Below are 56,215 nucleotides of genomic sequence, written 5' to 3'. Positions count from 1 at the left end.
AAATTAAAAAAATACTAAATTTGTTTTTGTTCATAGTTTGATTATCCGAAGTCCCATACAAACCTTCGGATAACCGAACATCGGATTATCGAAACTTCTGATAAGGGACCATCCATAAACCACGTGGACACTTTTTAGGGAATCTCAACCCCCCCCCCCCTTCGTGGACAATTGTCCATACAAAAAAATCTTTTTTTATGGACCGTGGACAATCGCCATACCCCCTCCAAAGGGTCCACGTGGTTTATGGATGGTCCCTAACCGAGGCTTCGGATAATCGAGTCTGGACTGTGTTCAATGTTTGAAATCTTCTTGCTTGATGATGTTACTTATAAGTAAATTCTTGTATTTCTAAGCATAAAAGTTCAAAGACAAGCAAACAATTTGAAAGATATTTTTTTAAAGTTACGATAAACACAAAAAGTTAAGATGGAAAAAGGTACCTTAACAAGATAAGTAGTTTTAAAATACTAAAGTACAGAAAACCCATTTTTTAAAGGTTTTTCGTACAAAAAATTGATTTAAATGACTCAACTTTGAGTTAATAACTTAGTTTCATTCCCTGAGATATAAAAAAGAAAATTAATGTTATGCGATTCATAATTAAAACACGACTGTACATGCAAAGAATATCTAGATAAGTTCATCGGCAAGGATTTAAAACAAGTACGGTTTGCATACCTGTAGGCGTTTTAAGTGATTTGGGGTTTTTAAACTTTCAAGTTTTTTGTTATTCAATTGAATTTATTTACCAAACACAAGAAATACTTCAAAGTAATCCATGACGCAATCTTAGAAACTTTGAAGTTGAAATGACCGATTGATTGCTTAATCAACTTGAGGGTGAAACATTCCGCAGTAATCAATCAATCGCTCAAAAGTTCCGCCAATCAGTTAGTCTCGCGCGAATGACTAAAGCAGCACGTTTACGTTCATTCGTGAGAAATCAATGATTTATTTTCTATTGCCGATTTTGATAAGGCAATCTTGAATATTTTTTGAAGTTTTTTTTAAATGCATGAAAAAAAATCTCACAAAATGTAATTTTTACATACAATAATTTGAAAAGTTTTTAAGTTGAATACAAGATTGAGGCAACGTTCCATATTGACACGTGACCATTCTTTACAACTGTTACTCAAAGTCTAGCTTGGCTGAGTATGCTATTTTGTTTTATTTCCTAGTACTCGTAACTTTCGATTGCCGTTTTTGTGTCAAGTGGTCGGTTATTTTTCAAAGTAGTAGTGTCTTGCTAGAAAGTTTTGGATTATTTGTAAAAAATCTTTTTGAAGAATTTCATGAAGAGTAAATGTATTCACATTTATCGCATAGCAACATGTTCTTCTACCATGAATTCCTCAAATCACGACCCTCACAACAAGCCGGAGAAGTCCTCCAGACATTGTGGTAGATAAATGAGCTCATCAAAGTGCCTTTTGCATGCCATAAAAACTTACTTTCTGTCACGTCTCCTAGCACTTGATGGTATTTATCTGCTATTTGACAAGGGTAAACACTGCGTTCGGGCTGGTTTTATAGAATAGTAATAGATTGCTGAAGGTTTAGTTGTCGCATGTTTTTATTTTGATTTTGTGCGAAATCTTGAAATAACAATATAAAAATGAGCAATTCGATTGCTTCTTCTTTTTCCATCGATTATTTATGTCCAAAAAAGCAAAGAAACATTTTTCGATCAGTTTTAGTATCTTTTAAGCAATTCCGCAAATTTTGCGACTCCGATTCTGGAATCTCAGAATTTTGAACATTTTGTTCAGAAGTAGAATAGTAAAAAAAGTAAATCTTTCCCAGTTCCTGAGGGGAACACCCTTGACGAGTATCGGGGCCGGCATTTACAAAGCGGATTCAGTGACAGTTTATTAATCAACTTAATGTTAACATGTTAAGGTCCAGTTTGTGACGATACACTACCTTCCCTTTACTAAGCAATCGATTCCAGAAGGGGAAAAGATCACCAGTTGTGTTGGTCCGAGCCGGGATTTGAACCCCGATCTACCGCTTACGAGGCGGAAGCGTTACCACTGGGCTACGTGGCTCGGTCGAAGTAGAATACAACAAACATATTTGAAAATCAAAAGTAATTTGTAATTAGTCATCAAGAAATAGCTTTATACCAAATAATCAAAATATCACAAATTTGAACGCGAAAAAGTGAACCTTAAACCTTAAGCGATTTGGCTCAAATATTTCAAAAATATTTATTTTTGCCTAAGGAATCAAGCCAGCGGTTGTCACTTAGGTTTTTTTTTTTCTAAAATTTGTGATTTGTAAACATTAATTTTCTTTTTTTCAAAAAAAGCAATTAAATGTTTTATGTTTTTCAAACTCACCATTCTTAATTGATTTTTCAACAAATTTGAAGGCAAACAAAATTAACTATACATAAAAAAATCATTGAAAAACTTAACAAATTGTAAATAAATCAAAAAAATCTTATGCAGTCCAGACTCGATTATCCGAAGTTTCGATTATCCGAAGTTCGATTATCCAAAGGATTGTATGGAACTTCGGATAATCGAACCAAGAAAAAAAAAATGTTTTTCGTATTTTTTCATTTTTTTACTGTTTATACATCAAATTTGAGTTCTGCGAACCAATTTTAGTCAAATTTTAATGGTTGATTGCCTGTAAAAATTAAAAATGCATTTTTTCAATATATAATCATCGCCATTTTGGCCGCTATCTTGGATTCAAATATTCTAAATCACTTTAGAATGGCTTAAGGGTACTGAAGCTCAACTAAAAAATAAAGATCAGCTGGCAAACTGAAATTCAATATGTTTATTCGAGTAATAAATCTGCGTTTATCAGATGTTGCCATTAGTTCTCGGTAGATCAACACCCTGATTTGCTTGATAATTTGAGGATTTGTCCTAAACACTGTTATTAGAAGCCGGTTTCCCAGTTGCGTGACATACGATGGTCCTAACAGGTTTTGAGTTGAAAAAAATACGATGGAGAACTTAGAAATTTCTTGGATTTGATAAATGATTCAATTAATTTGTGTTCATAGTTTTGCCTTCCTCACTGAGGTAAGGCTATAATCCTGCTCTAAAAATGAACTTTCTATTAAAAGCTCCTAGACCCACCTTCATGTATACATATCGACTCAGAATCGAAAACTGAACAAATGTCTGTGTGTGTGTATGTGTGTGTGTATGTATGTATGTGACCAAAATTCTCACTGAGTTTTCTCAGCACTGGCTGAACCGATTTTGATCGAACCAGTTGCATTCGACTTGGTTTAGGATCCCATACATCGCTATTGAATTGTTTGAAGTTTCGATAACTAGTTCAAAAGTTATGTATAAAAATGTGTTTTCACATATATCCGGATCTCATTTATATGCATGTTAACGATGTCCGGATCCATCATCCGACCCATCGTTGGTTAGGTAATTGAAAGGCCTTTCCAATGAGTACAAAACATTGAAGATCTGGCAACCCTGTCTCGAGTTATGACCACTTAAGTGATATTTATGTACATTTTTGAAGCCGGATCTCACTGAAATGTATGTAAACTATGTCCGGATCCATCATCCGACCCATCGTTGGTTAGGTAATTGAAAGAACTTTCCAATGAGTCCAAAGCATTGAAGAACTGACAACGCTGTCTCGAGTTATTACCACATAAGTTATACATTGTGTTCTTTTTTCTGGATCTAAAAATATGATGAAACCCATGAAAAATGATATACCCATTTTTGGTGAAAAGTGAGGAAGGCATCAACCACATAGGTGGATTAAGTTAGTTTTTTTTATTAATGGCACAGTTCGCATTATATATATTCGGAATAAGTTAAAAATAAATAAACAAAAAAAATAACAAGCTTTTGCACCTCCCCTAGTGCCCGGTCAAAATCAGTTCCGAAACATTTCGTCGCCACCATCATCAGCGTCGGCCTGTCAACGGATCTAAGTCCCCACTTTGGCAGCAGGTTCTGCACACACCTGAGTCGTGTCGCGCCGGCTAAACCAGTTTGTGTTGTCGGTTTTATTTTTTCGTATTTTTTTTTTCTATTTTTCAAAAAATGCCCCCACACATTCACTTAGATCTCGTATACAAGCGCGCAAACAAACAAAACAGCACCGCGGCTCTACATTAGCCCTTAATTGGCACTACAAACTTACAAATACAAACGTGAAGGCGGGTGGTGGCGTCGTCCAAATACTATAAAATTCACACCCGTTTGCGTGAAGCGGCGGCGTTGGTGTTAGATTCGGCGTCCACGGACGTCATTGCTGCAGCCGGCCACTACTTGCAAGTGGAAATGCAATTTTTTATGGTCCGCTAGACTGCACTGGTGGGGTACTATTTGTTGGGGTGATTTGACGATTTCTATACCTGGTTTTCTATCAATTGTTAAATAAAATGAAGAAAATGGATCGGATTAATTCAGGTTACGGTATATTTCAATTAAACTTTTATGTTTTGACAATTGTTATGCCAAATTTAGTCCATATTCTTGATAAACCAAGATGATGTGAATTAGAAGCATGGCGTTACAATCAGTGATTTCTTATCTCGATAGAAAACATTTTATTTTTTACTTTGTTTAAAATAATTTTCACAAATTTTACAATAATGTGTGTTTTTACAGTGCACGTATTTTGACAATTTCACTTAAAAAGTCTGGCTTGAACAACCCTATCCTACAAATCAACAAATTTGACCATTTCCTTTTTCAGTTTTCTTTAATCACTACAATCACAAGCAAGATGGCACATTAGCCTGTCCCATTTTGAGGTCATGTCGAGGAATTTCAGGTGCTCACTTCTTAAATGATAGATTATGATGTTAGGAACAATGTTTTCTTAGATAAGAAAAAATAATAAAATACTTTCTCGCACCCCCTAGTCGATTTACTGAAAAAAGTCACTTTTTGAACAAATTTTCTAAAATCGCTTGGAATCAATACAAAAACTGTTTCGATCAGGTGTGTATTATCTTCAAACGATAGGTTTTTGTCCATAGATTAAGATGCACTATCAATATTGGACCAAAATTTAAGTTTTTGGACTCTCCCAGGCGGATTTGTGTCGAAAAAATCGCATTTTTTCCAAACTTTTTTCAGAAATGTTCATTTAATTTAGGGTAGCCTATTTTTCCCAGTGAAACCAATACATGCAGCTTATAGGAAATTTCATGGCGAACATTTTTCCCTCTGAGAAAATCCAATTTCGACACTCCAGAGCCGAGATATTTGAGTTTTAGTGAGGAAAAAAGTGCCAATTTTCAAAATTTCTCAGAATTCAGAAGCAAGGCCTACTAATTACACGATGTAGCAAGCAAATGTCTCAAAGGTCAGGGTATGCTTTTTTATAGTAATTTTGGCCGCTGAATCCGAATCTGAAATCAAATTTCGTGTAAACAGTGATGTTTTGGAGCTACACCCTTTTGGAATGTTAGTTGCGTGTTTAAGAGGCAGTTTTTGTAAATATTGCTCGGTTTGTTCTAGAGGTCGTATCGAGGTGCTCCGATTTGGATGAAACTTTCAGCGTTTGTTTGTCTATACATGAGATGAACTCATACCAAATATGAGCCCTCTACGACAAAGGGAAGTGGGGTAAAACGGGCATTGAAGTTTGAATTTTCCGATGATTTGGAATATGACAAAAGTGAGACTAAAAAGTGCCGCTATGGATGCCTACAGGACAATAACTAACGTTGTAAAATGTTTGTTATAGAAAAATCGAAAAACTATGAGAAAAACTGCGACTGGCCAAAAAGTTATTTCCGTAGGCTTATAGTCCATGAACTAAAAGAGTATGGCTGTTGCAAAAAGATATTGAGGTTTAAAAAAAACAATTTTTAACAGTAATTTGCAAAAACTATGAGAAAAATTTAAACCAATCCTGGATGTCTATGGCTCATTTTGAAGTGCTTCAAAAGACTTTTCGAATGCATCTAAGAGAGTTGAAATTCATGAAGTTTTACTAAAATGCGAGAAATTTTAAGATTTTTTATGTATTTTGGACCTCAACCTTCAAAGCCCGTTTTACCCCACTTCCCTTTGTCGTAGAGGGCTCATATTTGGCATGAGTTCATCTCATGTATAGACAAACAAACGCTGAAAGTTTCATCCAAATCGGAGCACCTCGATACGACCTCTAGAACAAACCGAGCAATATTTACAAAAACTGCCTCTTAAACACGCAAATAACAATCCAAAAGGGTGTAGCTCCAAAACATCACTGTTTACACGAAATTTGATTTCAGATTCGGATTCAGCGGCCAAAATTACTATAAAAAAGCATACCCTGACCTTTGAGACATATGCTTGCTACATCGTGTAATTAGTAGGCCTTGCTTCTGAATTCTGAGAAATTTTGAAAATTGGCACTTTTTTCCTCACTAAAACTCAAATATCTCGGCTCTGGAGTGTCGAAATTGGATTTTCTCAGAGGGAAAAATGTTCGCCATGAAATTTCCTATAAGCTGCATGTATTGGTTTACCTGGGAAAAATAGGCTACCCTAAATTAAATGAACATTTCTGAAAAAAGTTTGGAAAAAATGCGATTTTTTCGACACAAATCCGCCTGGGAGAGTCCAAAAACTTAAATTTTGGTCCAATATTGATAGTGCATCTTAATCTATGGACAAAAACCTATCGTTTGAAGATAATACACACCTGATCGAAACAGTTTTTGCATTGATTCCAAGCGATTTTAGAAAATTTGTTCAAAAAAGTGACTTTTTTCAGTAAATCGACTAGGGGGTGCGAGAAAGTATTTTATTATTTTTTCTTGTCTAAGAAAACATTGTTCCTAACATCACAATCTATCATTTAAGAAGTGAGCACCTGAAATTCCTCGACATGACCTCAAAATGGGACAGGCTAATGGCACATGCAACGCCGAATAAAATGAAAATCCATTTTATGACAATTAAAACTATTCCAAAAACTGTCAATCCAGGTGCAAAAGGAACTGCTTCACGAGCTTTACTAAACAAATCACTTTCACTTAGCTTGGTCATCTCATGAAATGTTGTTGCAAGCACCTGCAGCTCCGTTTCTAGTATGGCTTTGCTGCGCTTATTGTAACTATCACCGGACATCTTTTCAAGACGGTTGCGACAAGCTTGCATTTCACTATCGATAGCTTCCAAAAATGCATTTTTTATTGATTTTATTCGGGAAATATCTTCAAAGTCAATGTTTTCTCTTGTAAAATCAATAGCTGCAAGTGTCTGGAGTAGCCCTGATTGAACCTCGTTAAACTTTTGACCGATTTCAAATTTTACGAAGCTGGGAATTTTTTGAGCTTGGCTCAAGAAAACATTTAAAAAATTGTCAAACATTTCTGTGATATCCTGTTCCACTTCTTCGTTCAGATGCACACAAACTAATTGGACCATTCCTTCCCCTGGTGACGTACATCCAGGGGAAACAATTTTGTCACGTGGAGCCTTTGTCATGATCGAGATATATTGCAATTGAGCTCCTAGCTTGATATATTCACTGACGCGATCAAACAAATGGTTGACAACGGTGCGTGGATCCACTATTATCTCAGGTTTATCAACTGTTTCGAAAGTTGACATCACTTGCATCGGTTGATTATGAAGAACCGCTAGTAATGAATTCCCTACAAAATAAAAAGCAAATCCAATAGCGATGACTGCGACAACCAGAAGAATGGTATGGGAACAATTGTTGTTCGAAGCATGATTTCTATACAACCGACGTTTTTGTTCATAATCTGATTCCTCTGAGTTTGAATCATACTTTAGAATAGGGCGATGGATTCCTAAAAAACATGTATTTAAAATTAGCATCAAGAAAAACGTTTAAACATGTAACTAACCTTTTCCAGAATGTTTTCTACTCCGTTTTCCAAAGTTTGTCAAATGTGCCATAATATAGCTAAATAGCTAAAGATCAGCTGTAAAATAAATAAACAAAAAAATGGTTATTCCCTACCAACTCACACGAAATCGGAAAAATGTTGCCCCGACCCCTCTTTGATTCGCGTGAAACTTTGTCCTTACTACCAAGGTATGTTTTTTTATATCTCGTGACGGAGTGGCGGTACGACCTCTTCAATTTTTGAACATGTGAAAAAGACATGTTTTTCAATAATTTACAGCCTGAAATGGTGATGAGATAGAATCTTGGAGTCAAAGTGACTTTTATGTTAAATTGGACTCTCGATTTGACTCAGAATTCCGAAAAAAAACGTATTTTTCATCGAAAAAATAAAACATTGAAATAGTTTAAAAATTCTCCCATTTTCTGTTACTCGACTATACAAATTTTGGAACATGTCATTTTATGAGAAATTTAATGTTCTTTTCGAATCTGCAATAAGAAGGGTATTTTTTCATTTAGAACAACATTTTACATTTTTAAACTTCGTGTATTTTCTAACTTTGCACCCTAATAACATTTCACTCACAAGGTAATTTTAAAGTGGTAGGATCAAGTGAAATATCTGTGACTTGCTTTTGACAAAAACCTTACTTACTATGATCACATTGAAAGTATACAGAGCAATTTCTACGAAATCGGTCTTTTATCTTAAATTTTATTTTTTGTATTTTTTTTTTGAATTCAGGATTGAGTTTTAGAGGAAAGTGGTATTCGGGGCACTTTTAGAACTCTAAAAAACAAACATTTTTATTTGAGTGCATAATTGACAAAGGGAGCGCGTGGTCGCAAAAAATATTCCGAGTGAAAACTGATTTCTTTTGTGATTTTCAAAGTTCTTCCTATATCATCGTTGATCGGAAGGCAAGGCGTCGGGTGGATTGTGTTTAAATTTTTCGAATAAGGTTTTATTTTTTGCGGTGAAAAAGCCATTTCTATATAATGAACGAAAGACGCACTGACAATTTGGATCTTTGAGTTAATAGTGGAGCAAAAAAACTTTGTGTGAGTGATCCAAAAAAAAAAAAAATATTCACGTGATGCTTGAAGAAGATGCTGTGGATTCAACGGTCTCAAGCGGTATCAACAAGTATATAGCAAAAAACTATGTGCTTGATAAGTCTGCAACTTCAACTATCGGACTAACATTCCTCCCTTTCGTTGAACTGCAGGCTTCTTGGGAGGGCGCCGGTATTGACTAATAAAGTAGAGATCTTCAGAGGTTAAACAGTGAACGGATGGTTGGCTCCCACTGATCATTTTTGATTCATTGTTTAACTTCAGCTGATCTGTCAATAACGGAGTAGTAGCTCATTGGCAGTCAACCATGCTCATGCTCATGCTCAATTTTAATTTTTGTATTTTTTAATCCGACTGCAACTTTTTTGGTGCCTTCGGTATGCCCAAAGAAGCCAGAAGCCAAATTTTGGTGATTTTTTATTTAACTTTTTGTCACTAAAACTTGATTTGCAAAAAAAATCCCAAAAAAAAAACATTTTAAAAGGGTGTAATATTGAATGTTTGTCCCTTTTGAAATGGTAGTCTTGGTTTAAAAAAATTGAAAATATTTTTTTTCGAATAGATCGGAAAATTTCACGAATGTTTCCTATTTTTACATTGTAAATCGGACCATTAGTTGCTGATATATCGACATTATAAAATGGTGCGTTGTTTGGGTGGGACTTAGAAAACATCAATTTTCCTGTTTTTAAACCTCTGCATGGCAATATCTCAGCAACTAAGGGTCTTATCAACATAGTTTAAAAGTGCAAAATATAGAGAATTTTCTCAGCTTTTCAAAAATATTTTTTTCAAAAGTGGGCAAACATGTGCACTAATTTAAAAAAATGAAAAAAAGTCACCCAAAAATGGATTTAACTTGAAAACGGTGCACTTAATCAAAATTTCACTGAAGTACTTTTTGATTGCAAATTTGATTTTACATCGAAAAATGAAGTTGAAAAATTTGTGCGACCAATTTTTCGATTTTTGAAAATATCAGTATTGATTCAAAAATTCATAACTCGCTCAAAGACAACCGGGAAATTTCTGAAAAGTTGGCATTTGATGTCCTCTAAAACATAGCAAAAAAAAAAAATAGTGTTTTTTTAACAAATCAAGTTTTAGTGACAAAAAGTTAAATAAAAAATCACCAAAATGTTTTTTTACCTTGTATCATTTTTTTCCAGTGTAGTCCATATCCATACCTACAATTTTGCTGAAGACACCAAATCGATCAAAAAATTTCTTCAAAAGATACAGATTTTTGAATTTTCATGCTGCCAAATTTGTTTGGAAAATTATATGGACAAACTAATGATGAAAAATGGTTTCTTTGGGCATACCAAAAGCACCAAAAAAGTTTCAGTCGGATTAAAAAATACAACAAAAAAATCGAATGACCGAAATCTGAGAGAACTGCTCTACAGGTTGAATGTAACAAATATATTAAATTTTTGTATCCACTTATAAACAGGAATTCTTGACTTTGTCTCAAGAATAAACTGTTAATTTATAAATAAATTTTCAGACCTGCCATGCTATATGCTGTGCCGATCTGGACAAGCTGTTGCTTAACAAGGAAGATAAAAAACTTCAGAGGATTCAGAACCAAATTCTGAAAATGAATATGAAACTTCCTCCCTGGTTCAGCACCAGTGAACTTCATCAATTAGCCGATGTTGACACTTTGGATGTTGTGTCCAAAAAGATAATTGATGCATTTCGATAGAAATCATTGCAGAAAATTGAAACGCTTTGCGCAAAGTGGGGGATTTAACCAATCGTTACCAAACTTTAGGGATTTGTTTAGCACTCTAAAAGGATCTGAAAAATAGCTGTGCCCACTAAATGTGAACGATTTTATTTATTTTTTCCATACAACCATATTACACCCTAACGACTCAAGTCAAAATATTCGGTAGTGCAACAATTGCCTAATCACCCTAGTAGGTAAACAAACGGCGCAGTCAGAAAATTTTGCGTCGATATTTGGACAGTCAGGTCCACCAAACATCGGATCTAGTACGCTACCGCAAAGCCTCACCACCGATGGTCAACCCATGCTGCACGAGAGATCTTCCAGCAGGTCGTAAAACGACGCCGACCGTAAGCTCAAGCCCGCCTGAACATCTGCGACTTTGCGCGAGTTGACTGTGCTGTTGGGTGGCGTTGACGCTGATCCAACATCAGGTAGATCGTTCAGTCCCATTCCAGCTGTCGGTTCGACAGGTCGAGCTTTTCGGTTTTACGAAGGTGTAAATATTTTGGATTTTTTTTTCTTCTCTGGCGCGAAAGCACTCTGTTTAGTAGCTGATCGCGCGAGAAAGTCGTTGCCGTTGACGACGGTTTGCGTCGGTTACGGGTCGGAAAAGCCCCATTTTGGCCGCGCGGAAATTCCCGCCCAGAAAGCTGGTCACCGGATGCACCATGGAGAACAAAGCCTACATCGGGGATGATGTCAACGGCAGAGCGGTGAAGGTTCTAGGGATCACCGCGAGTCACGATCTGCAGCCGCAGGCTGCTCAACAGGTTTGTTTTAAGCTGCTGAAAAGGAGCGTTAGTGGTGTGGATTAGTAGGAGCAGCCCACCGCGCGAACGCGTTGTTGGAAGAGATCGTGAAAATATTTTCATTTTCGTTTCGACTTAACGCTACAGTGTGTGACTACGGTGTGGCGGCTTAGTCTATGTATGATGGATTATTTCATCGGGGCAGCTTTTGGGGCCTTCCCAGATGAGTGGGCCGACGAACGACGCTTGCATGCTGCAGTCTGCCTGCGGTGCAGTTTAGTGCATGGACCAGGGAAGTGAAGGCAAGAAGTGTCCGCGGAACGGTGACGAATTCCATCCAACCGAAATGAGCGGTTGGCACGTGGTTGGTGATCTTTTGGTGTGAGTTCAGAGACGCTTGTTAGTGGTTATGACTGGGAGTGCAAATATTTGGACCGGATTTTGTGAGAGCAAGAGAGTTGTTATTGCATTAGCAAGTGTTGTAAAATACAGTTGTACTGTTGTAACCTGTTTAATGGATTGTAAACTATAATTGAATATGCTTATAATTTGATTTGATTTTGAAGTATTTAAGAACATTTTCAAGCTTATTAGAATTTTTGAACGTAAACGTACAACAAATCGTAAAAAGACGTCAAACGAAAATATTTTTTCGCAAATTTATTGATATTTTGCATATTTTTAATGTAGCCCAACAAAAGAGATAATCGGCGTTATTGCCTTGTTTCTGAATATTTACACTGGATGCTTTTTCAAGCATCCTAGCAAAATTCAGCTGTTTAAAACTGTGTTCTCCGGAAATTCAACATGTTTTTGCAAAAGAAACTAATAGATTTAAAAGTACATAACTCGACTTCCAAAATCGCAGTTAATTACGATTCCCTCGAACTTGTTACAATGATGGATGACTTGTTTTGACTCACTCTTTGTATTTGAGCATCATTTTAGTTTCATTTGACCCAATGTCACCCCCACTAAAGGGGTGAGATTGGCTACATTTTCAAACGATTCAAATTGAGGGAAGATTTCTTGAAACTTCGCTAAATTTTGGGAAAATGTTAGTGAACGTTTTATATACATTTTCGCCAAATTTCAACTTAAAAAATCCTGGACATTATTAAATTATTTTTGTGGATGAAAAATTATGAGAAAGGTTTCGTTTTTTGACTCCCAATGACCCTAATTTAAGTTAGTGAATTGAAAAAAAGTATTTGGTTCATTTGCTCTTCTACCGAATTGCAAACGGTTTAAAAATTCATTGAGATATTTTTGATCTTCCTCAATTTGGAATCTACATTATTTTGTATCCAAAAGTTTTCTAGTTGAGAATATAAAGAAAAAAACGAAAATATAAAAAACAGCGGTTTTTTTAGTGAAAATATGGAGATTAATTAACCATTAATAAATAACTCTTTAGGGATGTAGGGCCAAAAGTTGGAAATGACTTTCGATGAAAAACCGAATATGCTGAATCGATAATAAATAACTAAATTCTGAGGTTATTTTTTATGAAAAAAATAAACTGAAATAAAAATGTGTTGTGTTTTGTTATACAATTCACGGCGTAGTTCCAACAACTTTACAACCATGCTGAGGGTACTTATATCATCCGGCGCCACTTTATTGTTCCGACAATTGAAGGACCGCTCACGTCTCGAGTGTCGTCTTCTGCGAACCCAGTTTGAACCAGATTCTAATGCAACGCAATCAGCAATATGCAATATTGATGCGGGTTTGCAATTCAAACGCTTGTAGAGCGATGGTATTTAAAATTTGATAATAAATTTACCTGATTGATCCTCAGAACAATAAATAAAATTATTATTTCTTGAAAAAAAAATTACAGTTTTAACAAAATAATGAAAAAAACATGCCAATCTGCACCATTAAATGCTTTAAATGCTCTGCAAGATCCACAGCATAAATCGTGCCGTTCCTCCACCCAATCCCTCCCCCCCATCAAACTCAAATAATCGTGGCCTTTCCCGAACCAAAACAAACGGCGGCGCTGCGCGATGAGTAATGCTTGATATGTTGAACCAACAACAACGTGTTAAGCGCAGTAGGCCGTTCGGTGAAGGGATTTCCCGCGCACGTGAAACTCGTTTCTCGTGGGGGTAATTCGCTAATGGTTGAACGACTTGGGTTGGGAATTCCCAACTTGGTGTGTTGGGAGATTCTGAAAAATTCGACATTTGCACGAAAAGTTGTTGGATGTTGACCCCAGAGCATACCTTGTATTGAGTCTAGTCTCAGTGTTGGTTTTTGAACTCTGCTGCAACAGATCAGCCGTCGGCGGTGTCAGCTTGTCTAGCCAGTGAAGCATTACCGACCGAGTTATGCAATCTACAGGTCGTTTGTTATGGGCTTGGGGGTAAACTTGATGCTTCAAGAATCGTTCACTGAACTATTGGAAGTAGATTCTTGAATTTTAGAAATTGTGAACTGTTTGAGATACCAAGTTAAGCTTAGTTGACCCCACGTTCCCCATGTGTCCAACGGTGTGGTTCCCACACTTGACATAGCGATCAGCTGATGGAAGCTTCTAGCAATTAGTGCGATTTGCAAGCCACGTTTTGTACTGAACCATAATGAGGTCGTAGCCTTGATCTACCGGATTCCATGTCATGCTGTATTATACTCGAAGATTCAGTCAAGTACTAACCGCATTCTTCTTCAACAGAACGGCACCGTCATCAACGTGTCCGCACCACCACCAGCCTCCCCAGTTCGCGAAAAATGGGGCAAAAACATCGAGTTCCTGCTGTCCTGCGTGGCCCTGTCCGTCGGGTTCGGCAACGTGTGGCGCTTTCCGTACACGGCCTTCAACAACGGCGGCGGAGCGTTCGTGATACCGTACCTGATCGTGCTGTTCATCATTGGACGGCCGGTGTACTACCTGGAGATGGTCCTCGGGCAGTTCTCCAACCGGGGTTGCGTGAAGGTGTACGATCTTGCTCCGGCGATGCGCGGGATCGGAGTGGGTCAGACGATCGCGATCTTCACGGTGATTACGTATTACGCAGCGATTCTGGCGATTACCTTCCGGTACCTGGTGGCGTCGTTCAGCGTGGAGCTGCCGTGGAGCACGTGCGACCCCAGTTGGGTGAATTGTGTGGACTCAAACTTGGTTGGGAATATTAGCATGGAGAACGTCAGTAAGGTGCAATCTTCGGCGGAGCTTTACTTCAGGTACTTTTTTAGATTCACTTGGAAGTGGTCGATACTGATCGTTTTTGTTTCTTGTAGGAATACAGTGCTGAAGAAGGCAGCATCCCTGGATGATGGCATCGGAACTCCCGATTGGAAGCTTGTTCTGTGTTTAGTTGTTGCGTGGACTTGCATTACCGCTATCCTGATCCGAGGTATGCCGATCTCTCTCTAACAAGACTACATCGTACTCACATCGCATATCTTGTAGGCATCAAAAGCTCCGGCAAGTTCTCCTACTTCCTCGCCATTTTCCCATACATCATCATCTTCATCCTGCTGATCCGATCGGTAACCCTGCCGGGCGCATGGAACGGCATCAAGTACTTCTTCACCCCGCAGTGGGACAAACTGCTCACCGTCCAGGTGTGGTACGAGGCCGTCACGCAGTGCTTCTTCTCGCTGACGATCTGCTTCGGCGGACTGATTGTGTACTCGTCCTTCAACGACTTCCACAACAACATCTACCGGTAAGTCTGGTGCTGTTTACCGCACGACCATCAAAACCTAACCTCATTCTTTATTCCCCAGTCACGCCGTGATTATCACCTGGCTGGACACTTTCACTTCGATGATCGCCGGCTGCATCGTGTTCGGGGTGATCGGTAACCTGGCGCACGTCACCGGCGAAGCAGACATCACGAAGGTGGTCAAGAGTGGGCCCGGGTTGACGTTCGAGACGTATCCGGATGCGATCGCCAAGTTCGACTGGGTTCCGCAGCTGTTTTCCGTTCTGTTCTTCTTTATGCTGTTCCTGCTGGGAATCGGGACCCTGATTGGGATCGTGACCTCGGTGATCACTGCCATCCACGATCAGAACCCGCACTGGAAGCGCTGGAAAGTCGTACTGGTGGTGTCCGCGGTCGGATTCTGCGTTGGTTTGGTATACGTCACGCCGGGAGGACTGTTCATCCTGGATCTTATGGACTACTACGGGGCGACCTTCGTCACGCTAACCTTGGCCGTGTTCGAACTGCTTACGTTCGCTTGGATCTACGGCGTCAACCGGGTCTGCAAGGACATTGAGTTTATGCTGGGGGTCAAAACCGGACTCTTCTGGAGGATCTGCTGGGGAATCGTTACTCCGCTGGTCGTGCTGATCATCCTTCTCTTCAGCATCATCAACTACGTTCCCAAAGATATGCCGTCCGGCTACAACGGTAAGCATTAAATCCCTCAACTCAACATCAACTCCTCAAATTCAATTCTTTTCCCCGCAGCTTTTGGCTGGTGTCTGTACGCGGCAGCCGTCCTACAACTCCCAGCTTGGGCCGTCTACGCCTGGTTCAGGAACAGCAATCAACAGGATTGGCTGAAACGCATCAAGGCCACGCTGAGTCCCACCTTCGATTGGGGTCCGGAGGATGCCAGCGTGCGGTCCAAGTATTACACCTTCATGAGCGAGCAGGATTCCTCTGGCTTATCAATGACGTCGATGACACAAGATTTCAGCTTGGTCAAGTACATTCGAAAGAAATTGTTGGATTAATTGCGTAGGTTAGTGTGCTGAGACGCTGCAATTAGTAAGATTTCCTGTGTCTGTGAGATTCGTGATATTGATGTTTAAATTAAGTTGACGTGCGAAGGGGAGAAGACGTGGTTTGGAGAAAAAACGGCAAGAGCTTCCGAATGACGTGGAAGGTGGCGAGATGTTTTAATTTATTTTTGAATAAATCACTTTTTACTGTAAACAAAAACAAAAGTTTAGTGTCTTTATTATAACTTGAATCTTATTCTACCATCGCAAACCGTCAGTAAAGGTTTTCTGTCAGCTCATTCAAGATTAAAAATTTCATAAATAGATTCATTCATAAATAGGCGGAACGGTCTAATTATATTTGTGGTTTTGGAATCAGTATCATTGCCAAAATTTGGTACGTCAGAGGAGATAGTTTATGTTTTATATCGAGTATATATGTAGTATTTAACCATGCCTCAGAGGAAAGAAAAATAAAAACCGTTTAAATACAGTGAAAGTTTAATTTTATTAGTTATCAATCATGTTATAATTAGTTTATTTGATAGACATAGAGTTCTACTTTTTTAAGCTGTGTTTCAGGTCATATTTAGTTTGTGGAGTAATTTTTGTCAATGATCACGAATCCGAGCTCCATTTTTTGATATCTCGTGAAGGAGCAGGAGGAGAAGCGGAACATTTGAAAAAAAAACGTGTTTTTCAATAATTTGCAACATTAAATGGTGATGGTTTAGAAATTTGGAGTCGAAAGGACTTTTATTTAAAATTGGACGCCCGATTTGAAGGCCAAAAACCAATTTTTCATAGTAAAAATACATAAAAACCATTTAGGAGTAATGACAAATGTAGAAAAAACTTCTGATCATATTTTGGGTTTATATGATAATTTTACATAGAAACCCAAAATAGGACCAAAAATCGACTTGTCAAATAATAAAAATGTTTGAGTTTTAGCGCTCTAAAAGTGCCGTGAACATCCCCTTGCACTAAAACTGGACCTTGAATTGCTAAGTTCAAAAAAAGGATTTTGATGCCGTGCTCAGAAGCTTTAATTAGTAATTTACCAAAACCCACGTCGACATTTAGTTGGAATTTTTGCTTTCTAATTTTGTCAATATTTTGATGAATTTTAGGGTTTTGAATAAAAAAACCTAATTGCACTAACCCAAGTACAGTACACTAGTTTCATCGTAGTTTCTTCTGTTTGAAAACAACACTCACTCTTGTAACAAAACATATTGGCAACTCTCTACGAAATCGGCCGATTTCGACCATTTTTATTTTTTGTATTTTTTATTTGGCTCAAACTTTGTGGGGGCCTTCCCTATGACAAAAGAAGCTATTTTGTGTCATTGGTTCACCCATACAAGTCTCCATACAATTTTGGATACTGTCCATACAAAAATGGTATGTAAATATTCAAACAGCTGTAACTTTTGAGTGAATTTTCTGATCAATTTGGTGTCTTCGGCAAAGTTGTAGGTATTGTTGAGGACTATTGAGAAAAAAATAGGTACACGGAAAAAAAATTGCAGATTTTTAATCAACTTTTTTGACAAAGAACTTTGTCCTAAGGTTTCTATACGTGGTGTCAATCCAAAATTTTCGCAAAGCGAAAACGTTACGTGACGAATTCCCCTCTCGGCAAATTTCCCCTCTTTTTGGTGCACGCCGGTTGGATGAACGAACGTTTCCCAATCAGTCAATAGAGAGCCGTGAGATTGATGTATCTAAAATCACCCCCACTCCACCTCATCATTTTCGGATCGTCGACGAGCCAACAAAACTCGGCTCGGTCGGTCCCGAAAATTCATTCTATTGCTGGACGTCGACGAGAACACATCAGAAGCAGATGGCCTGGTGGCCCGGTAGCAGACGGCATGGAGGTCTGGGAGCAGATGGCTTGGAGGCAAGGACCAGCTAAGACATGGCAGTCGCGGGAGTCGATCATTGGAACTGGCCACCACCTGGACTGGAGTGGCCGGAGGCCCCGCGGATGTTCCGATGGGGGGACATTTGCCGAACCGTAAGAATAGGGGCAATATGGGTATCAAACTTTATGGTTTTTGATACTGGACATGAAATTTGACATTTTGGCAGTAGTGGCCACAATCCGGAGTGGCCGAAGGCCCCAGGGATGTTCCGATGGGGGGACATTTGCCGAACCATAAGAGTAGGGGCAATATGGGTATCAAACTTTATGGTTTTTGATACTGGATATGAAATTTGACATTTCGGCAGTAGTGGCCACAATCCGGAGTGGCCGGAGGCCCCGGGGATGTTCCGATGGGGGGACATTTGCCGAACCATAAGAGTAGGGGCAATATGGGTATCAAACTTTAGGGTTTTTGATACTGGATATGAAATTTGACATTTTGGCAGTAGTGGCCACAATCCGGAGTGGCCGAAGGCCCCGGGGATGTTCCGATGGGGGGACATTTGCCGAACCATAAGAGTAGGGGCAATATGGGTATCAAACTTTATGGTTTTTGATACTGGATATGAAATTTGACATTTCGGCAGTAGTGGCCACAATCCGGAGTGGCCGGAGGCTCCGCGGATGTTCCGATGGGGGGACATTTGCCGAACCGTAAGAGTAGTGGCAATATGGGTATCAAACTTAATGGTTTTTGATAATGGATAAGAAATTTGACATTTCGGCAGTAGTGGCCACAATCCGAAGTGGCCGGAGGCCCCGCGGATGTTCCTATGGGGGAAATATGCCGAACCGTAAGAGTAGGGGCAATATGGGTATCAAACATTAGGGTTTTTGATACTGGATATGAAATTTGACATTTTGGCAGTAGTGGCCACAATCCGGAGTGGCCGGAGGCCCCGGGGATGTTCCGATGGGGGGACATTTGCCGAACCATAAGAGTAGGGGCAATATGGGTATCAAACTTTAGGGTTTTTGATACTGGATATGAAATTTGACATTTTGGCAGTAGTGGCCACAATCCGGAGTGGCCGGAGGCCCCGCGGATGTTCCGATGGGGGGACATTTGCCGAACCGTAAGAGTAGGGGCAATATGAGTATCAAACTTTATGGTTTTTGATACTGGATAAGAAATTTGACATTTCGGCAGTAGTGGCCACAATCCGAAGTGGCCGGAGGCCCCGCGGATGTTCCGATGGGGGGACATTTGCCGGACCGTAAGAGTTGGGGCAATATGGGTATCAAACTTAATGGTTTTTGATACTGGATATGAAATTTAACATTTCTGCAGTAGTGGCCACAATCCGGAGTGGCCGGAGGCCCCGGGGATGTTCCGATGGGGGGAAATTTGCCGAACCATAAGAGTAGGGGCAATATGGGTATCAAACTTTATGATTTTTGATACTGGATATGAAATTTGACAAGTGGCAGTGCGTGGCCGAATGGTTAGGCTGTCCGCTTTGTAAGCGGATGATACTGGGTTCGATTCCCATCTGCGGCAACCTTCTATCGGATGAGGAAGTAAAATGTCGGTCCCGGTCTTGGTTGTTAGGCCGTTAAGTCATTCCAGGTGTAGGATTCGTCTCCATGCCATAAGTACAAACAAGACACCAAACCAAGCCTACTCCGGTGGAATCGCTGGCGGCGGTTGGACTCGCAAACCAAAGGTCGTCAGTTCAAACACTGGGGTGGAAGGTTCCTTGGAGTAAAAAGAGGTTTGGGTGCTCTCCCCATTCAAGCCTTCGGACTCCTAGGTTCAAGCAGAAACTTGCAATAGAGACCACAAAAGACCCGGGGGTCGTTAATGTGGATGGTTTGATTTTTTGAAATTTGACATTTCAGCAGCAGTGGCCACAATCCGAAGTGACCGGAGGCCCCGGGGATGTTCCGATGTTTCCGAGTAGGGGCAATATGGGTATCAAACTTTATGGTAATTATAAATCTTGTGAATCTTGGGAAATTTGGACCAGACAATGTAATCGAAAATTTCAACAACCATCTTGCAAAGTTCTTTGTCATACTGGTCATGTGTAACATAACCACCTGCACCGGTTTTTTTCACTTAAACTCAATTTCCCAAAACAAGTATTTTTTGATTTTTGAGCTTTTTTGATATGTTTTAGGGGACAAAAATCCGCAACTTTTGAGCCATAGAAAAACATGGTCAAAAATTCTGCCGCCCAGTTATAATTTTTTGAAAAAAAAAGTGATTTTTGGGAAAAATTGAAATTTAATGCAAAAACAAATTTGACGTTATTTTTTAATGCAAAATTGAATTTGCAATCGAAAACCACTTTACAGATTTTTTGATAAAGGGCTCCGTTTTTAAGATATAGCCACCGAAAGTTTGATTTTAGCGAAATAATGGCAGTTTTTTGATTTTTAGAGATAGTGACCATGACAACGCGGGTAAAAAAGGTGGTTAATTGAATTCAGGCCCAAAAGGTCGAAAGACAAAAGATCGAATGGACAAAGGGTGGAAAGGGAGTGTTGAAACAATGGCTTATAATTAGATTGTTTATATTTTTCGTTCTTTCAGTTGCAAAAGAGAATCAAAAAATGAATAATTTAGATTACTTGCAATAGTTTCAATATTCCAACGAAATTCCAATCAATATGTCGTGACTTTCAACTCTATTTTCCCGAGATTTGCCAAGATTTCGGATGAATACAAAACACGTCTGTTCACGCTCAAACAAAACACACGACTGATTTATTTTCGCTCATTCACGCATACAACATCAACTCCTCTCTCGGCTAATCTCTCTCTGATTTCACTACACGTACTCTCTCGTTTCATTCTCTCTCTCTCTTCTCCTTGCCGTACTCATTCACTACATCCTCGTCCTTTCCTACTCTTAATTTTTAATTTGCTATTCTATTTTTTTTTATTTTTTTTTTACCGGAAAACTTATAATCGGTGTATTAAAACATAAACACATATTCAGCAACCATCCAAAACTCTCCTTGATGATCTGTGATATCTTGAAACCCTACGCATCGCAAGATCCAGCTTCAGCAGATGCTTCTTCAGTCTCCTTGATCATAACACGCACAGGCCCAAACGTCAACATGAATACCTGCATTTAAAGAAATAAAAAGAAAACGACAGCTTCGACAGCCCTCGTGTAATGTATTAATAATATATACCAGAAATTGGAATTTCACTGTAAAAAACATTATAATTTTACAAATAGAAATCCGGACATTTTTTTTTTGCTCGTACACCTGTAAATTCACATCATTCAATGAGTACTTACACTTATTTCACACACGATGAGATAAAATCACCTCGAAAAAAGGGTAATAGTCAATTACATTTTTTTTTCTAAATAACTTTCCAATCAATTGATAATATTCATATTCTATTACATCTTCCCTGATATTGAATCATGAAGTCAATTTAAAGTCCTGTTGGTTACGAACCTATCGTTGGCTAAATAGTCACTTCAGAACGAATGAGAATCTTAAATTCTTTTACAACTTCAAACAATTGATCCTATTTTTTTTTTTTTTTTTTTTGGGAGGGTGATCCAGCCGCACATTGTTGATGTCGAAACCTCTAAACTGGGCCCTCGTCCTGTCACGTCCGTCAGTAGTCTTGTCGCACATTACAACTAGAATCAGATCTGCCGATGAATTAGTACACTTCGACCAAATAAACACTGACGCTGTATGGATCTGACTCTAGAATAAATGCACAGTTGTGTGTTATCGTCTATCGTCTATCGTCTCTCAGGGGACTCAAGCGCAAAACTCCAAGCTAGTATACTGTATAAAGAGGTACGGATGAGCGTGAGTTCCAGCGCTGATGACGGAAAATTTGTCGTCATCAGTCATTGGTACCATCATGATGCGATTTGAGATCCAATTGGATTTTTTAAAGAGTGCTCCGAATTCTTATTTTGCTAGTAAAACGTAAAACTTTACTTAATGAGGAATTAAAATAAGTGAATTACAGTAAATAGAAAAGGCTATTTAATCCCCCTTTAAGTGATTAGTGCCTTCCTCACATTCATATAGTGAATAAATGCAGTCAAAAACATTATTTAATAAGCAATGTGGTCTTCTGAAAAACAAATTATTTAATTTGGAGTTATTTTTTGATATTATCAATAAAAAAAAACAAATTATCAATAGTGTTTTACGGATGGTTGATGTTGATTGATTTTTGACGCACGAATTGTTTTTAACATTGCTATGAATTTTTTAAACTGCCAAAAATACATAGAAACAATTTTCAATATCTTTTTTGATTTCAGATTTAAAAAAAATCTAATCCAACGAAATTTTTAGTTCAATCAGCTGAAAATAATTTTTAATGCATTAGCTTGCCTTTGAAACCATTTTTAACATGATTAAGTTCGTTTTAAAAATAATTTAAGTTTTAATGATTTTTTTTGATGTTTTGATGGCCAGCGCCGAGGGACAAAAACTTATTAGCATCGGCCTAATTTTCAAGATATCATCAATTACCTATGTACCTAATTCTGGAACATCAAATAAAACATTTTTTTATTTTATTTTTTTGCTAATCCATCTAAATGTCGGACAGATCGTATTAACAATGTTCAAAATATGAATCTATAGAAACTTCTAACAACCTTTTGAATTCTTTAAAAAAAATATTGTTGTTACTTTTTACACCATTTAAACAAAAAAAAAATTAAAAAAATAGAAAAAAAAACTTTCAATTCTTTTAAAAAATGGTTGTTGTTACTTTTTTTTTAGAAATAAAAATATAGAAAAAATCGTTTAATTCTTTAAAAAAATAATTATTTTTTACAACATATAAACAAAAAAAATTGTAAGAAAGGCAAAAATATAGAAAAAAATCAAGCAACACTAAAACGGTGCACCTTATTTGAAATTAATAAAATTGCTTAACCAATGCAAATTAATTTTATTTATTATTTTTTATTTTCTGAGTGTTGTCGAAAGACTTAAAAAAGAAGAATCATTGCTTGGTTACTACTAGCTACTAGTTAGCTTAAATATTCATAATTTTAACCCTCGAATAAATTTTTTAAAATAAACAATTGTTCATGTGAGGCATTTCAGCAAACCACATGCAGCACAATGTATTTTTACACTCGGGCTTTCAATGTTGTAATGCTTTTAAAAAAATATACACCATTCTGGCACAAAGCTAGCAAAAAAGTCGCAAATTTGGCACAACGCCAACAAAACCATTCCATAATCTAACAGAACGCAAGTTCTCAGTTCCAATCGGATTTGAGTGATTTCTGGGTAACTCGCATTTTGAAGTTCTCACTTTCTTAAAGATACTCAATGATTCTGATGGAGCTCACGCTCATCCGTACCTCTTTATACACACTTACCAAAAATCATGATTTTTTGAGTTCCAAATCCCACTTTTCATACGATTTTTTGAGTTCAGGTACTACAACCATAAAAATGGTTATATCAGTTATCGCTCGGACGTTGATACGACAACACACGTTTCTACGAGCACTCTTCAACACAATAGTCTTTTGTGTTCGGCACACGCCGTGTGTCCTTAACCTCAACTAAAGGAATTTACTGAAAAGCAAAGATGGACAAAACCCGTAAGAATACGCTGAAAATGGTTTTCGGAAACGCAGCGAAAGTTCCAGCCCACGTGGATGTGCTACGGTTCACAGCGAACGTTTTGAAGATTCCGGCCACGGATGTACACTCGATCTACCGCGACGAGAATGATCGCTGTTTTTACGTAAAGTTCTTGGATGAGCCGACCTTCGTGGAATTTACCGGAAGAATAGAGGAGCAGTACCGTTTCGTGCATAGCGATGGCCAAGTGGCCGTGGTGAAACTGGAAGTGGCCAGCCGGCTGTTCAGGTACGTGAGGATTTTTAACTTGCCGCCAGAAATCGAAGAGAAAGACATTTCGGCCGTTCTGTCCCAATTTGGAACCATTCGGCAACATGTCCGGGAACGCTACCCAACGGAATACGGCTACACGGTATACAGTGGTGTGCGTGGCGTCCACATGGAGATCGCCAAGGAGATACCGCCTAACCTCTACATCGGTCACTTCAAAGCACGCTTGTACTATGAAGGTTTGAAGAATAGATGTTTCTATTGCAAACTGGAAGGACACATCAAGGTCAACTGCCCGAAGATAGCGAGCTTGAAGTCTTCGACACCAGCCGGATCGTTCAGTGCCATCGTCGCAGGGGCGATCGCAGCCAACGCAACTGATCTCACACTACCAACCGACATGACCACGCTGACACCACAAAACAAGCCACCAATACAACCGCGCGATCCCGATCGCGGAATTTCGCCAACGCCGGAAGAAGCAGGCGACGACAGCGAGATGGACGACGACGATGAAGATGAGCGAGAGGAGGAATCCGGCGCTGACGAATCGCCCGATCTCGGCGGCGACAAGCATCGTAAGCCCCGAAGTAGTTCACGCAACGTACTCGAGCAGTTGGAGAACCGTTCTCGCTCTCGCAGCCTGATCCGGCCTGAAGGTACTGGGGGAAACGGGGGGAAGAATGGGAAAGAGGGGAAGGGTGGAAAGGGGGGAAAGGGGGGGAAGGGAAGGGGTCGACCACGCAAGTAGATTAAGTGATGATGGAGAAGGAGGATAGTTCGTGCGAAAAAGGAGGAGAATGGTAGTTGGTATGATCTGCAACTGTGTAAGAGAAGACGAATGTATGTGTGTGTGTGTGGGTAAAAAAACGTAAAAAAACAAAGAGGAGGTAAAGATGTTCAAAATATTGTGCGTACAATCCGGTTCCGATGATTTGCTTTCAATTTTATCAAACTTTTTCGAATTTCAATAGCCACTTATGCCACTAGTTCGTAATATTGCTACCGCTAATCTAAATGCTATCAATTCCGATGTGAAGAAATCACTACTTAAAGATTTTATATGGAACAACGACTTAGACATTATTTTTATTCAAGAACTATCATTTGAAAATTTTGCATTCCTGAATTCGCATACAGCAATTGTAAATATTAGCGCTAATAATAAGGGAACTGGAATTCTTTTACGAAATAACTTACAATATTCTGATATAATTTTAAATGAAAACGGAAGAATATCATCCGTTTTGCGTTGACTCTATTAACTATATAAATATTTATGCACATAGTGGAAGCAACCAGAAAAAGGAAAGAGACACGTTATTTAATGAAGACATTTTGATTCATCTTGCGCATGGCAAGGAAAATGTCATAGTTGGTGATTTTAATTGTATACTTTTGGCTGAAGACATGAATGGAGTAGTTAAGAATTATTGCAAAGGACTGCAAAATTTAATCTCTGGACTAGAATTGAAAGACGTTGAACAAACCATATTGAAATCACGAGTTAACTTTACATTTATTAGAGGTACATCCAAATCACGCTTAGACAGATTTTATGCATCGAATGAATTTATTAATCAAATATCTTGTATTAAAACGTTACCATTAAGCTTTTCTGATCACCATGGCGTACTTGTTAAACTCAATTTAAAAGACAATGCTCCTAATATTTTTATAGGTCGTGGTTTCTGGAAACTAAATTCCTTTTTTTCTCAATGACAATGATATTTTGACGCAATTCACGGCAATGTACAATGGACTAAGAAATCGGAATTCTTTTATAAACTTATGCTATTGGTGGAATGAAGTAATGAAAACAAAATCAAAAAGTTTCTTCAAAAAAATTAGCTTTGAAAGTAATCAACAAACAATTCGAGAGAAAAGCTTTTACTATCGTTGTCTCAATGAACTTTTTTGAAAAGCAAAAAGAAGGAGAGAATGTTTGTTCTGAAATGAAAATTGTTAAATCAAAATTAATGGAAATAGAGCAAAATAAATTACAATTTTATCGCTATACTTTTCGAACTAGTAATTTAATTGAAAATGAGAAACTAAGTATTTATCAAATAACATCTAGAATAAAAAATTCAACGCCATCAAAGCTTATCAGTCTACGTATAAATAACAAAGTTACTTCAAAAACATCAGAACTAAAATCAATGATCTTTGACCATTTTAAGAACATTTTTTGTAAACGAGCTGAAAGTGGATCAGATAATGATGATATTTTGGAGCATATCACAAAGATGCTGAACGATGCCGAACGGGATGCCCTTTCCAAACCAATAGAATTACAAGAACTTAAAGATGCTATTTTCAATGCTTCTAACAATTCTTCACCAGGACCCGATGGATTAAACTATGATTTTTATAAGACTTTCTTTGATGTTTTAAATACAGACCTGTTGAACTTATTTAATGGTTATCTTGTAAATAACGAATACCCACCAGGACAATTCTCAGCCGGAATAATTTCACTCATCCCTAAAAAAGGTGATCCTCATGACCTTAACAATAGGAGACCCATAAGCATGCTTAATACTGACTATAAAATCTTTACTAAAATTCTTTGGAATAGATTACAACCCATGATGAAGAAACTGATTGGCCCTGGACAGTCAGCTTGTATCTCAGAGACATCCTGTGTTAACGTTCTCAGAACATTGCGAAATGTATTGATCAAATCAAAACAGACCAAACATTTTAAAAATCTTTTACTTAGTATCGATCTGGAAAAAGCTTTTGACAGCGTGGATCATGAAGTTCTGTGGAAAATATTGAAAAAGTTTGGACTTCCTGATAGTTTTATTCGCTGCATTAGTCGTCTCTACCAAAATGCAACGTCTAAAGTTTTATTCAACGGTTTTTTTACAGATTCTTTCAAAATTGAATGCTCAGTCCGGCAAGGATGCCCATTGAGTATGGCTCTTTTCTGTTTATACATTGAACCCTTGATTCGTATGCTTTTTGAGTCGGTTAAAGGTTGTTTGATAGGCGATTGCTTTGTAAGAGTAATAGCTTACGCAGATGACATTAGCTTACTCATTAGAAACGATCATGAGTTTGATAAGGCCCTAGAACTGATTAACTACTTTAGCATTTATGCTAAAATCAAAATCAACACCGTTAAATCTCAGTTTCTGAGATTTAACAACTGTAGTTCAGGGCCACACCAGATAAAAGAAGTTGATAATTTGAAAATTCTAGGCATAATATTCCATCGTAATTTTGATACAACAATTTCAGAAAATTATAAAGACCTAATCAACAAACTTAAATATACAATTTCACTACATCATCGTCGTAAATTAAACCTTTTTCAAAAAGCATTTATTTTAAATACATACGTCCTTTCTAAACTATGGTACATCGCTCAAATTTTTCCTCCAAATAACAAACATATAGCTGAGATAAGAAGAATATGTTTTAAGTTTCTTTGGCAAGGTTACTTTTATAGCGTTGCAAAGAATGAATTGTACCTTCCGATTTATAAAGGAGGTCTTGCATTGGAAGACGTAGAAGCAAAATGTAAAAGTTTATTTATTAAAAATATCTTATTTTTCAAAACGAATTCTGGTTCCTCGGTTGATGAGTTTATGATTGCGCAAAGTAACAACCGTGCTATAACGAGAAATGCGCGAGAATGGATTAATCTTGCTATTGAATTAAAACCTCGAACAGTGCTGAACACGAGTAAATTATTTTATAATTATTTTATTGATCAAATGAGTATCAAGCCACGTATGCAAACAGAAATGCAAAATCTTCAATGGGACTTAATTTTTGAAAATCTTGATAAAAATTTATATCATCTGATACAAAAACATACCTTTTCTCACTTTTAAATGAACTTATTCCAACCAGAAGTAAAATGTTTCGTCATGGAATAGCTGGAATAGATTCTCCAAACTGTATATTATGTGGTAATCTTGACACAATAACTCAACGAATTAAATCATGCGATAAATCTACTGTGATTTGGAACTGGATAAAAAACCTTGTAATCGTTCGGATTATAATAAACACCAGGGATCCTGAAGAATTGATAGCATTACAGTTTAATTCAAAAAGCTACAAAAAGAATGCGGGTCTGTGGCTGGTCTGTGAAGCAATTAGATTTAATCTAATGAATTACGGATTAGATGGCATGGGCTGCCTAGAGAAATTCAAAAAAGAAATACGCAACGCTCGATGGAATAACAAAGCAGTTTTTGCAAAGTACTTTAAAAATGTTTTGAACATCTTTTAAAATTTGAACAAACCCCACACATAAAGAAATTAAAGATCATCCAATGATTGTATATCTAGACGATTATAAACATCGAAAAAGCACAGGATCCCGAAACTAGAAAAAACAAATTGTAAACTACCGGAACTATGTTAAATAAAACCTCTTTAAACCGAAAAAAAAAAAACTGAAAAATTCGTATGAAAAGTGGGATTTGAAACTCAAAAAATCATGATTTTTGGTAAGGGTGTACAGTATATTGACCACTACGCTCTACCCTCTCAAGGGACTCAAGCTCCAAGTTCCAACAATCACGCTTTCCCCTCTCACGGGACTCAAGCCTAAAACACCAACAATCACGCTTTACCCTTTCAAGGCTTCAACAATTAAACAATCACGCTTCATCCTCTTATTTAAATAAATCAACAAGTTTTTTTTTTGTTTCATTTGAACATTACTCTTGATATTGACTCAACTCGAATGTTAAGCGCCTTTCAAAACGTATTAAGCAAAAGGTCTACAAAACTACTCTAAATTTTCCAAAGACAATTTTATATTAAGAGTATACAATCAAGTATTAATATTATCATAAACAAGTCTGTGCAATTTCTTTCAACCTTATAAACCTTATACATTTTTTTTGTTATTCAAAAACATCTTAAACTTGTTAAGCCAGGACTCAGTTTATACACACCAAAAAATAATCGTGTAATTTTCTGTCAAATAGATGCACATAACTGGAGCGTCATCTTTGACGCAAAATTACATAAGATTTGAAAATTACACGATCCTTCCCAGGCATTTCTAGAGCATTGAATATTACACGAAACGAATATACGTTGATGTAATATTCAAATTCACTTAATTTTACTTGGATGCTCGTGGGTTCAGGAATGCTTTGGCTGATATTTCTAGGTTAGGACTGGAAAATAAACCATTTTTCGACGTTTAAATCAATACATTTATTCCAACAGTTCCATAAAATTTCAAAATATAGATTAAAAAAATCACTTGCACATGTTTTTAGGTTTTTGCGCTTAATACCAGATTATACTCCGACATCATGTGACTCGAATCGCGTAGAACAAGTTCCACTTTGGACACGAACTAGAATGCGCTAGAAATACGCTAGAACAGCCGCTGTGGGATTGTGCAGGTTCGGTTTATCGGGATCTTTCGTTCCGAAATCACATTTCATTAACCTGATCCGGGGAGCGATCTTTTGGCGGATTCCGATAGCACTCACTTTCCTGCTTGAACAAATTTTAAATTCACCACACTACGAGTAGCACACACATCTACAACTACCCGTGACATTTTTGCTCCAGATACGGTTGTCGTGACCAGACGGACATATTTCAGTTCTATCCGTCGTTTTCTCGCAGATTTCGGATGCCAATTCAAAACGCGTGTTTCATGGCCAAAGCAAAGCAGAAGACTGATTTATTTTTCTCTCTGTCACTCACACTACCATATAAATTCTCGCACATGCCAACACACCAATACTACTGTTCGCTACAAGATATTATGCTAGGGGTGCTCACATTTCTACATGCCACGCTCCATCACTACATCCTCGTTCTCCCCTACACTCCTCTTTTTCCTTTTTTTTTTATTTGAACAATTGTAAAGAAAACTATAGCTTTGTTACAGTAAAAACATCATTGCTATACATTATCATTCTATTTGCTTTTTTTTTTGCTTTTTTTTGCCATTATTATTTTTGTTATTTTCTTATGTCAGGAAAAGCCAATTTTAACCTGGCCGCAAAAACCTGAATCTTTTCATAAACAATAATTTACTACACATAGCTGTCGTAATTTCGTCGCTGCCTCCGTTGCGTACGATTACGGTTCACTTCTATAGCTGAATGCTCGTCAAATCTCGTCCTGTCCTCGATTTCCAAACGATGTTGATCTAGGAAACCATCCACGCCGCAACCCACAGGCTTCTGGTCTCTGTTGAATGGTTCGATAATCTGAAAATATACAAGAAAAAAAAATCCAAACTTCTAGTTTGGCTCATATCAGACAATGCGTGATATAATTTATAGTTATCTTAGAAACAAACTGTTAATCTGTAAGTTTAAATATACTGACATTATTTTAAATTCTATGATGAATTTGTTCAAACCAACAATAAATCATCATTTCAAAAGATTGAGAATCTTAAATTTCTTTGCCAACTTAAATAACATTCATCAAAAATTCCCACACACTTCACATCCCATTTCACATTTTCTCTAAAATTTATTTTGAAAATTGCCCCAGAAACGATCACTTTCGCCATTTTGTCGAATCTTCCTAAAAGCTTAATTTCCAGTCCAGGTTACAAAACTATTGTTTCCTAAATCGCTTCAAAAGATTGAAAATCTAAAATTGGATCATTCTCATCATTGTATAGCATCATTCTTGAAATCCAATCATGAGCTTCAACCAAAGAATAATTTTCACCTATTATCACATCTTTCTATAATTCCGATACCAATTCGTCATTCGTCCTATCATATCTTCCTTGAAATCCCATCATGAGCTCCAATTTAAGTCGTATAGGTTACAAACAAGTACAAGTTTCTTAAATCATCAATTCAAAAGATTGAAAATATAAATTTTTCTTGTCCACTTCAATAATTTCCTTCTGTTTTCACATTTTCTCCAAAATTCCATTTCCAAATATTCCAACAATCGATCGCTTTCATCATTTTATTACATCTTCCCTGAAATCCATCATGATCTCCAATTTAAGTCGTGTAGCTACAATTGAATGATTTCCATCTGTTATCACATTTTTTGGGAAATTCCTTTTCCGAATATTTCAACAACATCATCATTTCATCCTATCTTCCCTGAAATCCAATCATGAGCTTCAATTTAAGTCGTGTAGGCTACAAACCTATCGTTTCATAAATCAGCACTTCGAAAAGATTGAAAATCGAAAATTTTCTTAACCAGTTGAATAATTTCCATCTGTTATCACATTTTTCGAAAATTCCTTTCCCGAATATTCCAACAACATCATCATTTCATCCCATCTTCCCTGAAATCCAATCATGAGCTTCAATTTAAGTCGTGTAGGCTACAAACCTATCGTTTCATAAATCATCACTTCGAAAAGATTGAAAATCGAAAATTTTCTTAACCAGTTGAATAATTTTCATCTGTTTTCACATTTTTTCAGAAATTCCTTTCCCGAATATTCCAACAACATCATCATTTCATCCCATCTTTCCTGAAATCCAATCATGAGCTCCAATTTAAGTCGTATAGGTTACAAACAAGTACAAGTTTCTTAAATCATCAATTCAAAAGATTGAAAATATAAATTTGTCTTGTCCACTTGAATAATTTCCTTCTGTTTTCACATTTTCTCCAAAATTCCATTTCAAAATATTCCAACAATCGATCGCTTTCATCATTTTATCCCATCTTCCCTGAAATCCAATCATGAGCTTCAATTTAAGTCGTGTAGGCTACAAACCTATCGTTTCTTAAATAATCACTTCGAAAAGATTGAAAATCGAAAATTTTCTTAACCAGTTGAATAATTTTCATCTGTTTTCACATTTTTCAGAAATTCCTTTTCCGAATATTCCAACAATATCATCATTTCATCCCATCTTTCCTGAAATTCAATCATGAGCTCCAATTTAAGTCGTGTAGGCTACAAACCTATCGTTTCTTAAATAATCACTTCGAAAAGATTGAAAATCGAAAATTTGTTTTAACCAGTTGAATAATTTTCATCTGTTATCACATTTTTCGGAAATTCCTTTTCCGAATATTCCAACAACATCATCATTTCATCCCATCTTCCCTGAAATCCAATCATGAGCTTCAATTTAAGTCGTGTAGGCTACAAACCTATCGTTTCTTAAATCATCACTTCGAAAAGATTGAAAATCGAAAATTTTCTTAACCAGTTGAATAATTTTCATCTGTTTTCACATTTTTTCAGAAATTCCTTTTCCGAATATTCCAACAACATCATCATTTCATCCCATCTTCCCTGAAATCCAATCATGAGCTTCAATTTAAGTCGTGTAGGCTACAAACCTATCACTTCTTAAATCATCACTTCGAAAAGAAAATCTAAAATTCTCTTGCCCATAATAATACCTAATAAATGAATAATGTTTAAGGCAATTGAAGGACGTGTAGATTAACAATCTCAAGCATTTTTTAAATTGGTTGTTCGTAAGTAGGTCGAATACCGATGTAAAAAGCGCTTTGTTTACCAAAGGCTCTTAGGTCTTTTTGAGAACTAATCCGAGATCTGATTTCACGTCTTCTCATAAATAGGGTCCCATAGCCCTATGCCAATTTTTATGTACGGTAAAAAACACGATTAGAAGAAATTTCTGAACACTTTTTTTATTTTAATGCAAACAAAATCAACAGGATGACATTTGACGATGTCAACTCATCAAAATAGAAATTATATTATTCTTTTGCCAACGTTTCCAACAATGAATAATTTTCATCTGTTTACATCAAATGAAGTAAGTAAATTTAGCTAATGATACGTATTTTTTTTTTTGACGTAATTTACGTTCTACCCTTTTTTTTCTGTTTGAGTATTAAGACACGGAATCCTTATTACGAGGACTATTGTATCGTGTTACCCATTTTTACTGTTATTAAGCATTTCCAGATCTATAACACAGTCCCTATTGAGAGGGAAAGTGCTGTTCCATCCAGATGCTGTAAACTCCATTCCTTGTGCCTTGTGCGCTATGTATCGCTAGAACCGCGGTGACAATTTTTTCGTGTCATTTTTCAAGCTCTTCCCAGCAGCTATTATTTGCCGCGCGGGGTCTTGTAAAGACAATTGTCTTTTTGCGGTGCTATTTTTGCGGTGTTCCCTTTGCTCTGATCTGGACAATGCGACTGGACTGCAGTGCAATACCGATCGGCTGGGCATTATTTACATGCGAAGACACGAGGAAAGTATTTTGGGAAAGAGGCGCAAAGGAATATCCCAAGATCGATCACATGCTTGAAGAGCACGTGAAGCAACCGTTTTATACTCATACGGTTGCTGCTACCTCTGAACTTAAACCTAATGCTGCCACCCTGAGAAGAACCCATGACTTTCCGCTTATGAGGCGAAACCCGTAACCATTCGGCCACAGGAGGTTGGCACGTTCTACCCTTACAGAGAACTCAAGCTGAGCATATCCATCATTTTCCTTCTACTCTAACAGGGGACGCGCTCTACCCTCTCAGGGAACTCAAGCTTACTGATCCTTCATTCATGCTCTACCCTCTCAGGGGACTCAAGCTTATTGATCATTCATTCATGCTCTACCCTCTCAGGGGACTCGAGCTTTTTGATCCAACAACCACGCTCTACCCTCCCAGGGGACTCAAGCTTACTGATCCTTCATTCATGCTCTACCCTCTCAGGGAACTCAAGCTTATTGATCATTCATTCATGCTCTACCCTCTCAGGGGACTCGAGCTTTTTGATCCAACAACCACGCTCTACCCTCCCAGGGGACTCAAGCTTACTGATCCTTCATTCATGCTCTACCCTCTCAGGGAACTCAAGCTTATTGATCATTCATTCATGCTCTACCCTCTCAGGGGACTCGAGCTTTTTGATCCAACAACCACGCTCTACCCTCCCAGGGGACTCAAGCTTACTGATCCTTCATTCATGCTCTACCCTCTCAGGGGACTCAAGCTTATTGATCATTCATTCATGCTCTACCCTCTCAGGGGACTCGAGCTTTTTGATCCAACAACCACGCTCTACCCTCCCAGGGGACTCAAGCTTACTGATCCTTCATTCATGCTCTACCCTCTCAGGGAACTCAAGCTTATTGATCATTCATTCATGCTCTACCCTCTCAGGGGACTCGAGCTTTTTGATCCAACAACCACGCTCTACCCTCCCAGGGGACTCAAGCTTACTGATCCTTCATTCATGCTCTACCCTCTCAGGGGACTCAAGCTTATTGAACATTCAATCATGCTCTACCCTCTCAGGGGACTCGAGCTTTTCGATCCAACTTCCACGCTCTACCCTCTCAGGGGACTCAAGCTTATTGATCCTTCATTCATGCTCTACCCTCTCAGGGGACTCGAGCTTTTTGATCCAACTTCCGCGCTGATCCTTCATTCATGCTTTACCATCCCAGGGGACTCAAGCTTATTAGTCCATTTCCACGCTCTACTCTCTCGAAAATTGGTTCTCATACTCAAAAAAATCACAATCAACCGCCCAATCGTCTAAGGAATCTCAATACAACTTTGTTTACCAACAGAGTTGAAACGCATGCAAGTTATGACGAACGAATTTGATTTCCTTTTGAACACAGCACCCGCAACCTAAAGGGCACATCCACAAAAAATATGTACACTTAAGTTACCAGAAATTCAACATAAAAGGTATTGTACACCCATCATTTCGGCTCTAATTGAACCATTCGCCTTCGCGAAGTCGTTATTTGTAAGAAACTTGACAGAAACTACTTAAGCATTTATTTTTAAAACCACGAATATGATCTTGTTCGGCGCCATCCACGAAATACTGACTGTTTTATACAATTTAAACGCCGCACGACATTTAAGAATGTGCCGTTAACATTTTTTCCAGTTATTATCAGCAAGTGTAGAGCAGTCGAAAATAAAACTAACAACATTGCCAACAATTGGTAGAAGAACAACAGCAAAAATGAAACAAAGTATGGGATTTGACAGCACGTATTTAGTCGAAAGTGCGGCATGCAGTTCGAGGTTGCCTTGCCGCGTACTTTTATTGCACATATGCGACTTTCAGCATTCATCCTACAAAAAATAACTTTTTTGGTCAAACATCGGCCTGACATCGGTCTGATAGTAGAGCGTCTATAATAAGAAGGCTTCACAAGTGTCGGTCCCACTTCAACCATGACTAGCACCGTTGAACTGAACAGGGAAAATAATCAAAACAAACAACGCAGCCGTCTTGCTGTTCTTTTTATTTGTTAGCTTTTGCCAATCTCGCCGCTACTGACTTACCAATAAAACATTTCCTCTGGTAATACACTCCGTGTTCTTTTCGTCCGATAGCAATCAAAATCATTGCTCGATGGTTTCACACGATTACAATTTAGAATTTTTCACTGGCCCCTGCTGCGAGGGACACACGCGCCATTAAGGCTTCCTAAGCAGTCGAACACCACAGCAAATGAACTTTTTTTCACCACACAATTTCTTCTCTGTAAACAAATTTTCACTACAATTCGCGTCGGGAGCGCTGTTTGCGCCATTGTCGTGACCAGACGGACATATTTCAGTTCTATCCGTCGTTTTCTCGCAGATTTCGGATGCCAATTCAAAACGCGTGTTTCATGGCCAAAGCAAAGCAGAAGACTGATTTATTTTTCTCTCTGTCACTCACACTACCATATAAATTCTCGCACATGCCAACACACCAATACTACTGTTCGCTACAAGATATTATGCTAGGGGTGCTCACATTTCTACATGCCACGCTCCATCACTACAACGGTCACCGAAACAACTTCGCCGGAGCCTTTTCCGCTGGAGTGTTTGCTTGAATGCAACGGGTGCCACTTGTGCATGGAAGTTTGTCGTTCTTGGTGACGAAGTTTCAGAGAGCGGTTCCGGACCAAGCTGCCAAAGGAACTCCGCATTGTATTGCAACATTCTGAGGACAAGAAAATATTACTATGCTGACATATGTTCGCAACTCAGAACTACTTCACTCACCTTGAAATAAGCGAACCACTCCAGAATCTGCTAGAGTGCCGGAACTGGAAAATATCTCTCAGGAACCGGACTTCCAAAGTCTCCTCTTTCAGCCAATTTTGCACGGTTCTATGGCACACAAAACTGCCAAAAAATTGCGATTGCGTTCTCAATTTCAAAACATCTTAGCAGCAAAACAAATTGTTTACACGACTGTTGTGCTCGCACGGTGCAAGATGGCTGACTTTGACAATCTTACACGCACCGATGCAAAGCAGCAGAAATGGGTAAAATTCTATTCAAACTGATGTAAAATTAAGTAACGTGATTGAATATTCAGTTAAACTCTACGCTCCAGTCATGTGCATCATATGAGACATAAAATTACATTTGATAAATGGTAATTTTCTGTAACTTTGATTATATTATCACGGATGTGAGTTTTGCAATTTTGATTGGTGATTACGTCTGGTAAGATGTAAAATTAAGTCGATTTTGTTTATACGTGCTTCGATTTTCTGTCAATATTTCAATTACTTCAAGTGTAATTTTCATATTTTTTTAGTGTGTATGTACCATGACTAGGGTGCCCAGAATATGGGACTTTTCCTCAAAACCTCGCTCCACAAGCTGAATATTGTTCCTTGGGCTATTTTAGGACTCTGGGCCAAATGTGTGTGTGTGTGGTCCAATCCAATACCCGCTAACCGGCAGCGAAATTATGGGAAAGTATAATTTGTATCAGACTGTGTATATGCCGAATGCTGATACAGCTTATCTCAGTCCCGGGTATTAGGTGGTGACAGCCCTCGCGCTGCTTCCAACGACCCATTTCAGAATGACAGAGCTCCTTGCGGTCCAATTCCGAGGTCGTTGGGCATTGTTCGGCCCCGCCTAAACATAGAAGCAAGCATCTGAAGGAAACTCGATCTATATTTAGACTTCCAATCCCGTCAGGCAAATCAGGGATCAGCGCGTATTTAATATGAGAAGATAACATGTTTCAACACTACGGATCATTTCGCTGCTAGAGTGTAAACCTTCTGATGGCCGACTGCTTAGCGTCCCAAACCACCAATTCAAGGGTGTGAGTTCGAATCCCACCTGATTTCATTTTAGTTTTTATTCATATTCAAGTTCCTGATTCCAAATTTCAAAGGTACCTACCGGGAGTTGATCCCTGAACCTTCTGCTTGGGAGACAGAAGCCGTAACCATTAAGCCACGGAGCCGGTTGATTTTTTTAGGACTCTGGGCCAAATATGAGCAAAATCGGTCAACATTTACCCATTGATACTCGAAGGTGAAGTTTGTATGGGAAAAATCGAAAAAATGTATGGAAAACACAATTTTCCTACAGTTTGGTCTGCACGGTGCGCTACTTCCATCCAAATATTCCCAAACGTGAGATTCTTATTGAAAATTTAATGCTTTACAACTTCGTAGAACACCCCAAAGCTGTAAAACTCGATCCTGAGAAGTTATTAGCGATTTAAAAAAGTCATTTTTATATGAAAAACATTTTTTTCACCAACTTTAGGCTCGAATATCAATGGGTTAATCTCAACCAATTTCGCTCAAAATTTGCACAGACCAAAAATAACCCAAAAAACCAATTTTTGCTTGTGGAGCAGGGGGTCATTTTTTCTGGGCACCCTAACCATGACATAAAAACATCTCTGAATAGAACGAATTTCTCTTAAAAAATCACACACCTCTGTTGTTAAACAACAACAAAATTCAACGAATAAATTTTCAAACTTAACCTTTCCTTTCTGCGATGGTTCTACAAAAACTATAAAATTACGTCTGACATCAGCCCAACATCGGTCCGACAGTTTAGCATTCATCATATGGAGATCGTCACACGAGTCGGTCCTACATCGACCAAACATTCTACTGTCTTACCTTAGCAGGGAAAATGAAACTGAAAATCCAGTGCAACATTTGAAAGGGGCGGTACGATATTGCTTTTACGGCCTTTCGTCCCATTTAAACGCGTGTAATGAAAGGCCGTAAGAGCAATGTCGTACCGCCCCTTTCAAATGTTGCTCCAGAAATGATGGCGTCATGTTTGTTTTTTTTTCTTCCTTTAACACGATTAGCTGCCGATAAAAACATTTACAAACCAATTCAGGATCTCTAGCAGCCGGTAACGGCAAAAGAACTTTTTTTTTACCACCGACAAGGGACGCTGACGCCATCTTGCCTGTCACTACACAGCAGCCAGGACGCCGACGCCATCACAGTAGCCAAGAACCACAGCAACAGAAACAGAAAATCACTCGAAATAAAACGCACTCATGAAACTTTTCCTTTTTTTTTGTTGTTTAAAATCGCGGCGGGAGCACTGCGCCGTTGTCGTGACTTTCACCATTATTTTCCCGAGACCAGGGATGCCAGATTTGCAGATTTCTCTGCAAATTTGCAGATTTCCGAAATTTGTTGCAAACAACTTTTTCGTTGCAGATTTTTGCAGATATTTTACCGATGAGGTTTGCAAAAAAAAAAATAATAATCCTTATGTGACAATTTCTTTGAATAAGTTGAGTAACCCAACAGTACATAGCATTTACAAATTTAGAATCAATCTTCTTAGACTTACGTCAAGTTTGATTACTGTCAAAATATGCAAGTATTCCGAATTTTCCCAACTATTTTTTTAATCACTGTTCCCAAGTGATTGTCGGAAAAAAATACAAATCAGATTGCGCGCTCTACAACATGGCTTTGGTGTACTCTACTGCAAGCTTTGGTGTACTCTACTGCAAATCTTGGTATTCAAAAGTTGAAGTTGCTTGGCTTCAAGAAAATTCAATTGTAATTAATTAATTTCTGTTTCAGTAAATGTTTTCCAAGGTTTTGGCTATTGTTGAAAAAATGCTGTCCTAAGTTATTTGAAGCAAATATTGTTGTTTACTTCATTGTATTTCCAGATTCTTATATGGAACAATTTTGAAAACATAATGGAGACATAAATACCCAAGTAACATTTTTTTCCAGGAGTTCTATAAGAGCTCTTCAAGATAGCTACAGCATAGCAGTTTGGACCGCGGTAGGATAAAATTTTCTTCAAAACTTCTTCAGGAGTTTGGAAGAGTACTTGAAGAGAGTTTTATCCTACCGCGGTCCAAACTGCTATGCTGTAGCTATCTTGAAGAGCTCTTGTAGAACTCCTGGAAAAAAATGATACTTGTGTAAGTTCAATTTGAGTTTTAGCATTTTTTAAATAAATTTCTTCATGTTTTGTAATAATTAAGAATTAACGGTGAATTAGATTTTCTACCTCTGTTAATTTAAAAAAAAAATGAAATGCGAAGTTACATAAGATTTTCAATGTGGTTTTTAAAATATTTTTTTTAAATTGCCTTCCATCGGATGGAGAAGTAAAACGTTGGTCCCGGTCTCAGTTGGCCGTTAAGTCATTCCGTAAGAGTCGTCCTCCTGGTATATTGTTATTATAAGATATAAGAATAAAAGGTAAATGTTCAATGGCAATTTCTAAATAAAACATTCAATTTAATTAAGATTCTATGATTCAAATATGATTTACATGCGTTTTTACCTAAGTCGCCAAAAATATTGACCAAAAAAATAACGAGTTTTTTCTTAAACATGCTTAACTGTAGCGATTAAAAGTTTTAAAAAGTTCAGTTTTCTTTTCGCGGGAAGCACAGGTACAACATTGTTCAATCTACATGACACTTATGTGTGAGAAAATATTCCGGAGTTTCTTTTTTCCATTGAGCCGGTACCGCCAAAATTTGTATATGATTTTGTTCAGTGAGTTTTGTTTTTGATAACATATTCTTTTTTGTTAGCCAAAAAAACTTATGACAAACAGCTAGTTTCAATTTGTCAAAAAAAAAACCCTAATCAGTTATAACAAACATTATCCCAATTCAATCAACAATGATGTTGCAAATGTTTTTTTTTTAGTTTTTGTCTCCGCTTTTCTTTTTTTTCTTTTATAACGTATAAACATGAATATGGAATGTTAAACGACTAATTACAAACGAATCATACATGAATATGATACCAAAGAAAGCTGCTCACTTTTTCTAATGATATTTTTAGCACTTTCTGCATTACTGTTTGTATTACAGTACATATCTACAGATTTTTTTCGAAAAGGTCCTATAAACATATGAAAGACAATAGCTTATAGGACTCTAGATATAAAAGAAAAAAATCTTGTATAATTTTGTCTGATGTATAGAGAACCTAAGGCATTCACATATAAAGAATGATTAGTTGTATTTTCAAGTCAAATGTTCAAACATTTTAAAAACATTTCAACATATATTGTTGTCCTGTTTTTAATTTTAGGTTTGTGTTTCGAATCATTTCAAAATATTTCTTTAATTGCACAAAAACGTCAGTTGCATACTTCTTTTTTATGCCTTATTTTTTTTATTTAATTGGATTGATTGAAATAATTATGATTCTAAATTTTGGAAGACTATTTAAATTATTATTTTAGTTTTAAATTGTTTTCCCATTGAAAATTCGGTAGCAGTGCACACAATATGATTTTTTTAAATAAATATCATTTTAAAAACTATTGCAATCGATATTTAAAAAGTAATTTTGGCTCACAGAAGGATTTAATGAAGATAAACTTAAAAACTTATAAAAATAAAATAAATCAAAGCATTTCTAGTTTTCAGATAGAGCACAAAGCATAAGTTTTGATTATTTTTTATATTGATAATGCAAACTATTTTTTTTTCATATTTTCAACCGATCCTGTTAAAATAAACAAATAAAATAACTAGTGTCGCAAATAAGATTAATTTATTTGGATTATAAGAAAGAAAAACAGAGATAAATTACAAATTGTGTTTATTTAATTTACTTTTATTTTGTTTAAAATTGTATTGCAATTGTTTTGTCGATTGCATTTGAATACAAATGGTCGTAGAAAGTTTATAAAGTTTAATTTCCTCAGCACAACAACATTTATAAAAAAAAATTAAATGCACTTTTTGCGTTATTGTTAAAAAGCTATTCTTTTAATTTCTTCAAACAATATAATTTCAATTAAACAATATATTTTAAGGTGATTTCTTGACACATTTTCAAACATTTTTCAATATTTTAAAAATATTGGCTTTTTAAAGCTTTTTCCTAACAAAATACATTGCTAAAATGTTTTATTGAAAACTACATCATTATTTGCTTACTCATTTATATGTAAATCAATTTTAAACAAATTCCTCAAGAAAGAAATTTCAATTCAAAATTTATGTTTCAAATAAACACATTCAAAACTGTTAGAAATTCAATATTATAGTCATTCTGTTCAATAATCCGAGTTTTTTTTATTTTTGATATATTTCAATTTTGTACGAAATTGATAATTATGTTTTCGGACCAAAAGCAAAAACAGATCAAAACGACAGTTAAATATTTATTTATTTTTCATTTTTTGTTTTATTCAAGAGCCAAGTTTATCGAGGAGGAATATCGACAATAAAGTGTTGACTGTCATGTAATTTTTTTAAGAGAACACATACAACTAGAGCGTCCAATTTCCCGTCCTGGGAAAAAAAATTCGAGAGATTTCCCGAAAAAAGAATATTTCCCTTTTCCCGAAATTCCCGAAATTCTATCAAAAGTATTATTTTTTTGAACTTTTTGGAACATTTTTTTAAATAAAAAATAATGAAATACCATTTACCATTTGAAAATAAAGTACCCCTTCCCGCCAAGGTCAAAATTAAGATTCTTCTACGTTTTTGTTTACCATGACCAAATTAGATGCAAATTGAATTCATATCATGAAATGTCTCAAAGAGGGTTGTGCTAGAAGAATTAGGTTAATTAGTTTAAAATTGTTCGAGAAATTTTAGTTTAAAGTTGAAAATTTATATGGCACTAAGAACGCCTACGCCCTTGTAGTAAGAGTTTTAAATGTGAAACTAATGAACTACTTTTTTGCTATTAAAATGATTTTAACCGAAGGTTGCATCATTTAAAAACCATTGAAAAATTTCTTCGTATTACACAAAAGCGCCAAAAAAAATGCAAACATTCCTTCAAAAAACTCGCTCCAAATATTTGAAAACTTTGAGATGTGATTGCATAAAAATTGTATTTCAAGTGAAAAAGATTATTTTTAAGGCAATTTAAATGCCTATCTATTTATTCCTGAGCTCAAACCAGTGAAATTTGTTCTGGAAAAAATATTTTTATTGCAACTTAATTATCAATATTTTTCTTTATTATTTTCTCTCGAGCTGGTCACAGAGACAAATTTAAAAGCATTTTATTGTTTTTGGGCATGAATTAGTTTTACTCACTGTCCAAATACTGTGATTAAAAAAATCATACCTACTTTTAGAAAAATACAAATTCCAATCAGTGTTAATTAAAATTCAACAGTTATACTCCAGGATGTAACATTTGTAATTTAGAGATTTGAAGTACCTTTCAACTGAGATCAATTCATAAGCCTTTACAGCGAGGGTACATATTTCTTAGTTAAGATTTTGCTAGCTGAGTGCTCTTTTAGGGAAAGTAAATTTTAAGAAAAAAAAACCCTGGAAAAAAAACTTATTTTTTAATATTTTGTATGATTATAAATTTAAAAAATATATTATCTTGAAGTCGTATGTTTTTTACAGGCAGTCAAGGCATTAGTTGATTCTCACACTTATTTTAACCATTGCTATTGCTATTCTATACAATTTTGTTGCAAAGTCAGATCAATTTTTGTAAAATTTAAAATTTTCAGAGAATTCACCTTTTCCCGAGAATTTTGTAACCCCGGGAAATTGGACGCTCTACATACAACCCAGACTTGACTGATCAAAGTTTTACTTTTATGAAGTTCTACAGATTTACTTGTGATAATCAAACAAATAAACACAATATTAAAAAAAAACATTTTATTTTCTTTTTCTTAAGTTGTTGCTCTGGAAGTTTTTTAAGAATTCATATTTTTACTAACTTATTGTTCCACACATTTTCAGCATGAGTTACTTTACAAAATGTAGAGCTAGGTTTCAAGTTTTTTTATGTTTCAGAACATATAGTGTAAAATGCCTAAAGGGTAAATAATACTGCACGAAATAAAACTGTCGCAAATTTTATTTTTACTTTTTGTTAAGTTATTCAAAAGTATCACAAAATAGGCAGAACTAAAACCGTGCCGAAATTATTTAATTAAAATTATTTTAGATGAGTTTTTTTTCTAAATTTTTGTTCTCGAAAAACATTGAAAACTTAAAAAGTATATTTATATTAGCCTAACCTTGAAAAGTAAAACACAATGCAATTCGATCCAGACTTTTGATCATGCAGGTAAATAAGATTTAATTAAAGCTACAGTACATTTTATTAAGACTTTTTCAAATTACTTGAAAATACTGTAAATAATTTTAGCAAAATAGTTTGATTTCACACAGATTTAAGTACATAAAACATATATGTGAACGTTTTTTTGGGTTAAACACCATAATTTTGTTAAACAGAATTGTAGAATACGAATTCATAAACCTAGTTTTGCGTGTATTTGAGTTTGCAGATTTTTGCAGATTTTTGAAAAAAAAAATTGCAGATAACTCAAAATTTCATCTGGCATCCCTGCCCGAGACTTTGCCAAGATTTCGGATGAATACAAAACACGTCTGTTCACGCTCAAACAAAACACACGACTGATTTATTTTCGCTCATTCATGCATACAACATGAACTCCTCTCTCGGCTAATCTCACTCTCATTTCGCTACACGTACTCTCTCGTTTCATTTTCTCTCTCTCTTCACTCTGCCGTACTTATTCCCTATAGTATATTCCCAATAGTCATCAAAAAAGAGTTTTTTTTAAGAATAAAAATACGAGGGCGGTGACTGTTGTAAGACCAATCGCAATTAAAATTTCCGTAAAAACTGTCATTCCAGTTTCGAAAGGAACTCCTTCGCGAGCTTTGCTAAACAAATCACTTTCACTTAGTTTGGTCATTTCATGAAATGTTGTTGTAAGCACCTGCAGCTCTGTTTCTAGTACCGCTTTGTAGTGCTTATTATATCTATCGCCGGATATCTTTTCAATATGTTTGCGACAAGCTTGCATTTGATTATCGATGGCTTTCAAAAAACTACTTTTTATTGATTTTATTTTGGAAATATCATTATCATTCACTTTTTCTTTGGAAAAATCGATTGATGCAAGTGCCTTGAGAAGTCCCCATTGAACCTCATTAAACTTTTGACTGATTTCAAGAATTACGAAGCTAGGAATATTTTTTACTTGGCTCAAAAAAACGTTTAAGAAATTGTCAAACATTCCTCTGATATCCTGTTCCAGTTCTTTGTTTAGGTGCACACAAACTAAATGGACCATTCCTTCCCCTGGTGACGTACATCCAGGTGAAACGATCATATCTCGTGGGACCTTTGTTACGCTCGAGATGTACTGCAATTGAGCACCCAGTTTGATAAATTCACTGACGCGATCAATCAAATGGTTGACAACGCTTCCTGGATCCACTTTTAACTCTGGTTCATCAAATTTCAACTCAGGTCCATGAACTGTTTCGAATGTTGACCTGATTTGCATCCGTAGAAGATCAAAAACCAAGTGTTGAACTTCATGAAACACCTTTAATGATTTTTCTGCAGAATAAACAATGAATCCAACGGTGATAATTGATGTTCGATGGATGCTCTGAATCTGAATCCCCTGAGTCTGAAAAACATGCATTCAAAGTAAGTACTGTAATCAGAAATCCTTCAAGCGTGTAACTATTAGGATGTAATAAAATGTGTTTATTTCGCGGGCATTTCAGGGCATCCCCTAGGTATACTGAGCCCGAATCTCCAATGTGAACTTGATTGGTTACGACAGGACTTGGCGTTTGGGTTTGAATTTTAAATGGGAGTTAACCCGTTAAATCGGTGCGGTTAGGGTTTGCTCTTCTGGCAACCCTCTGCTTGCTTGGTTGCAATAGCGTCGCGACGCCTACCTCAATCATTTCTGCAGTAGCAACAAGTGCTGCCAGAATGGAGTGAGATAAAGTTTAATTTTTCAGCGGCGGTGCTATAAATTCTGCATCATTCTTAATAGTTGACGAATCTTTTCGCACTCTTCGGTTATTCCCAGGAACAAAAACTATGAGTTCATAAGGTTTAAAAAAAATGCTAAAATTATTAAGGGTCTCAACACATGCTAAATATTCCATTTAAAATTCAAAGTCAATGCACCAGGTCCTGTCGCAACCAATCAAGCTCATATTTGGGATTCGGGCTCAGCACACCTAGGAGATCATGCCTTGAAACGCTCACAAAAAATATTTTTAACGTTCTAGTAACTAACCATATCGAATATGATATACCCTTCGTCTTTTTAATTGTGTCGAATGTTTCATATTGAGCTGAAAAAATGAAAAGAAAAAAATTAAAAAAAAAAACAAAAACCACATGACGACAATTTGAAGCAAGATCATCAAATATGAAAAAAAAGAGTGTTGAAATTCAATTTCCTAACATAAATACTTGTCTTTTCCAGTATGTTCATAAAAATGAAATAAAAAGATTTGAAGGGCTGGAAATAAAATCAAAAACGATCATAATACAAAAAATAATACGGATTGTTCCAGGGCATTTGTGGAAATACAATGTCTCATCCCAAAGAGGGTTCCGGAGTACCAAAACTTCTTAGCATGGTGGCTCCCAATGATTCAACTTTGCGGTAAACTTTATGCAATTGGCCTGGCCATTTAGAAGAATGTCTCCGAAAGAATAACTGCGCTAGGTTAGGGTTAGATGACTTCTTTAAATTGCTAATAACTTTGCAGGATCGAGTTTTATAGATTTGATTTCTTCTTCAAAGTTGTAGAACATAAATGAGAATCACACTTTTGGAAATATTGGGATGGAAGAAGGCAACCCGTATGAAACTTTCCCACACAAACTTGTCGGTAAATATTATCGATCAAGGAAAGGTTTAGTGGGTCAAGAAGTGTTTTCTCAGGTGTCTGGTAACATATTCCAACTTTGTAAAAACACACTCTCACACACACATACACAACGCACACGCGCACTTATTTAATAAATTTTACAGTCAATTTTATGCCAATTATTGCCATTTCTTGTCAACTAGTCAATATAATCAACGGTACACATCAACACATTATTTTTAAATGATTTTTTACTTACCTACAATGCTTCTTCACGTTGGTGTGCTCAGTTTGCTGGTTAGATATACAATGGCAATTTCGAAGCCGGTTTTGTAATTTTTATAGCTCTTTTTTTATCGAACGCGATAACGAAAACGACATCAAAGCTTGGGTGAAAATTTGAAACAACTTCTTTTGTTCCGTTGCTGGCGTATTCAAATGTTGGAATTATTGGAATTTTTTTCAATGATCAAAATATTTTGGATACGATAATAGTACTCGTCAAAAACCAAAAAAAAAATCTAAACGTAAATGCACTTTTGGGACGCTGTTACAAAACATTTCAAACATGTGAAAACCTGTTTCAACCAGTTGAAACAGTGGATGAGGAATATATTTTTTTTATTTTTTATTCCGATTTCGTAGCGAGACGATAAGATAGGGCTCTCAGTTAATCTCAGCGATTTAATCGAAATCACAAAAAAGTCGAAAAATTTCCTAGAATACTATCTGTGATAATTTTTTTCCTTCTCGGAAACACTTATCAAGTTGAGGGTGGTTTGGCTATTTTTTGTAAAAACAATCCAGTGGTGTGGTTGGTGAAAATGTATGTATGGAAATTCCTCAACAACAAAACACTATTGTTAATTGTTGTAATTTTTGATGAAGTCCAATATAAAAAATGGTCCACCCCATCAAACTCGTGTTATTATTGATATTAAAGCATGCGCAAGCGCAGTATTGTATGCTTAAGTTTAGCTGCGTGAGTAGAATTTAAGCAGCGTTAGTGTGGCATTTATTCTCATTCGGTTTCAAGTTGTTCAGATAACAAGTTGCTTAAAAAAGTTTGAAGAAGGAAGCAAGACAGGTAATATTAAAAAATCAGATTTTTTACGTTTTGCACCTCTTAAATTTCCACTGTAATTTAACAATCGAGAGAATTGTTACGGACTTAATAGCGGACGAATTTTATTTAATTAGCTGAAAATGGGGTCCGGATCTAGTAAGGCGTGCGAAGCTGGAGCGGAGACGGTTTTGGCTGCCATGGTGGCATGGGCCGCATCTTCATCTAATCCATCGATCCGTGGTGAGCTGCAAAGCTTAAACGCGGGAATGTTGAAAACTGATTCCGAGTCCATTGTAAAGAAACTTGCCCAAACGTTGGCCACTGGCCCGGGTAAGAACAAAACTAGTAAAGGAAAATCAAACGAAAAAGCCACTGGAAAGCAGTCAAAAGGCACCAAATCAGAAAAGAAAACTCAAGGATCTGGAACGGGAGATCAGGCCAGCAAAGAAGGACGTAAAAAATCCGAGTGTGCACCAGATGAGTCCTCCGATACGAGTGATATGTACACCATACGCAGTTTGAGTTACCATTTTAAGAAACGCATGACTCGTATTGTGCGTCTTGCCGCCATGGGACAATTTGTATCCGAGCAAACTAGTGTTTTCAGGCAAGAGCTGCTGATCGGTGGCCGTAGCCAGTTCCAAGATCGATCAAGCCATATTTCAGGATATCATGCAGCTCACGTGGTGAGAGTAAAAATCGACAGGCTCAATGAGCAATCTGATTACTTTACAATGTTGAAAAATTTTCTTGGCCATACACACCTTGTGGAAAGGTATGCCAATGTTTGGCATGGTGTTGGTGGAAAGATAGATAGGATCCAGAGTGGTTTTATAAGAGAACTTAACGAAATAAACTTCCAGGTATCATTAACTTTGCAAGTGCAAGACATACTGGAACGAATGAAGGCAGCCTTTTTGACGGTATTTTTGAACGCAATTTTCTCGGAGGAATTAAATGAAGAACAATTAAATGATTTAACAGATGTCGTGGAAACGCTGCAGGAAATAAGTATCTACGATATGTTCATGAAAGGAAAAACTTGGTATGAAGGAAAATATTTAGAGCTTAATTATTGTTCTGACTCCGACACTGATTCGGAATGACTTCATCTTAAGTCAAACTGTACCCTTTTGTTTTGTTAACGTCATGAAAACAAATAAACAAAATATATTATGCTGAAAAAAAAAACCTGTTGGGTTCATTTTATTTTATAATATCGGAATAAGATCAAAACACAAAAAAAAGTTTAATTTTGAATTTAAAACTGTCTGGATTAAACTGTTTATTTATAAACACATTGTCATACCTATCATGTGTTTTGCTTTGCGAACCAGGACAAGCTGTTTCATTTCTAGGATTTAGAACAAAGTTTTGAACATCCATTCTCAAGATACAGATTATTGAATATTGGGTAATTCTCCGCCAACTCACACGAAATCGGAAAAAGTTGCCCCGACCCCCTCTTAGATTTGCGTGAAACTTTGTCTTAAGGGTTGACTTTTGTTCCTGATCACGATCCGAGCTCCATTTTTTCGATATCTCGTGACGGAGGGGCGGTACAACCCCTTTAATTTTTGATTATTCAAAAAAAATACGTGTTTTTCAATAATTTGCAGCCTGAAATGGTGATGGTTTGGAAATTAGGTGTCAAAGTGACTTTTATGTAAAATTGTACGCCCGATTTGATTTCGTACTCAGAATTCCAAAATAAAAATTCTGCCATTTTTCGTTACTCGACTGTAATTTTTTGGAGCATGTCATTTTATGGGAAATTTAATTTACTATATTCGAATCTATATTACCCCGAAGGGTCATCTTTGCATTTAGAACAAAATTTTTCATTTTAAAATTAGGTGTTTTTTTTCTAACATTGCAGAGTTATTTTCTAGAGCGTAACAATGTTCCACAAAGTTGTAGAACCGACAATTACAAAAATTTTGATATATAAACACAAGGGGTTTGCTTGTAGCCATCACGAGTTATCGCGATTTTACGATTTTTTTTGGAAAAAGTTGGCCGTCGTTGTTCATGGTCGTTCACGGTCACCCGCGACAGACACGTACGATAAAACAAAGAGAAACGCAAAAAGTATCATTTTCAAAACATTTTTACATATCAACATTTTTGTAATTGTCTGTTCTACAACTTTGTAGAACATTGTTACACTCTAAAACATAACCCTACAAAGTTACAAAAAACACATAATTTTAAAATGAAAATTTTTGTTCAAAATGAAAAAATAATCCTTCTGGGTTAATGTAGATTCGAAAAGTACCTACATTAAATTTCCCTAAAAATAACATGTCCAAAAAAAAATACAGATGAGTAACGGAAAATGGCAGAGTTTTTTTTTAACTTTTTTAGTGTTTTCTCGATGAAAAATACATTTTTTTTCGAAATTTCGAATACGCCATCAAATCGGGCGTCCAATTTTACATAAAAAGTCCCTTTTACACCAAATTTCTATCTCATCACCGGTTCAGGCTGTAAATTATTGAAAAACACGTCGTACCCCCCCTCCGTCACGAGATATCGAAAAATGGAGCTAGGATTCGTGATCAGGGACTAAAGTTACACCTTAAGACAAAGTTTCACGCAAATCTAAGAAGGGTCTGGGCAACTTTTTCTGATTTCGTGTGAGTTGGCGGAGAATTACCCCAATAAATTTTATCTTACAATCCAAATGAAATCTAATTTAAATAGCCAAAAATGACTTTTAAAAACAAATTGGATGTTGAAATAATATCCATTTTCTGGACCAGTTTGCACGATTACATGTTCAACAGTATGTAGTTCAACCCGTCGCGTCCCTTTTCAAACAACTCGCGAATGGTGATCTCCCGAATCGCCTCAATAACCTCGTTCAGATCGCGCACTTGTTGCGCATTGTAACGCCCGCTCCTAACAGCACTTCCCAGCGCATCCAAAAACGCCTGTTTCAACCGACGCAGAATGTCTTCGACGCGTGACGTAAGTTCACCCCTAAAATCGACGGTGCTAATTTCTTGCAAAAACCTCTCCTGAATTCGGTCGATTTCTCCGCCAAGTCCCCGCCACACGTTCGCGTACTGCGGCACAAAGTGCGTGTGACCAACGAAGGTACGCAGCGGTTCGAAAATCTCCGGAAACTCAATCTCCACGTCCCCGTTGATTCTCACTCGAACCACGTGCGCCGCATGGTGTCCCGGAACGCTACAGCGGCGGTCCTGATGCTCGCTGCACCCTTCGTAGAACACGTTGGCCCGCTGGATGCCCGTTTGATCGGTGACGTACTGGCCGATACCGCCGAGCCGGACGAACCTCGTCAGACGCCGCACAAAGTGATACGCAACGTCCCGGATGTCCTGCACGTCTTCGTTGGTTTCCGACGAGGGATCCGGCTCGTGACGCGATCGGCGACGAGTTCTGCGCTGGACAGCTGGACTGTTCTGGCGGGAGCGAGCCGCTGTTCGGTTGTTGGAACTGCCGGTGTTTGATTGACCGGAGTTGCCGGAAGTACCGCCCCCGGTAGTGCTACCACTAGAAGATTGCTCGCCCTGGTTTGCCCTCGCGGCTTGGGCTAGATTCATCATCAGGTCTACCGGGTCTCCGCCAAACGCCATATGCTGAAAGAATGCTCTCTCCGGATTGCGCCGCATTTCCTCCGGGTCTGGTCGATTTGCTTCCCGCATTGCAGCGTTTGCAATGGCAGCACCAATGGCTAATCCGGCACCTCCACCACCTCCGCCACAACCTTTACTTGGTCCAGCACCCATTTCTTTATCAGCGAAGATGGGTTCTACGAAAAAGAAAGAAACAATTGTTCAAATTGTTCACTTCTTCGAAAATGACCTCACCTCTAATTGTATCTGCACTATCACAGCCGGTCACTACTTGCTTATCGCGTATATGCCGGTTGAACACCCACCGTCGATGATGGTTCAGTAGAGAATGGAACTATAAGTAATGCAACTGATGGTCGTATAGTAGCTAAGCACTGAGACTGTAGCCTCTCTGAGCACGGAGAGATTCGTACGGGAGCAGCAGCTTTGCTTGAAGAGTGTGGGTTATAAAAATAGCGCCATTCATGTGTTGATGGATTGTTGATCAACGGCAAGGAATCAAACAACTCTAGCATTTCCGAGAATTTTATTTTGAGTTTAATCGAAATCTTTAACCATTTGTAAATTTAACAAGTATGACTAACATTTTTAAATTGATGCGTCAGAGTCTGAATTATGTTGCTCGTTCTTAATCTTATTATCATACCATGATTTGCCCTTCATAAACAATTCTTCAATGCTGATTTTATTGATGGTTTCTATAACCTCAACTATTTCCATCAATTGAATATTTTTTGGCACGCCTAATCATTTAAACACTTTTAAGAATTCATCTTTCAGCCGTTGCAACATGACCCGTACTTGAGTATTCAACGGCTTAGAAAAGTCTATTGTGTTTATTTCTTCTAGGAAATCTTCCTGGATCCGATCAATTCTTCCTCCAACACCATTCCATTCGTTGGCATATCTAGGCATCAAATGGGTGTGCCCTAAAAAGTTCTTCAGCATTTTAAACAACTCAGCATTGCGACTTTCAAGTTGATCTGCGTTGTTAATCCGAACTCTGACCACGTGGGATGCATGAATAGCGTGACCCATTCCGCTGTTTTGATCCTGGTATTGGCTTTTTCCAGTGCACAACAATTTATCCCGAGCGATCGACGTTTGCTCTGAAATGTACTGAGCCATGGCCGAGAGTCGAACAAATCGGGTGAGACGTTTTTTAAAGTGGTACATCAAGCTGCGAACTTTTAGCATGTCAGTGGTTTCCGATGATTCGTCCGGGGCAACTGGAGTTGGTGCCCTTTTTGGGTTTTGGTTTTCCTCACCATCTTTGTCGGACGGTTTAATTATTTTCTTTGGACCGGTATCTTTAGTATTGTTTTTAGTAGGTTCTGATTTTCCTTTGGGGCTTTCAGATTTTTTGCCACTGCTTTCGGTGATAGTTTTATAAGCAACGTAACCACCTACTCCTACACTTACTATCACAGCTATTCCGAAGCATAAGGGACTACATCCACAGCATAACACAGATAATGTCTAAAATGGATTTATTGGTTATTGCAGTAAAATTATCTAAATTAGGATTATTTCATTACCTTTCCAGTGGCTATTTCCATTTTAGTTGTAGTCTCTACTGCCGCTCTTATCTAGTCCGTCCCATATGTATTTTTGTCAAAATTGAGATAAACTTGACAAAAGTATTAATTTTACATGTACTTTTAGGCTATTGAATAAAAAAGTAGTGTTTGTTCTAAAAAATCCAAAATAAATATGACTTTGGTGCTGTCCCATATGCAAAATAAAGGCAAGTCAGTTCCTCATATCGAAATGTCTCGCAAATCGTTTAAATGGCTGCGAAATTATTTGAAATCTACAGAGTATGTTTTTAATAGAACGTATAACTTGAAAATATCATTTATTGTTCATTTCTGAAGAAATAGTTGAAGACTTAAAGCAAGATACTCCAAACCTTTAGTGACTTTTTTCTTTTGAAATGTACAACTACGGAAAGAAAATATAAAATACATACCGTTATTAACCATAAAATTAGTTATATTTTTTCTTGAATGAATAAGTTTGATCCTGGTTCTGGGAGAGACTCCACCAACGATAAGCGTAGTTTTTAAAATTATTTTCAAGAGCTTAGCAGTTGAGTATTTGCCTCTGTAATATATTTCCAATTTCCTGGTGTCGTTGCAGATCACATTTTTATATCCAGGAACTTTATTAAATACATTATTTAAAGCAAATAAATCTGAAATAAACATTTTTTTATAATTATTTACTTAGAAAACTACCAAAACAAACCTGGAAATGACAGTTGAACCAGGTTGAAACTGTGCTGTAAATGTTCAAGCCTACCTTGATGTCATAACTGACTTGCCTTTATTTATGGACAAATAAAGTCAAGTTGGTCTCTTCCTGTAAATTTCTCAAATTTACCTCCAAATTATCAATTTTTTTAATCAAATTTATGGTACTTGCGTTTTTAAGACTGATATTGAAATAACAGTATAAATAATTATTTAGAAATATTTAGATTAGAACGGGAAAAATGGTGAAACTTTTTTTGGGTTTCTCACAGCGTTATCTCAGCACTCACTTTTTACATATGGGACGGACCAGATTAGAGCGGCAGTCTACTGCATCACATAAAGGGGTTCGTCACTCAATCCACACTGGCGCCTCGATGCCAAATGGCTCACCGTATTTATCGGTACCAATACAAAGTAACTTATCTCTGTTTATTCAAACGTTCAACCTACCAACGTACCAAGTATTACGAAAAAAAAACTTATTGCAGAGCAGTTCTTAGAATTCAGCGCTGATAAAATGCTTTGAAGTGAATTTGAAATTTGTGTGTGCCCTTTCGAAATAACCAAATTTTGTCTCTCAATGACGCCTGTCTTTATCACGGTTATTTGTCAACAACTTTCGTTAAACCAAAACGGTCCCAGTTTCACACCCACACACAGTACTCTTCCGTTAGCTGCAAGGCGTGGCGCGAGCGAAGATAACTGGCTTCATTTAAAGATTTTTGTTCTTACTAGCAGCACTCCAAGTTAAAACTACACCCAAAAATTAGCTGCAAAATCTACTTACAAATTTGTCAGAGCTTCATTTTACGAAAATACAAATTATTAATCGAATCACGAACAAAACATTTATTCGTTTTTATTTTTTTTTTTTTCATACCGTTATCTGGGGCGAATCGGGACTTCAGTCTGGATAGGGACAGTAGGTTTTAGAGTACTTAAAAGCTTGAAATTTGGAAATCAAAGCACTATTTTTAGGTCATTCCCTTGTGGACCACCAAACAGTGAGGTACTCCTCGATATTAGCTCCTGTAAAAGTGCTAAAAAGTGCAAAAAATGCCTCAGGGCAAGAAAAAGAGGCGGTCCTCACCAGCAGGATCGGCAGATTTGAAGAAGCTAAAGAATGCCGAAGCGCTACCTGCAAAGCCAGGCAGTTTGGGCAAGGACGCTCAAAATTCGTCTGGAAACCAGTTCGCTACCCTCCCTGTGGACGTGAGCGAGAAGGAAGAATTTGAACGACGGGAAAAGTTGCCACCCATTTTTGTGAAAACATCGTCATCGGATTCGGTGCGAAAGTGGCTGACCGGGTTTATGAAATCTGGTGCTTTACGAGCTTCCATTCGCTTGTGTGCTGATGGACTCAAAATTCTGCTACCTACCAGAAAGGATTACAACTACGTTCGGGATTTCCTGAACAACACAAAGATTGAATACTACAGCCATGACGATCCAGGTAAACGCCCCATGAAACAGGTCCTCCGAGGCCTGTATGACATGGATGTGAGTGTGCTGAAAGAAGAGCTCAAAACTCTGAAGTTGAACGTAATCGAAGTCTTCAAGATGACGAGACACAACAAGGACATCAAGTATCGTGATCAACTGTACCTGGTTCATCTCGAGAAAGGATCGACAGCGCCGTCTGAGCTGAAAGCAGTTCGGGCAATTTTCAACATCATCGTGACTTGGGAACGTTATCGCCCAGTGCACCGTGACGTGACACAATGTTCGAATTGCTTGCAGTTTGGACATGGTGGAAGGAACTGTTTCATCAAGAGTCGTTGTGCAACCTGCGGAGGTGAGCACAAAACACAAGCTTGCAACACAATCAACGAGAACATCGAAGAAAAATGCTTTAATTGCGGCGGCGACCATTCTACCAAGAATCGAAACTGCCCAAAACGAGCTGAGTTTGTATAAAGTCGGCAGCAAGCGACGACGAGGCACCAACCAAATCGTCGCAAAACACCGCCAGCATTCACGGACGTGGATTTTCCTGCTTTGGCGTCACCAGGAGCGGGATCTGCTCGAGTGGTTCCAAATCTGCAGCCATTGCCGTTGAATCAGCGGCCAAAAGTTGCAGAGAATACAACACCTCCAGGTTTCAGTCCGCAACCGAGGGGAAACCAAACAGCATCAACGGATGAAGGCAGCAGTGACCTGTTTTCACCACAAGAACTTCTGAACATTTTCATCGAGATGACAACAACACTGCGTGGGTGCAAAACTCGCCAAGAACAAGTAAGAACCCTTGGAGCATTCATCTTAAAACACAGTTCGTAGTTTACTCGTTCTAATGATTTTGAATAATTCAAAGAATTTTTATTTTAGTTTTAAGTTAGGATTAGTTGTTAAAGTGATTTTTTTTCTTTTTTACCCAAATGTATTCGATTAAATGCAAAAATGTAAAACAATTTGAAATAAATGAATGAATGTGAACAGTTAATAATAAAACGAAAAATACAACAAAGATGAAGAGCATTTAGTCATACCACTTAGAATGTAAATGAAATGTAATTATTATAAGAGAGTTCAATAAAGACATATTTAATTTCAAAAAAAAAAGCACTATTTTTTGTAAATCTGTATCTGTTCTATCCGAAACCAATCAAAAATATTTAATTATTGTGCAGTAACAAGCCTAAAACAGTTGTCCCAATTCGCCCCATGTGTCCTGATTCGGTACTTTTAACATCAAATCTGCGACCCCATTTTAGTCAAATTTTAATGATTGGTTGCGTATTAAATTGGAAAATGCATTTTTTTCAGTATTTCGTCACCGTCATTTTGACCGCCATCTTGGCGGTTCGTACTAAAGCTCAACAATCAAAAATAAGGCAACAAAAAAAGGTATAATTAAGTAAAAATACATGCAAAATTTCGCTTCGTTCGGATACACGTATGAAAAATTATAAAAATTGTAGTATATTCGAAAATACGGTATTTTGTGAAAATTTTAGTATTTTACAAGAAACTCTAATGTAGTGAAAATGCATACAAAATTTCGCTTAGTTTGGCTTTAGTTTGGTGGTCCATTTTGCAAATAATAAAATGTGAGTATTTTATGAAATTTTAGTAATCAACATATACATATCTAGCAAAACATTGTAATAGGGCCGAAGCCGAAGTGTAAACAAAGAGTCTATCTTGCTCGTTCCTAATTCCTAAAACATGGTGCATATTTTGTGAAAATGCGAGTATTTTAATTTAAAAAACACTACACCACGGGTGTCTCGTGATTAGAGTTGCTAAAAAATCGAAAATCCTCAGTGAAATTTGGTTAGGATTTCGGAAAATTGAGTTAATTTGTTTTAACTACCGTTGTAAACATTTAAGTTTTTTTAAATTGGCTCAAAATATTAATGAGTTCAGCTGTAAGTCTTATTAAAATATGAAAATTAGTTTTTTTGCATCAAATTTCGATTTGATTGTTTAAGAGTTTAAATTAATTTTGATGTTTACGAATAATTTCACAACATTATATCTAGAGTTTTTTTAAGTGGTCCTATAAACATATTGCATAAAAAAAGTTAAATAATATTACAACAATTCAGTAATTGCTTTCAAAATCATGTTGAAACGGAGTCGCACGCGAATCGTTTCGGTTTTTCCAC

General features: G+C 37.1%; 4 protein-coding genes and 1 long non-coding RNA gene across 5 annotated transcripts; 2 read left to right on the top strand and 3 right to left on the bottom strand.

The window, feature by feature from the left end:
• Positions 1–4,198: 4,198 nt before the first annotated feature.
• Positions 4,199–38,083, bottom strand: LOC119765956. Its single transcript, XM_038250243.1, has 4 exons — positions 37,903–38,083; positions 7,829–7,906; positions 6,843–7,771; positions 4,199–4,273 (listed from the first exon to the last, which is right to left on the bottom strand). The coding sequence occupies exons 2-4, from the start codon at positions 7,878–7,880 to the stop codon at positions 4,199–4,201; spliced, it is 1,056 nt and encodes a 351-aa protein (XP_038106171.1). The 5' UTR covers positions 7,881–7,906; positions 37,903–38,083.
• Positions 11,109–16,581, top strand: LOC6045022 (sodium-dependent nutrient amino acid transporter 1). Its single transcript, XM_038254287.1, has 6 exons — positions 11,109–11,421; positions 14,084–14,592; positions 14,650–14,765; positions 14,822–15,080; positions 15,142–15,770; positions 15,831–16,581. Exons 1-6 carry the CDS (start codon positions 11,320–11,322, stop codon positions 16,097–16,099), a joined length of 1,884 nt encoding a protein of 627 aa, XP_038110215.1. The 5' UTR covers positions 11,109–11,319; the 3' UTR covers positions 16,100–16,581.
• Positions 38,084–43,410: 5,327 nt separating the features above from the next.
• On the bottom strand, positions 43,411–46,037 carry LOC119767996. The gene is made up of 3 exons (XR_005277838.1): positions 45,935–46,037; positions 45,093–45,150; positions 43,411–44,465 (listed from the first exon to the last, which is right to left on the bottom strand). It is a non-coding gene; the product is annotated as an uncharacterized LOC119767996 (long non-coding RNA).
• A 540-nt stretch (positions 46,038–46,577) lies between these two features.
• LOC6045020 lies at positions 46,578–47,905 on the top strand. Its single transcript, XM_038254766.1, has 2 exons — positions 46,578–46,762; positions 46,876–47,905. The coding sequence occupies exon 2, from the start codon at positions 46,882–46,884 to the stop codon at positions 47,845–47,847; it is 966 nt and encodes a 321-aa protein (XP_038110694.1). The 5' UTR covers positions 46,578–46,762; positions 46,876–46,881; the 3' UTR covers positions 47,848–47,905.
• Positions 47,906–49,403: 1,498 nt separating this feature from the next.
• LOC6045016 lies at positions 49,404–50,671 on the bottom strand. The gene is made up of 2 exons (XM_038258314.1): positions 50,581–50,671; positions 49,404–50,522 (listed from the first exon to the last, which is right to left on the bottom strand). Exon 2 carries the CDS (start codon positions 50,497–50,499, stop codon positions 49,516–49,518), a length of 984 nt encoding a protein of 327 aa, XP_038114242.1. The 5' UTR covers positions 50,500–50,522; positions 50,581–50,671; the 3' UTR covers positions 49,404–49,515.
• Positions 50,672–56,215: the final 5,544 nt, after the last annotated feature.

The sequence above is a fragment of the Culex quinquefasciatus genome, chromosome 2 (genome assembly GCF_015732765.1).
Source record: "Culex quinquefasciatus strain JHB chromosome 2, VPISU_Cqui_1.0_pri_paternal, whole genome shotgun sequence".
NCBI classification, from domain to species: domain Eukaryota; kingdom Metazoa; phylum Arthropoda; class Insecta; order Diptera; family Culicidae; genus Culex; species Culex quinquefasciatus.
This window is presented reverse-complemented; position numbering and strand designations above follow the sequence as displayed.

Excerpts from the sequence above, each read along its gene's own strand:
- LOC119765956 (XM_038250243.1), bottom strand. The coding sequence starts at position 7,880 with ATGGCACATTTGACAAACTTTGGAAAACGGAGTAGAAAACATTCTGGA. Across the intron at positions 7,772-7,828 it reads TAGAAAACATTCTGGAAAAG|GAATCCATCGCCCTATTCTA; the intron begins GTTAGTTACATG and ends CATGTTTTTTAG. Across the intron at positions 4,274-6,842 it reads TTAGCCTGTCCCATTTTGAG|TGGCCGGCTGCAGCAATGAC; the intron begins GTCATGTCGAGG and ends ACTTGCAAGTAG.
- LOC6045022 (XM_038254287.1), top strand. The coding sequence starts at position 11,320 with ATGGAGAACAAAGCCTACATCGGGGATGATGTCAACGGCAGAGCGGTG. Across the intron at positions 14,593-14,649 it reads TCGGCGGAGCTTTACTTCAG|GAATACAGTGCTGAAGAAGG; the intron begins GTACTTTTTTAG and ends TGTTTCTTGTAG. Across the intron at positions 15,081-15,141 it reads TTCCACAACAACATCTACCG|TCACGCCGTGATTATCACCT; the intron begins GTAAGTCTGGTG and ends TTTATTCCCCAG.
- LOC6045020 (XM_038254766.1), top strand. The coding sequence starts at position 46,882 with ATGGGGTCCGGATCTAGTAAGGCGTGCGAAGCTGGAGCGGAGACGGTT.
- LOC6045016 (XM_038258314.1), bottom strand. The coding sequence starts at position 50,499 with ATGGGTGCTGGACCAAGTAAAGGTTGTGGCGGAGGTGGTGGAGGTGCC.